Source organism: Chrysemys picta, chromosome 8 (assembly GCF_011386835.1).
Source record: "Chrysemys picta bellii isolate R12L10 chromosome 8, ASM1138683v2, whole genome shotgun sequence".
NCBI lineage: Eukaryota > Metazoa > Chordata > Testudines > Emydidae > Chrysemys > Chrysemys picta.
In genome coordinates this window covers 48,738,873-48,810,961 of record NC_088798.1, presented here as the reverse complement: position 1 = coordinate 48,810,961, position 72,089 = coordinate 48,738,873, and the positions used below count along the sequence as shown (strand labels likewise).

The 72,089-nt window shown below is 40.7% G+C and overlaps 1 long non-coding RNA gene across 1 annotated transcript; it reads left to right on the top strand.

Moving 5' to 3' along the window:
* Positions 1–12,666: 12,666 nt before the first annotated feature.
* On the top strand, positions 12,667–37,006 carry LOC135973056 (uncharacterized). Its single transcript, XR_010589761.1, has 3 exons — positions 12,667–12,973; positions 23,511–23,673; positions 35,522–37,006. It is a non-coding gene; the product is annotated as an uncharacterized LOC135973056 (long non-coding RNA).
* Positions 37,007–72,089: the final 35,083 nt, after the last annotated feature.

Sequence of the window (72,089 nt, the reverse complement as noted above, 5' to 3'; positions counted from 1 at the left end):
TAAATGAAACAGCAACCAAAAAGTTAGCTGAATACAAACTGACTGACATTTTTAGTAGTTCCAACATGTCTCTGTCTCTCTCCATTCACTCTAGGAAATAAATCCAAACTAAACACTGACAGTTAAAATTATTTGTGAACTGGCAGCAAAACCAGCCCTTTTGTTTAATCTTTGACTTAAACCTGTGACTTGGCACACACAAATCAACAAGTTACTTTGCTTCTTGCTTTGTCATTGTGTATTATTCCATGCCAAATAATACATCAAGTTCAGTTTTAGGACACAGCTTGTTAGAAATTGATTGTGATATTTAAAAAAGAACTTCTAAAAATGTGTTATTTTTATTTGAAATAGCTGATTCTTGAGTTTTGCCATGCTTGCAGGTTTCAGATAGCAAACAGAGCTGGCCTTTGCATTTTTGGTCTGGCCTGTAAAACAATCATTTGTTGGTCATTATCCCAAATGCAATCAATTTCCTGCCACGGTTGTCACTTTGAATGCTGTGGGCCAGGCTAGAGATTTTGAATAGAGTCAGAGAGATGATTCCTTGGGATACACCCAATGTTCAATTGATTTATTTTACCTAAAGAGTGTACCTGGGTACAATCTTTTGGTCCATTCCAGCCTTTTGGTGTAGAGCTAGAACCCAGCTGCTTGTTTGTTTTTCAAACATAGCAATTGGTTTGCTTTTTCTAGAATATTTAGCAAAAACAAACAAACAAAAAGAGAGAGCGGAAAGGTTACAGAAACAGGGTTATTGGTTTTTTTTTGTTTTAAATGAAATCTCCATCCACAAAAGGGACTTAGGTGTTGTGGTGCAGAGAGTCACGGCACCTAACCTTAGGCACCTTGAAATTCATAGAAACCACACTGTGATCCACAAAGCCTGAATTAGATGCCTATACAATGTATGGGAAGAGATATGTGCCTTAGAATGGGATCCAGAGAGCCAGCAAATTAGGTGGGGAGCTGCCTGATCTAGCCCATAGGAGATGCTGATGAGAGGGGTATTTGCTAAGCTGGCCCCTCTTTTGGAGGTCAGGGCCTAAGTCTGGACTGCAAGGAGGTGCCTATCTCTGCTTGTGATTCATGAACCAGAGGAAGATAGGTGTTTGTCTGCCTAGATCACATGCCGGGCCTGATCAGATGCTGCTTAACTCCACACAAAACCACAGGATGGAAGAGGAGGAGGGATGAGGCCCTAACCACTAGGCTATAGTGCCATTCCAACTTTTTCTCTGGCACTCACCTGAGAAGTGGCAGATCCCTGTTCAAATCCATTCTCCTCAGCAGGCAGGTGGTGGATTTGGTTATAAGAGAAGTTTTTCTCTCACCTTCCCCCATCTGTTTTATGTTGAGTTAGGCAGACATTGAGCATGTACACCAGATCAGGCCCCACACACCAATTTAATCAGCTGAACACCTACTTTTTGCCCTGGTTCATGAATTCCTCTAGGACTTAGGTGGGAGACAGGCACCCAGCAGCCTGACAGCAGAATACACATCGAAAGGCAGAAACATAGGTGCCTGGTGAGTTTAGGCACCAACGGGGTTTTGAGGTGGCCAAGCAGGAGTTTTGTGCATCATAATGGTGCCTAAAAATGGGACTTAAGGACCGTTATGGATCCCATCCTAAATGCCTTGTGACAGGGTGGCACTTTGTGGGGTAGGGGAGGTTTCTGTCGTTTATACAGCTCAGTATTGTACGTGGTATGATTAAGCAAGTAAAAGTGATACTGAAGAGAATGAATGATTGTCTTCCTCACTGTTGCTTTATGTCTGTCTATGCTGCAGCACTTTTCTGTCTGAGTTCCTTTTTTTTTGGAATTTGGGAATCAAATGAGCACCAGAGCCCTGACACCTGGGAATCAATTAGGTTGCTTTATCAATTGATCAGAAAAGACTGAGGCTAATTGTCCTGGTTTAATTCTGAAAGACTAAGTAAGGCTTGCTAAGGAAAGCAGAGGCTGGCTTCATACAGAGCAGCGTTAGAAAAAGCACCTTTCCTTATGGGGGTGTTATGTATTAGTGAAGTTGGAAGCTGTAGGCCTCCTGCACCCTAATGCTGGAGCTAAACACTGGAAGTCTGCAGGCTGAAAAGTCCTGGCTGGGGAACCTAAATTTCAACTTGGGGGGTTGTGTTTGGAATATTTTGGTGCACATCCTTTCCTAGCTCAGTGAAGGACATTTATTTCTACTCTCAGCTGTGGGAGAAAGCATGTGTGACTTTTATTTTATGAAAGCCAGACCTACTGCTTGAATAGAGTGTCCCTGAGTCATGCTTCCTGTGAGTTCAGGTTCATATGCAAGTGAACTCTTAAGAAGGCAGTACAGCATTTACCTGGTAAAATTGCTACAACTAGCTATGTTGGGGCTCTCTTTAAAAACTCCTATTTTCCTCCATCTTGATACTTCTTCAGATATTCTCAGTTTGGGCTACAGTTTATTTGTGTCAACTCTTCACAAAGATAAGTGGTTAACTTCTTAGTTTTAAATGTGTGAAAAATTATATGCCTTTTCACATAGCCAGATTTTTAGATTCTCTCTTGCACATATCAATTAAAAAGATAATTCTTTTCCTATGAAAATTTGCCTGGTGTTTGGGCTTCTGAGATTCTAATATGAACTCAGGGAAAAGTGCATGAAAAAACTTTTGCACAAATTCAGTAGAAAATGTCTTACTTTCCTATTATAAAATTTAAATAGAAAGATTGCATCATAGGTGAATAGGCAGCGCAGAACTTATAATGCATTTGAAAAACTAAAAAAACTTTTTTTTCTTTTAAAACAACCACAGGGAAATCAGATACCAATACTTGCATTAATGTAGCATAAAGGGCCATGACTAACATACTGTCCTCACCGGGGACCTGATTCAGAGCTTATGGCATTTAACAGCAACGTTTCCACTGACTTAAATGGTGGTTGGATCATAACCTGGGAGCATTGGAGAGCTGTACTACCGTCTGGGAAGATAGTACAGTTGCTCCACCCCCCACCTCCTATGCACCCAACCAGGCCTGCAAGTTAGTGAGGGAGGAACTATTGCTCTCGCCACTTCCCTGTCCTTTCATGATCACCCCTTGGGTGACTTGCAGCATAGGGGTGTAAGGAGAGATCAGTCCTTTGTCAATTTCTCCTCTCTCACTAATACAGCCCCTTCAGTCATACATAGTATCTTCTTTTTTTTTAAGTCTTATGCATGTAGTTTTATATTTGACAGCTTAAGCAGTTGATTACATACCACAAAATATACATGATGAGCAGCGTAAACAAATGACTTTTACGATAAGATCCTTCACCTTTTCATTTCCTGACTTCTGAATGGTTAAAATGGAAACATTACATAAAAATAAGGTGTTTTTAATGCAATACATGAGAATGGATGGGCTGGTTTGGATAAGACTTTTTTTGAAAATATTTTCTGAATCTTTACCAGAAACTTAAGTTATGTCCACCTTTAGACCGCTATTTCCCTTCCCGATTTCCTCCACATTTGGTAAAGATCTTTCCAAGTATATATTTCTCTGCTGAGATACATAGACAGAATGACAGCACCTAGCACAGTTGGGCCCCGGTTTACCAATAGGTCTCCTAGGAGTTATGGTAATACAAATAAATAAGAATAGCAACAAATAAACAGTGTTGTTGTAGCCAAGTTGGTCTCAAGATATTAAAGAGACAAGGTGGTTGAGGTAATATCTTTTATTGGACTTTTTTCTGTTGGTGAGAGAAACAAGAAGAGCTCTGTGTAAGCTCTAGAGCCTCTCTGCCTCACCAGTAGAAGTTGGTCCAATAAAAGATATTACCTCACCAAAAAGTTGATGATCCAATGTGAACTCTCTGGTTGGGTATGTATGAAATAGATGCTTTGCATTTCTAGAAGAAATACCCAAATCCTGGTTTGGGGAAGCACCCTCGCTGTTTTCTTCTACTGGAATAGTGCCAAAAGAAAAAAACACAGAAATATTGACTCAATCAGAATAATGATGCAGGTTGAATTCTTTTTTTCTGTTTGTTTTAGCCTATTCTACAAGTGACTGGTAACTAAAAATCAAGAACGTTTAATGTTTACATGATCTAAAATAATGGTATTAGTCTGAACAGCCTACAGTAATTGAAAATTAATCTCTTTTCCGATCAGGACTGAATACATTATTCATTATGGAATTTGCATATGGTCCATAAAAGATCTCGATGTAGATAATACAAACCCATTAATGTGTACCATATAAAGCCATTTTTGCAGACCTGTTGTCCTTTCCCTTATCTTAGCTTTTTCTCACCACACACTGTTTATGGAAATAGCTAGCAAACCTATAGTTTCTTTATCATTCAAAGTATTTGCCATCTATCACAAAGTATTTCATTGATATTTGTATGAATCATCCAGATATATGCAAATAGCAAGAAATTGTTTTAAAAGGTTTATTATGATCATCTTCAAGAAGCCATGTCTTAAGGCAAATAGTGATGATTTACATGATTACAGTCTCTTCTACCAGGTTATTAAATTAATTTCCATGTTAATTAGGGCCCATGGCAATGATTATACTAGCAAACTGCTTTGCTAATTGCATTTTGCCATGTTATTGTATTAGATTTGATATTTTAATACTAAGATTTATATATTGCCAATACCCTATAAATAATACAGCTGATTAATGGAGATAATTCTTACAAGCTCCAGCCCACTATATTACTGTACTATTAAGTCACATTTATAATTTGAAGTTGAACAAATACAGTGAAAAAGTATAACAAGAACTGGAAGCTTTAAATAGTTATTCAATAGTACTGAGTTTTAAACTATTGCCTTGAAGCCAGCTTAGGCTTGATGAAAATAAATGATACTATCCACCTAAGAAAAAATATACAAAAAAGGTAGTGATCTATGAGTGACAGAACTACTGTACCCAATACAATAAAAACAATAGATGCCTTTTGTCATGCAGGATGCTTTGGATAAGAGTACAGGCAATAATGAAGTATCTGACTGGCTTCATCCCTCTCCAGACTATTGTGTTCTGTCAAAATATTTCTAGCTCTAAAACTTTAATGAGATTGTGGAAAAGTGGTCCAAAGTTCTGTTTTAGTTTTTGTAACAGTGAACAGAATTTGCTCTCGAAGAGGTTCTCATGTTGCTGGCCCCAGTGTTTTGCTTCAACCTCCATTTCATCCTGACACACTGGCCTCATTAGGAAGTGTGGTTCCACTGGACTGGGGATTAGAGGGATTTGCAGGTGTAATCACTACTATTCTCAGATTGTTTGCCCATCAGTCAGCTGATTGAGGGCCATTTTTTCCCTCCATTTATGCCTGTGGTTTCAGAGGTTTGCTTTTGGCTATATAGGAAGGAGTTAGGAATAGGACCTGGTAGATTTGACCCATTTCTGTTGGGGTCTGAGCAGCCTGCACTAGAAAACATGGTCACCTTTCATTTAGGGCTGGGAAGGAATTTTCCCTCCTTTGAATAGAGGACAACCCACCTGCCTTTGTGGTAGGTCGTTCTCTGCAACTACAGAGTCCCTTTCACTCCTCTTTGTGACGAGTCAGCCATCTCCAGGTTATGAATTAGGACATTTGCCTGGAGTGGTTTGTAAACCCAGAAAGTTGCATTGCTTTAATTAGGTATTAATTATTTGGCAAAGTCTATATGGCTGATCAGGTTTTAGTTCTACATGAATAGAGCTTAGAAGGGATGTCTATATAGGCCATGGTGTTGGTAGTAAAAGCACTGGAGTTAGGGATAGGCTCCTTAGCGCTCCTACCTCCTTTCCAAATGCACTGGCTAGCAAAGCTCAACTGGAACATCAGGGGGAATTATCTGTGCCACATATAAAACTGATGCTCCACCCCCCACCCCGCAAGGAGGGAACAGGTTGTGACTCAGTCACAATGTGGTTTCTGGTCTGCTCCTGGGCCATACATATGCCAACTACATGCTGCCCCTTGCTCAAGGGTCAGAGACGACCTTTCCTTTGGTGGAACCAGGGGAGGGAAGTGTATATGTATTCCTATTCAAATTTCTCATGCCTTAAACATTACCCTGAATGCATCAAGACTGCATCAATCTGAAGAACTGAAAATTACTAGATCAAATATTATTCACAGTTCCATGTTAAGACCAGCTGAAGCAACCAAACATTAGTATGGCACAATATCTGTATCAATAAAGGCATATAGACATACTGTATATAATAATGTGAGAATTATCCATGGGACAACTTCTCAGCCCCCTCGTAGAATAGCACTATTTCTTCATAATTTCAGTTACTAAGTTTGTTCTTTTGAAGAGGTAGAAGCTCTCCTGCTACCTCCCACCTAGCAGAGCTTCTAATTGTATTTGAGCTCCTTTCTTACTTTGTGGGCCAAGGCTGTAACTATCTCAATTGACAGTGAAGACAGTCCAGCATCAGACACAAATGGGGTGTATTGAACCAGCTCTCCAGTTAATTACTGGGATATCAACTGGGATACCATCTGGAAGAATGTCAAGATGACTGACAACTTTGTGAAACTTCTCTTTGTGTACAATACAATTGTAAAGCTAAGCTGCTGGACCCCAGAAAGCTCAAGGATAACACCACAGGTCCAAGCAAAAGCTTTCAATGGCAGCAACAGCCAGCAATTCCATTATTGATTATTCATTCAACATCATAATTGTGTGTGGCATTCTACAGGCAAATAACAATATGAAGACTATGTGCTGAGGAGATTACAATTTACAGTAAATTATTTTAACATGTGCGGGATGTGGACAAGCTTGCTATGGGGAGAGGTAGATAAGTTCTTCATTAATAAGATACAGTAATGTGTTTGATTAATGTGATGAGGCATCATTAAAAACATTAACATGTTTTTTCTTAATGTTTCTTCCTTCTACCTTCCATTACCCTCACTCAACGGGGACACGATCTGGTGCATGTACTAAAATATAAGGATTAGGGGGGTTTTTAGTCCATGCAGTAAAATTAAGTCTTATCCTGTGGTCATTTATGTACTTAAGCACATACTGATAACCCATCTGTTTTGAGTTTGGTGAAGGTACTAAACATTCACTCGGAGCCCTTAGAGAATTAGCTATATTAGTTGCTATGGACATTCAGGATCTATTATCCTGCTATCATGCTGCTTGTCTATTAACCTCTAAGGTAATAACCAGCGAGGTAATTACAAGGCACAGGGAGAAATTACTAACTAAAACTTTCCACACTTTTAGATTGGCCTTATGGAAACATTTACAACACGGATAGAAAATGAAAATGTTTATTGAATGTGTCCATCCCAGTCTTCTCTTTATTAACAAATTTATCCATTCATGTCTATCCGTGAATCAGTGAATAGCCCAATAGTCATTCTTGGTCCAGCCTGAGACCACACCTTTTATTTTTTTTCTGCGTAAAATTGAATGTGTACATACGTCATACCTGGATATCCACTGTCTAGCTATAACACAGAGTACACACCTTAGGCTGTATATTGTCAGACATTTTTAAGAAGCCCCCACTAAACTCAGTGGGAAGTTCTAATAAATAATCAGGGGCATGATGAAAACGTTAGTTTCTTTACATGTAAAGATAAATGGCATTTAAGGAGTATATAATATACATCTCAAATCCAGATTTTTCTATTTAATGAAGCACAGAATCAGTCCCATAGCACAGTGGAGAAGAAACTGTCTTTTAATCTGTGCACTAAAGTGCTTACAGTCAAATAAAGGCACGTGGTGACAAGTGAGTGTAACTGATGATAGAAGGGGAAAAAGAAGGGAGGATGAAAGTAACCATTCGCAATTCGTGGTTATATCTAGACATGTGACAACTAGCTGGTTTCAAGTCTGATGATAGTATTCCATCAAAATATATCACGAGAGAAGTGTCCCATTTAAAAATCATCAAATTGAAGGAATCATTTGATAACTTTTTCCAGTGTCACAATTTTGAAGAGATGTCATGAAAAATGGGTCATAGTTGAAGCTAACTGTTAGTAATTGTATACCTGTCAAATACAAAATGGGTGAAGTTTAGTGCAGCAGTGTGTTTCATCAGGGTGTAGTTGGGATACTTTAGACCCAACAAATCCTGCATTGCAGAAGGGGGTTAGACTAGATGATCCTTGCAGCACCTTCTAACCTTATGGTTCCATGATTCAACAGAAAGGAGACTATACAGGAGGACCCACTGTGCCAATGACCTTGACCTAGCACTCAAAACATAATCATGGATTACAATTGCACCATAAGCAAACAAAAATAACTCTTACAGACTCAATATAAATTGAAAGGTTGAAAATGTTTTCCTCCTGTGGAGGTGAGGAGCTCCAAACTATGGAATACACCTGGTAGATATACTATTTTAAAAAAAATAGCATCCAAATCCACAAACAGACATTAGCCTTCTTAGTAAGGGATATACATAACAATGTACCATTTCTTTTTCCATCTTGAACTTAACAGATGGAAAATAAGTGTTAATTTAGTAAATTCCAAGTTCCTGTCCCTGATCAGACAGCATTTCACAAGCTGCCTCTTCACCCAGCTTCCTGGCTTGCCTAAATGTCATTGCCACCTCAGGGCAAAAAGCGGGGTGTGGGTTTATCCTCCTTGTTCTACTGACAGGCTTGCTGGATATTGAACAGCTGCACTAAGCTAATTTTCCATGTCATTGGTACCATAGCTGTGCTCTTGTGCCAGTTTGGAGTGTTCACACTATTATAGTCAGGGTAGTAGTTGTGCATGTAATTAAATTGAAAACAAGCTTCGAATCATACTTCACTTCAGAAAAATACTTCTAAAACTCACAGCTTCACAAACAAGGACAGTTCTGGTCTGAGGTGAATCGGGGGGATTTTTAGAGGAAGTGTCTGTGACTCCATATGCTTTATGAAAATATGCTCATGAATGTGAATATGATGTAACTGGAATATGCTTTATGCAAAAGGTCTCTTGTAAGGTATCATTACAAAGCTTATAATCTACTGAGTGTGTTCATCCTATTTGTATGCATGTATCATTCTTGTATCTGAAGCTAGAAATATGAAGTCTAACTCTTAGGTCCTATTGTAATTATGCAAAGTGTGGACCATTAATGGTGGTTTAGAATCTTGATGGCTCCCACTGACTAGGACAATTGGTTGTAAATGGTTTATTTACTGCAAGCCTTCCTGTGTACATGCAGGCCAGCCAGTGGGTAATGAAGAATGAGGTCTCATAGCGACATGTGACCATGTCACCTGATAATGAAATCCATCTTAAATCTGGTTAAAAAGGTTATCAAGATAAGCAGTACAACATTGAGGTTGTGAAGGCTACTAAAAACATGAAGTCTGTTTTGAAATCTAGTGTCTTGGCCAATTGCAAAAAATTATTTGCCACATATAGATTAGCTTTAGACATTATGGTGATGGGCAATGTTCTGAAAACCTAGATAAACACATCTGATTCCTCAGATTTACAATTCTGGTTAAGAAGATACCATAATGTCATCGGATGCTAGAGCCAGCCATTCCTCGCATGTTAACCATTGGCTTACTAGGGCACACATCACGCTCAACTTGCATCATTTCACTTCCATGGGCACAGCAAATTAGGCCCATAGGAAAATGGAAAAATCAGGCCCATAACATAATTTTTGTTTGTTTGTTTGTTTGTTTGTTTATGGAATTGATTATTGTGGACAGATGTGTGTTTCCTGCACCTGTAGGTCCATGAAATCAACAAGCAAATGTAAAGACAGTAGCTTGCAAAAAGAGAGATCATGGTAGACATAATAATACTGAATATAATGATAGCTAAAGAGAAACTAGCATTTAGCTTTCCATATTAATTTTGTTGTATTTTAGGGGTACCTAGAGCATATAGATGGGGGAGGGGAGGGCTGAATCTAAAAGAAATAAGCAAATAAAACTACTTTATATTTCTGTAACATCTTACATCTGAGGATCTCAAAGCACTTTACTCACATTTTTGAACCCTCTGGAGTAGGTAAATATACAGATGGTGGGAAATGAGATGCAAAGAGGACAAGCCCCAACGCCAGCATTTTTGAACTTGTGCAAAGTTAGGCACAGACGTCCATACTTTGGCACTTATTTACAAATGGATTGATTCTTAGAGGTGCAGAACAATCACAGTTCATTTATGAAGATTCATTTAAGATGTTTGTCCTGCGGTGACTCACTTAAGACTGCACATCAATAGAGCAGGAACTAAAATTCACATCTCTTGACTCCCTATCTTGTGCTTTAACTGTTACCCCTTATTTCCTCTCTTCATAGTTAACATTCCATGAAAAAATAATTGTTTCAGAAACTTGGAGGACAGTCATTGTGACTTAAGTGAACAATGTTTGTCCTGTACATTGTTTTATTTAACAAGTTTCCTCCCTTTTCACTGTTCGTCTTTGAAGGGATATATAATATTTATATATTGTTATGTTGAGGAACCTTATATTGTACCTAACTTTTAAAATCTTTTTCCACTATGTGTTTCTGTTATGAATGAATGTTCCATACTTGGTATCAAGAGTTCTAGAACCAGCAGGTCAAAGACACAGCATCTGAAAATCGGTAACTGTTACTTAACTGAACAATGTTTTAAAACCTGCAGCTGTTCCCAATATGTGACCAAGCTGAGTATTTGTTTGATGATCACCCTCAGAGCTGTGTTAATAGATAAGGAGGCTTTGGATATAAAACTGTTAGTCTGCAAATGACTTGCTTGCTGTGTCACTTATTTAATCTGGTAGAACTGTGGATTTTTGTAGTACTATTTTTCTTTCTATTATAAATATTTTCCTTGTAACAAAGGGTTGGAGATTTGAGTGACACAACCTCATTCTCTCGCAGATTGCTTATAAAAATTGATAACCATTTCCTAATGAGATTTTTTTTCTATATACCCCTATATATGAAAGAATTCAAATGAGTAAGTTAGATAATCATGAGGTTATAGGGGCTGATTTCAGGCAGCATCTCTTGCAACTCACAGCAGTAAAAAAAAATCCATCATTGATCTGTAAATGCTGTAGTTAACTAGAAAATATGATGGATTGCAAATTTAAATATTACGAAAAATACAAAACAGAGACTTATCTCTCTTCCCTCCCACCCTCCCCCTCTCCTCAAAGGAAAACTCCCCAACTTAATTTAGTATATAATGTTGACTGTGCTGCATATATGCAACAGGCCAACAGTAGTCAAAAGGGAAGGAAATGTTCTGTCTTCTTACTTAACATAGTGTTAATTGTGATGCATGGAGAGTTTCTCCTGACCCTCTGACAATGGTGAGCAGGGCTTTTATTAATTTTAAAGCCTTCAAACAGAAACAGTGCTTCTTTAAATTACTTAGTTTAATATTTGTGCTTTCTTAATGTTTGACAGATTGGTAGCAATTAATGTGTACAGTGTGATTATCCACATAGTGGCAGAAATTACTGGCTGTCCATAGTATGGCTCAGATAGGATGACTTGACCTGATTTAACTAGAACTAGAATCAATCACAAGGTGACTCTGATGCTGAGGGCAAAACCTAAAATTGCACAGGGCTAACTTTTTTCAAAAGGATGGCCTATTTTATGCAGGTGCAATTTGCACTTGCAAAAATTGCATGTATCTATAATTGAAGGGCAGATCCAAGTCATGTATTTAGAGATGCTATTAGCCAGGTGTATACCTGTAATTTATTTGGCAGGTAAACATAAAATATATAAAAAGTATGGCTTCAGAAAGCAAGACCAGGCCGCAATCATATTGAAAATAGTACAACTTATTCCACAGTGAATGCAGCTTTTGAGGACTCATTAGCTGTTGTTTAGGCTCTTCCACCATTTTACCAAAATACAAATACTATGCAAATAAAAACAATCCAACATTCTTGAGGCAACAAGATGTCAGTCCAGTGAGATTTATCAGTAAAGCCAGTATGAGATGGTATGACTTTGGTTTACCCAAGAAGAAGCCACTATTACTACTGAAGTTCTGCTGTTAAGTTGGAGCACACAGAAGAAGGGGGAAAAAACCATCTGATTAATTTTATTGCAGTAATGCTGTTTTTGCAGATCACCTCTATGGAGGAGATTTCCAGAAGTATTTAGTGTTGGCCTAACTCTGCTGTCAGTGAAATAATTTGGAGTCTTCGTATTGATTTCTGAGTAAGTCCAATGTTGACTGCTTTTGCAAATCCCACCCTACAATTAGAAGTACTTTTCAAGTAGAACAAGCATTCCTTTCAAAGAAATCTCCTTATTTCAGTGGAAACTGGCCCTTAAATAGCGTTATCATGCTGCAAAATGTTTCCAGTGCTGGTTTGAAATGCATGTAAATTACATCACACTGTTTCAAGACATACTCTTGTCTTTGGGGACACTTGTATAGTGACTATGAAATCCTAATTTGTTTCTATCTAACCTCCCTGCTAAATTGGAGTCAATTACTTAGTCAGATCCTAAAACTCCTGCATGAAACTTCTAAATACCTTGGCATGTCTAGAGTGTTCTATTTATAGGCTGCACTATAGCTAGCCATTCTCCAAAGCAGGGCTCTCCAAGCCTGAAGGATGCTGAGCTCTTGTCTACACTTACAATGCTGCAGTGGCACTGCTGTAGCATTTAGTGAAGATGCTACCTATACCAATGTGACAACTTCTCCTGTCAGTTTAAGTACTCCATCTCCTTGAGGGGCAGTAGATAATTGACAGGAGAAGCCCTCCCCTTGACTTAGTGATGTCTACACTATGGGCTAATGGATTTTTCACATCGCTGTGCAATATAGTTATACTGACACAAGTTGGTAGTACAGAGCAAACCTGAGGATCATTCTGGTTCTGTGTTTAACACTTGTTCTCTGTAAGCAGCTATAGAAATATCCTGGTAGGAGCTACTGTGGAGTAACAAGGCCTGAATTTACTCCTGCAGAATCATCACCTACCAAAGCAGTGTGGAGTGTCGTACAAGGAAATCAAGTCTAATAGTGGTAAGCAAAATGAGGGGGAAGCCTTTTTTCCCCTTTATGTTGTATAAAGAACACCTCAATTTTTCTTCAAAGTGGAGTTTTTTGCTTGTATGAAATGTATGTCTTGTCACTGTGGAAGATTGATGGTAGGAGAATTTATGAAATGATCACATCGGAAAACAAGACAGCAACTTAGAATACATGAGAGTGGAAGGGATAGTTAATCAAACTGTTGGCTACTCTTGGTGGTGGTGGTAAACAACTGCTGTATTACAGTGACTATAATTATGGGTAAAGGACGTCTGTGTTAAAGATGCAATCCCTCCATCCCTTCACTAAAGGTGGCGAGCTCACAATAAACACGATTTGAAAAAGCTAATAAATCCCACAGCAAAACCAAGGAAAATGAAATTTGATGATATTGACTCTCAGATAAAAAACAGCAGAAAAAAAACACGTTTTAACACCAAAATAAACCAAAATTACCCCAAACAACCCCCCTCATTTCAGGATGCTTTTATGTATCACAAATTTGCCAAAAAGGATACAAGCCTGATATTTTAAAAATCCTTTTTAGGTCATCTTTTTGTCCAAGTTTTAGGTTGGTTTTCCTACTTTGTTGCCTGATGTTGTGTAACATTTAAATTGTTGCTTAATATTTAGGTTTAGTGTCGCTACATTAGCAAGCATTAGAAATTGCTTTTAAATTGTTGCTCAGATGTACTAACTAATGTGGCGATACTGATGGATCTGCAGTGTTTCATACAAATACATAAATCCTCATTTAGAAGCAAAGGCTGAACCAAAAAAAGAAAAAGTTCAGTGAGTACATTAGTGTCACACTTTCTAAAAGATTTGATGTAAAACTAATAAATTGGAGTTAGCAGCAGAACTTGCTAGGATGTCTTGCTGTGTTTCTGCAGCCCTACAGTCATAGAGGGCACATTCTGGGAAACTGCTGAGCATCTCCTGAGAAATATGAAGTCTTGTCTATGAACAAAACTTGCACTGGTATAACTTAAATCAGTTTTTGAACAGATTTAATGAAACAATTGCAAAATACTTTTGTAAATACACTTATTCTGGTTTGAGTGGCTTTTTTCAGCTTAAACTTATTTCCAGTAAACTTAAGCTAAATAGAGAGAAGCCAGATTTATACTGATTTAAATGTAGCCACAAAGCTTCTGTTGCCAGTTCAACTAACTACATTTATTTAAGTAACACTTTTAGGTAAACCAGCCAGTTTTGGTGTGTATTGTCTCAATTGTCTTTTGAATTTAATGGAAGTTGAGGGCATTTCACAGGATTGGGCCCCCAGTAATTTAGAAACAGATTTTTTTTTTCATGATACCATGCTTACCCTAGCGAGCCACGTGCCAAACGTTGCCAACCCCTGCCATATACTATCTTCCATTACAGACCCTGTAGGAATTTGGGCTGTGTGAGGCATGAAGGATCCTCGACTATATAAAGGACCTCCAGAAAAATGGAGAGAGAATTCCCGTATATGCCCTGATTCTGCAAGGTACTTAGACACATGCCTAATTTTAAGGATGCAAGTAGTGCCACTGATGTCAGCAAGTATTGCTATATGCTAGCAACTGCTTAAGTATCTTGCTGAATCAGGGCCAATATTTATACCGAAAAAAAATATCCTTAAATATTCACTAGTGTTTTTTCAAGATTCTTCATTATGTCAAGTAATGAGCCCATCTCTCTTACAATGAGCTTCTTTCTCTCTTGGCCACTGTCAATTAATTCATGAAGTGATTTGGTTTGAAAATTTTAAAAAGTGGTCAGTGAATCGGAGGTTAAAAAACATTAAACACATCTCTAGTTAGGAAGTGCCAACTCCATAGAATCTGGACTATTAAGCCTCCAAACATCTCTGCACTTCTTGTGTGTGTAGATAAAAATAAAAGTAAACCTGTAAGTGTCAATAGTTTACTGACTCAAATCTTCTCTTCAATCTAAATTGCTGATTTAGGTTCATGTGGTTCCTTAATTAGGAAAAGTGGCTAATATTCCCCCTGTGTAAGAAAAGCTCCCCTGATTGAGAGAAAGCCCGTCAGATTATAATAGCTGCTGAATGTGTCACAAAGGACTGTAGTCAAACTAAGGTAACCGTTTTGTTTTGTTTTGTTTTGTTTTGTTCTCTGTATTAGGAGTTCAGCATATAATATTCAATAGCCTCAGGCACCTAATGTGGCCTAAAGTGAAAGCCCTTGATCCCATACTACAGACAGTGTTTAACAAAAATCTTCTTTCCTTAACCTTTTTCACTCGATATGACTTTCATAAGTAAAGTAAGAAACCACATCTGTGATTCTTATCCACAATTTCAAGAATAGAGCCAGGAACAAGAAGAAAATGGAGAGACAAAATCCATCCAGCACCATGATATAGTACGTCACTTATTAAAGTAAATTTAAATACAGATAGGATTCTAAGGTTAGGATTTTCAAAGGCCTAAAAATAAGCAAACTATAATATATTAAAATATGCAGAGAATTGAATAACTTATGATTTATTAACTTGTTAGTAATAATACAATAAATTAATAATAATAATCTTATATTTTATAGCACCTTTCATTGGAAGGCCCACAAAGGACTTTACAGAATTCTGTACAATAGGGAAAATGATAGGGAAAATATCATACTATTGAAATATTATGAGATGGTTTTCAGGGCTCATATTTTTCCCTTTGACTGCAGTCAATAAATAGGTTGAATCAATATAGGGCCGTGTGTTTGTGGGGGGGAGGGAGGGGACTTTAAGGAAGACCAAAGGCCAATCTGCTTCAGCTCACATAAAGGCATTCTGGGGAATGTAGTGTGGCAGGAGTGGATGGGAGACATAGCCCAAATCATGTGACTAGCTTGGGATAGCAAGGAATGCTGTGAAAGGCTTCACTAACTAAGGAAAGATTTTTGTTCAATCTAGTTATGTTGGGGAGGGGAGACTAAATGTGTAGTGGGGCTCCCCACAATGAGAAGTATGGGAATAGGGAGGTGTGAGGGGAAAAGAAGGGTAGCAGAAATGGGATGGGAACCAAACACTAGTTTCTTGTGTTGGGGCCCAAAAGCTGGGACTTTCAGAGATGGTAGGAGGTAGTGTCTCTTTGCTTACATTGGGGAAGATATGGGCAAGCCTGGAAGAAAGGACTATTCAACTTTTTGGCCTGTGCAGTGCAAATGACTGCTGCTATCAACCCTGGATGACCAGGATGATGGGTTTGGCACAGGGAGGACTATAAATGGACATGTTTTATTTCTTGTTTACTCTAAAACTGTAGGACCTTTCCTTTGGGGAGAGGACCAAAGGACTGAGCCCATGTCAAACTACCCTTTAATAAGAGGAGAAACTACATCTAAAGGTAAAATGAGACATCAACCCTAAAAAGGGAAAGTGAGAACTCAAGACAGTAGTATAGGTATTCATTGATAAAAACGGCCACAGCCATATGGATTGTCAATCTGAATAGTGTTTGTCCCTATATATAAACTTGGAGCTCAAGCCAAGAACATATCTGAAAGGCCCTGGATCTCATTGCTTTTTAGAACAAAATGCAAAAGTGACCTATTTGACTTTAATTATTTGTTGTGGGAAATCTAAGTTTCAAAGGTGGTGGGAGGGAGACAAACTTTAAAAGGTTTAAAAATTGGATATCAGACATATACATTGTCTAGGAAGTAGGTGAGGAGACCTCTTTGTTCCCAAGCTCCTTAGTGTTGCCTGGTAATTGATACTTCTGTTGTTCTTGTAGCTGTTATGATTGATTATGGTCTTCTAGAGGGAGGTGTTTCTCCAGGTAACCTGGCCCAAGCCCATGAATATCAGATCCCAAACTTCTGTAGCCATCGTGAGACTGTGCACAGGGTGATATTTTTTTCAGTGGCCTATATTGTGGCCGGTGCAAAGGAATTCAGTGGGATCTGGATGTCTAATTTCCTTAGGCTCCTTTCAAAATCCCAGCCTCCTTTCTTGGCTAAAATGGAAGCAGTAATCAAGCTTACACTGGCATTAGGCCACTTGAGAGATTCCCTTATTGCCTGATTTATGAGATAAATCCTTGGTTGCCCCTCAGCTTTCCAGTTGATTTGTGCTATCTGAGCAACACAAAGTGGCTGGAAGTTGGACTTAAGATCTGGCACTAAATTCATGGCAAGTTTTTGACCAATTTTCAGTTATCAAAGTACAGAAAAAATATCTATGCAATATCTTACACAATGCAAAAATAGGTGTAGGGTTTTTACATTCATAGACAGCACATCTATTATTGGATATTATTGGAATAGGTCAGATTACTCCCATGATATTCATAGACATTTAGGGCCAGATGGGATCTTTGTCATCTAGTTTTACCTTCTTCATATCATGGGTCATAACATCTGTTTGAGCTAAAGCATATCTCTTTTTAAAGGACACCCATTCTTGATTTAAAGACTTCAAATGCTGGAATTCACCACATGACTTGTTGAACTGTGACATGAATAAAGAAAGTTGAAACTCCCTCCATTCCCTAGTTAGTAATATCAGATGTTAAATATAACTGGTAGGTTTAAAAAAATCAGGTGGCAGAGTGTGTTTTATTTATTTATTTACTTTACATGGACCATGCTCTTTTAAGAGCCAATCTTTCAATGCACAACTTTTTGCATGTCCAAAACCCATCTGGGCATTAATCCTTCATGCTTCATTGAGGCACCTTTTAAAAACTTAGCCCTAAAAGTTAAGGTTTCAAAAAATACCTACAAAATTCTAGCATGTAATGATTAGTTTATTAAATTCCATTTCATTCTTCTTTTTAATCCAACCAAGAGAGCTCCAAAGCTGTTCACAAATTCCCAACTGTGTACATGGATCCAATTGTCTAAAAAGGGTGCAAAGTTGTTCTCTATCATGCTCAACTGGCTCTGAAGCTACTTTTTGCTTCTTTGCCTACTGCCTGTAGCCCTCAAGTGCATTGTCTGTGCAGAATACTAGTGTATGGTATGTACTCAGTCTTAGGACCTGAATGTTTTATGCCTGAAGGAATTGTAACAGTATGCATACTGTTCAACTTCTCCAGAGTAGTAGACTTTTCTTTCCGTTGGTAAGGTGAAACCTCTATCAAAATCTTGTCATATTGTCAATATTAGAAGATGAAAAGCAAAAAGTAAACAGAAGCATAGCAAATAGTGCAATGCCTCTGTAATAGGCAAGCTGAGACTAGAAATTGGGCTGTTAAAAATATCAGCTGTTCAGTGCCTGATATATGATGAATATGTACACGTAAAGGATGGATTAAAAGGAATGCTAAAAGTATACATGGGAGGGGATACATTTTCTTTCATTAGTGTTGTGTGTGTTTGTGAAACACAGAACATGTTGTGGGCATAGTCTGCAAATGCTGGAATCAAGGACATCCTACTCCAAAGAGGTGATTTTGCTACCTCCATTTAATTGATTTTCTGTGGCAAAGGTCAGAAAAAGATTTATTTGCAGCAACACTTTATTAAAGCTGATTCTGTAAGTCAGTGTGAAAATGGCAAGACACAAAAGTCCCCCTCTCAACCTCACCCTCAAACAACAGCAGCAACCCCCCAAAACTGGTAATTGCTATATTGCCGTGATCATAATCTCAGAATTTTACAGGGGCTCCTATAGTCAGACTCAGAGGACATAGGTACTGAAGTTGCTAGGCTCAAACTCTGAAGAAGCACCTGCTTCTGTGAGCTACTATTAAATACTTCTTTTTTCCTCAGTCTCCTCCTTCCTTTATTTCTTTCTCCACTTTTTCTTGTCTCACTTTTTAGTCCTCACCTTCTGTCCCTTTCACCTTAATGTGCCCACTTCCTTCTTATGCCCTCATTCTAGCCCCTGTCCCTGTGCCAGGTAATGCCAGTTACTAGGTCCATACAAGCTAGTGGTAGAAGGCCTAGAAAAATGTTTAGGGTTTCCTTAACAGACATCATTGAGTCACCATTCCACTCTAGTACAAGCCTGTATTGTTTCTCTGTAATGTCTGGATCTGGAACTACAGGCTTATCTACATAGGGTTATGCAGTAAAAATAATCCAAATGAACTACAGTTGTGAATTTGAAGTAGATTAGTTAAATCATATTAAATCCTTGAGTGAATACTGTTGCTCAGAATTAAAGTGACCTTAATTTGGAAGTGAATTAAAATAGACTAAATTAAGGCTACTTTAATTCTGAATGTGTGTCCCCACTAGGACTTGCATGCCATTTGATTAACCCACTTCAAATCTACATCTTTAGTTAATTTGGATCAACTTTCCTGGATGTCCCTGTGCAGACAAGACCTTTAAGACTACTATGCAGCACTCCTACTTTTTCAGCCATATGCTCACTGTATGCATGTTGTGAATGAGAACAAGAAACATCCTACTCTGTCATAGCACCAAATGTAAGGCGAGGCTTATTCACATTTATTCTCACTTTCTGTCTTCTAAAACTGGAAGATGAGATGTGGTCTAGTATAGCCAATGGGTAACAAATATCTCGTACAATACACTTTATATTATACTGTAATGGAATTTTAAGTGGGTCACCATGCAAATGAGAATGGTGACACAATATTTTTCTAAGTATTTTATGTGTGATTTATGGCTAAAACTACAGGGAGCTTCAATCTGTATATAGAAGGAAATATCCGTTTTGGAGAATTGCTTAACCTTTATAGGATTTTAATTGGCTTTTAAAAGAAACACTTTCCAAATTATTTTTTTGGATAATGGGTGAGCTCTGAAAGACATTAACAAGAAGTGGAGGAGGATGGAAAGCTAATTGGAATCTTTGCTTCAATGGTATAATAAAATAGGTCTGATTCTGTCCTCCTCTCCTACCCAATCATTGGAAAGAAAATCCAGACACAGATAAGTACAGTGCTTCCGCTGGACCTTCCCCTTGTAATTGGAAAGACACGCACAAAATTCAAGAGTTAATGACAGAAATGGATAACTTTTGTTTCTTTTCAAGCATAGGTGACATGTAATCTCAGCAACATGCCATAGTCAATCAGGGCATGGTCTGCCCTAGTTGATTAGGCAATCTTGAGCCGAATTAATTTATTTCTAATCTTGAAACTTACTTAAAAAAAAACAAACTTGCACTGATATAGAGTATTTCATTTGACGATCTTAATTCACTTCCCACAGATGGACCTATTAAATAGATGGAGAAGCTGAAGACCAGTTAAGTGACTTGTTTAAGGACATGTTGAAAGTCAGTGGTAGAGCTGGGAAATAGAATCCAGATCTGCTGATCCAGAATTTCTGTTCTAAGCACTAGAACAAACGGCCTAGTAAATTGCTGGATAGGCCTTAGAAAAACAACCAGTGAAATCTATCCAGCTTTTTGATGTCATATTTATTGCAACATTTTCATTAATAGTTCTGATGAGTAGCCCATGAACTGCTCAGCTGTAATACACTGATTTTTTCCCCTCCCTATCCTTTAACAGCCCAACAGAAGTCTGATTGGTCCTTTTACTATTTATTTAGATTAATAAAAATTGTTAATCACTTAAAAGCACCACTAGTGAACTGAAGTCACAGCCTATAGTATATCTGAAGTCTGCAGATGTGCATGACAGATTGCTCAGTTTTTAGTGGATTGTGATTGCTTTTTTTTAAAGGCTTATTGATTATCATTGAATGGATTGAATATTTCACAGTGGCAGTAGAAACGTGAAATTGCTTTCCAATATAAATCTGATTTTTGAGCTTCTTCTTTTCTAAAATGCTCAAAGGAAACTTCCACTTCAAATTTCACCTGTATTTTCTATGGCCAATATACATGGGTTATATGAATTAGGCCTGTTTAAGTCACTTCTATCTTGATATATGGGAACTGGGGAAAAAATAGGTGATCACGTTTTAAAAAATCCTTCTAACCCCTCTTACACTATTTATCTTAAGCCTGTTCTCCTAGAATCTTCTAATGGACGTTATTGGAAAGGTCTTGGTGAGCTCTCATGTATGTGCCTAGAGTTGAGATGAGGAAAGGAGTATTTAAGAAATTATTCACAGGTAAATTAGGAATGTCAGGCTCTGTCAAACTGTAAGAGAATACCACACACCTGGTGTAGAGCTAAGCTTTCTAAGGCTTGGTCTACACTAAACCCCCAAATTGAACTAAGGTACGCAACTTCAACTACGTGAATAACGTAGCTGAAGTCGACGTACCTTAGTTCGAACTTACCGCGGTCCAGACCCGGCAGGCAGGCTCCCCCGTCGACTCCGCGTACTCCTCGCGGCGAGCAGGATTACCGGAGTTGACGGGGAGCACTTCTGAGTTCGATTTATCGCGTCCAGACAAGACGCGATAAATCGAACCCAGAAGTTTGATTGCCTGCCGCCGAACCAGCACGGTAAGTATAAACAAGCCCTAAGAAACAAAACCAAAAATTTGAAAGGTCACTGTATGAGGTAACTAGAATGAGAGGAATATGGAAGGACAAGCCTGCTCCAACCTTTGCTTTAATTACATAGTTTACCTGATTCATAGAAGAAGGCTTCTCTGCTCTCTGGGATATTTCACTTGTTTGTCTTATTTAGCTTTATTCTGGAAGATAATGTTACTAATTGGAAAGGTTTAACAGCTTCAGTTAAGCTCTAGGGGAAAATGCTGCTCCCTCCCCTCTCTCTTTTTATTTGTTGGTTCCTTTATTTACTCTCTCAACTGTATTAAATGTTTCATAGTTAACCTGCTCCACTGGAATATCACCTAGATGAGAAGGTGGTGTCCTCATACCGACAGGTGGCAGAGATAAGCGGATAGCAGGACCTCTTTCCATATTAGCAAGTTCTGCTGTTTTTTATATGTTGAGATGAGGCTTTGCTTTTTCAAGCTCTCCTATTTTATTAATGTTTCCCAGGGTTTGGTTTGAAGTTTATCTTGCTTGTTTCAATTTAAGATTAGTAATGATATTTTATTTAGAAACTTTTGAATAGGAATTTGCCTAGAATTGCCCCTGATACAGACAAGCAAATTATGTTTTTGTTTTTTAATTTCTGAAATACTGCCTGATGTCAAGAAGGTTAGATATCTGGTTTTAGTTTTATGTTTTACCTCATTACATATTGTTAAGTCTGTGTTCTACATAACTGATTAAGTCAAAAATCTTAAGGCATTTTGTTGTAGGAGTTCAAATTGCATTGTCTACAGAGAAAGATAAAGGGGCTCTCCTTGAATGCTAACTGGCTAAAATGTTTTTTTTTTTAAGGCTAATTTCAGGATAAGTGGGGAAAAATTACTCAACTTTTACTCACTATTTAACAAATAATTGAAGAGGATTGTTAAGGGTACCTTTTATCTCTCTTCCTTGGGGAGTAAACAGAAATTTGAAGACAATTCATAACAATTTATTTTTGTCAGGGACCACAGAAACAGTATGCCTTATTCCCAATCATACAGGGCTGCATCAGTTCCTGCCTTTTGTTGCAGTCATTCATACTTCACAGAAAAATCTGTATTTGATTCTTTTGGGGCCAATAAAATGGTATAGGGAAGGCAGTCCTTTCCCATTCTTCATAAAGATTTCACATGCCACCAATTATACAAACATGAGTAGATGTGCAATTACAATTTCTATGGAAAACAAATGATCCAGATTTAGATCATGCATTGTAGTACTTAAATGAAAGAAACAAAATGGTTTGTGTGGTGTCTTTTCAAGGGTGGCAATACATTGTGAAATTACAAATATCTGAAGCTCATTTAAAGCCAGTGCTAGATGGTGCACTTATTTTTGGATATTGCACTCATCTATCAATGTTTCATTCAAAGTTTCGCCATCCAAAGCCATAGACGCAGAAGGTAAGGTGAAAGGATTTACCGAGTTGTTCTAGTACAGCGTCCCTTCCAGATTTAAGATATATGTGCAGAATTTAAAAAAGTCCCTGATCCAACTTACAAAATAGACATTGAAAGAACAAAGACTGGCGCACTGATGTCACTATTGAGGCTATTGAGTTGTTTCAATGCCTTGAATGTGAATTTCATAACTTTTGAAAGGTTTGGCTTTGTATCAAATGCAAACTTCACTCTATTTACTGAGCTTCTAATGCTCGATTTTTATAATCCTAATGTTCTTGGTTTTTACCCTTATGTTACAGATAGTTAGCCTGGATTTAAGAATATATAATTTAGGTTTTATAGTTAAGGAACTGGACTGGAATTTAGGGAGACTGGAATACAATTCCCATCATTGCCATAGATTTCCTATGTGTGCTTGAGCAAGTCATTTAATCCATCTGTGCCCCGGTTTCCCATCTGTAAAATGGGAATAAGATTTGCTTTCTCTTCCTTTGTATTGTCAGTTTAGATTGTAAGTTCTACAGGGCAGTGACTCTCTTACGGCATACATACAGTGTCTAGCAGAATGCAACCACGATCTGTTAGTGTCTTTGTGCTACCATGATACTACTATCTCTAGTAGTTTGCCTTGGAATTTATATAATCTATGCATGTGTTACTTTTCTGCAGTGTTCTATGCCACTCAGTTTTATTAACTCACTTCCATTTTGTGAATGTTTGTTTTCTCCAGATCGCCAGAACCATACACTTACAATCAGGGGTGGCTTGATGCTGCATGAGTTCTTTCAAGACCCAGTCGGGGAGTTGATGAGTTCACTCTCTGCATTATAATCAGGCTATCACTCTACTGAATAATATTTAGCACAAAGGCAACTTACTGGATGAACAGAAATGTAAGTAGCACATTCTATGCATGTTGTAGCTTGCTCAATTCTCAGCAGGACTCTAAATAGGATATTTTTATGTGACTTGGGTGAAGGAAGTCAGCTCTATTGTTGATTGTTAGAAACACTAAACTATATTCATCATCTCTTTTGTGGCATTATGAAGCAAAGTGGATTTTTTTATGTATTTTTACAGACAGTACGTACAAAAACTATGTTAAAAGAAAGTTATTTAAGTTGCGAAGTCAAGCACACATTAGGAAAGTTAGGAAATGGCAGATTTACAGTTGCCCATGAAACCTTAACTCCATCCCATTGTGGGCCCTTCTTTTGCCCCAAAAGAGGCAAGAGTCCAGTGGAAAAAACAATGTGATCATATAATTATGACTGTCATAAATATACTCAGGGCAGCTGTACTGAAATGCCTTACCTGTAAGGAGTTGATCAGTTCAATTAATCTAGTTGGCACCTGACCAGAAGGACCAAAGGGGAAAGAAGATACTTTCAAATCAGGGGGGAGGGAGGAGATTTTGTTTGTGCTCTTTGTTTGTTTCCTCTCTGGATGGAGAGAAAGACCAGGCTGGAAAAATATCTCCTAAAAACATACCTGAAATGAGTATCTAAGCTTACAAAAATTGTAAGTAATGGCAAGGAAATGCATTAGATTATCTTTTGTTTTAGCTTGTGAATTTTCCCTATGCTAAGAGTGAATTTTATTCCTGTTTTTGTAATTTTGAAGCTGAGCCTAGAGGGGAATTCTCTGTGTTTTATATCACCCTGTAAAGTTACCTTCCATCCTGATTTTACAGGGGTGCTTCTTTTACTTTTTCCTTTATAACGAAGTTCTTCTTTTAAGAACCTGATTGAGTTTAGTGTCCTAAAGATAAAGGGTCTGGTCTGTACTTATACTAAAGGCAATTGGTTAGTATATTATTTTCAAGCCTCCCCAGGAAAGGGAGTGAAGGGGCTTGGGGGGGATATTTTGAGGAAATAGGGACTCCAAGTGGTCCTTTTCCTGAATTTTTATCTAAATCACTTGGTGGTGGCAGCAATACCGTCTAAGGGCAAGGAAAGGATTTGTGCCTTGGGGAAGTTTTTAACCTAAGCTGGTAGAAATAAGCTTAGGGGGTCTTTCATGCGGGTCCCCACATCTGTACCCCAGAGTTCAGAGTGGGGAGGGAATCATGACAATGACCATATAGTTTGACTTTTATAATTCATGCACAATTCTAAAAACTTTTTGGAACAAAGCTATAGCAAAAAGCTAAGATTTGAAATTTGGCAAGAACCTACTCCTTCAGGAGTGTGTGCTTGGCTTGGTTTTGGGGGGGGAAATAAGGTGTGTGTAGGGGAGGGGGATGGCGAATATCTCTGAACATGCTCAGAGGACATCTTCTAGAAAGATTAAAATAAATGAAGCCGATTCCCCATGCCCTATATTTATATAGCACAATCCTTTTATTATCTATACCAACCTCACCAGGGGCTTGGCAGACACAAGGCTACTGTTAGAGTTGGTAGAAAAAAATATGAAAGAGTTTTCCGTTGGAACTTAGTTTCATCTAAATGAAATATTTTGGTGGAATAAAGTTTATCTTGATGATTTTTAATGGGAAAAAGTCATACCCACTGTTTTTTTTACTTGAATCATTTCAATGTCAAAATGTTTCAATGAACACTTCTATTGTAAAATACTAAATACAACATATTCTATGTATAATGTTTTAAGTTTATCAAAACAATGTTTTTACCTTAAAACAAAACAGCTGGACATTACTGAAGCATAATGTTTTGTTGGTCCTGAATCATATGTCTTTAACATATTTTTTCATTTGAAATTTCAGTCTGATTCAGAATTGAAAGAACTTTTGAAATGTCAGAATTCCCCCAGAATATAAATTTTGTTTTCTGACCAGCTCAAACAACACATACTAGTTTCCATTGATTTTTGTTTCTGGTTACACATGTAGTGTAGTATATTTGTATTCCAAAATGCGTACACTAATAAGATGTATGCAGTGTAGTTATAGCCATGTCGGTCCCAGGATATTAGAGAGACAAGGTGGGTGAGGTAATATCTTTTATTGAACCAACTTCTGAAAAAGTAACTAATTATTCTCTGAAGAAGACCTCTGCATGGCTCAAAAGCTTGTCTTTCTCACCAATAGAAGTTGATTCAATAAAAGATATTACCTCACCCACCTCATCTCTCTATGCTGTAAGATTTAAGGGATGTTTGGACCATCACATAAATAGAGTTGCTGTTTCCGCATTAACTTTGCATTTCCCAACTTACAATGGCTTTAATGGTGTGCTTATGCTGATTTTTTTTAAGTGAGGATAAATCTAAATATTCATTAATGTGTTAAATTCATCCTTTTGCAGAGGTCCAACACAAAGCATGAGCACCATTCCAATCTTACTTAAGCCCACATAATAGGGCGTAATCAGGGTATTGAACAGATATTGTACCGGCCATCTGGACAGGTGTGAAATTAACCCCTATATTCGTATGTTACTCATAGTTACTAAGTGGTTTAATTCCACACTTTAGAATAGGCAAGAATAATCAAGACTCTTTGATTTAGAGATAGTGGTGGAATATATTCCACCATCATATTCAGTGAATCACAGTATTCACTTGCTCTGTTTCCAGTGTATTCTGGTAATAACTACAGTCTTGGCAGATGTCCCTGAAATGTGAAGTTAGCTCTTGTTGTGCCTGGTCTCTTTCTGCTGAGGTTGTGCTCTTGACTTGGCTCAGCTCAGATTCCTCACACATATACATAACAGGAAGTCTTAGAAGGGTCATGGCTTTGCAAGCTAGTACAGCCTCAGGCTTCACTTTATTGCAGACTAATCTACAGGGAGACCATTTCTCAGCCCTGTCAAAACATAGGATTGCATCAGACAGTTATTGAGTCTGAATTTTTATTATTTTTACTGTTTGTTTTTCTTATGTGCTGGTTTACATGATCCTAAGCAGTGGTCCTATGAAAAGAGGGTGGAGGGCATGGTACGTAGACACTATCAGGCTCTCAACAGTGATTGCAAAGGAATGAATTCCTGGGAGAGCCGTACTGACTGACAGAGGTGAATTAAAAGTCAGAAGTATGTTCTAAACCAAATAAGATTTCTTTTGTGGCACTGGTATAGAGGTCTGTCCTTCTCTGCTGTGAAGGAATTGATGCCATTAGTCATATTTTGTATGCTTTTGAGTACTTTCTGCTGTGTGTGCTACATACCATATGTTTTGGAGAGAAAATTGCCTAACCAATAATAGTCTGCTCCTTATTTATATGAGAATCATTTGCTGGAATCTGACAGGTTTATAGGATACCATATTAAATGTATAGTTTGTTGGAGTTGAGAAAACTGATTAAGAAAGGGGAATCCTTTGTATTTGAGTAGAATAAAGCTACATTACTTTTTGCATATGGGTTATCTCCCTGTCCTTGAAATGATCTCAGGACAGAGGAGCCAAATTCTGTGCCCAAAAGAGAGCCAGTGGAATTCCCTTATAAATAAAGCTTATCTTTCCCACTTCACTGAGGCTCTTTTGAACTACCTTCCACAAGTGTCTCTAGTCATCTATATCACAAGAGATTTCTCAGACTCTCTTGTAATGGAGGAAAGTAGTTGCCCTGAGTATCTCTCTTACACTGCAATGATCTATCATGCGAATAAAACCAGTCACTCAGGTTTGCTGTAGCTTGCTATGCCAGGTGAGTCCCTGATGCTTTTACTCTAGAGAAGTCCCTCTCACACAAGCATTACAGAGGCAAAGAGCTTAGTTAAATTCACAACCAGATTAGACACTTTAGGCCATATTGTGCTGGCCCTTCTGAGTTTGCAAGTGGTGGAAGTAAATATAAAGAACCTTTCTTATAAAAAGCCAGGTTCTGTGATTAATATTATTTACTGATAAAGCATTATTTATTGTACTTTATTATGCACTGTGCAATAGGAAAGCTCTGGTTTGTTGATTAAAGTTTTAGGTTTAGCTTTCACTACAGATTCGCTAATATTGATGACTCTTCACTTTGTTCATTATTCATTATAATTAATAGTAGTTTAGTTGCTTGAGTTAACTCTATTTATAATGAAACACAGCGTTTAATACAGAAATCCTCCATTCTGCTTTATGAAGGAAACTCTGACATAAAAGGATTGACTTATCTGTCTCATTTGAGATATTTCCTGTGTTTTCACATAAATTCATATTTCTTAAATTCATTCATAAAAGCTCAATTATCATTTAACAGCAGTGAATTTGAGTTGATAATGAGCTTCTGATAAGGTAACTAATTAGCATGTTGCATTAATCAGAGTCTGGGTGGGCAAGATGGTGACACTGAGAAGAAAGAATAGAAGGGAGTGGGTTTGAGAGCAGCAATAAGGACTAGAAGGGGGACTTCAGCATTACAGTGGTGAGCATTGAAGCACCTAATTTTCAGACACCCTGTGGCCTAGTGAAATTCATAACTCTGAGTTGGGTGCCCAGACTCCCCATACAATAGATTAGGAGAATTAGGAACCTAAATAAGGGATTCAAAGAAGCCAGCACAGTGAGGTGGCAGTTGTCTAACCTGGAGAATAGGAAACGCTGAAGAGAGGAGTGCGGCCTAAGCCTGGTCTATTGAAAGAAGTTAGGCACCTAATTCCAATTTGGCACTACCCTCCACTTGGGATTCACAGCCATGAGTACTTTTCTGAAGCTAGGTGCCTAAGCCAGGTCAGTCTTTTCTCATGAAAAACTGGTGATGTTCAAGTAGTGCTGTTCCCTTTACACCCAATAGCTCAGTGGTTAGGGCACTGGATTCAAGTCCTTGCCCCAAATCAGGCAGCATGGGGATTTTAAACCATATCCCAGGTGAGTGCCCAAACTACTGGCCTATTGGATATAAGGGGGAGGGGGGGCGGAGGGACAGTGGCACCTCTCTTGTCTTTTGTGGGGGGTAGGTGTGCTTTAAGCATGCTTGCCAGATCATGACCCAAAGGTGGGGCAATGCCTAATTTGTGAATCCTGCTGGGGCTTAGGCATGAGCTAGATGCCCCCAAGTTATTTAGCCCTGAATAATTTAGTTATTCAGTGGTTTTGTGCATGACCTCTGGCAGAAATATAGGTGTCTAGGGAATTTGACATCTACAGGGTTAGGTAGCAGCTGAAAGGTGGTTTTGTGAATGCCAGAGATACCTAAATGTTGCACTTAGGCGCTTAAAGGAACTGCTAGGTGCTTTAGTTTCCCTTGTGAATCTACGGCTAGAATACTAACTTCAGTCAGTTCACCTGAACCTGATACTTAGCTTTCCTCAAACTAATATAAATGTTACTATTTATGCAGTATAACTAACAAGGCATTTCTTGGATGCACAACAAATGATTGGATTTTTGAGGTCAGAGTTCTATTAAAACATAACTGGAAAAAATAAAGAAAATATAGACAGTCTACCACTAATTAAATACAGTAATACATTAGTCTTGCATGGGATGATAACTTAAGAATTCATGAGTTGCTTGCAAACTATCAATACATAAACCACAAAGTTTGAATAGTTTAAATAAGCATCTGAAAGTTTGGATTCTTAGCTGAACTACCCCATACAGTTGGGTCTGCAAAACTAGCCTCACAAGAACTATATCAAATATTTTGGTACATTTGCTAGATGGTGTCAACTTTGGTAGTTAACAATAACTGATATACAGTGGACTCAAAATTAATTACGTAATGGATTTAACAAGGGATCAAACTGGGGGGACAGGGCCAGAGAAAGGAGGTGGTACTCTTCCAAGCTCACCCAAAACATGAGTTCTGCCCAGAGTAAACAAAATAAGATATTATTCACAATATGTTGATTGTGCAAATGTTAAAATTAGGATAGTGCATGCTTTTTGAGATCCGCTAGGTTCTCTCAGCCTGACTTCTCCTCAGTGGTACTTGAATGTGCGCTTTATTGGACTCGGCATTTAGGAGGGGTAAAAGGATAACCCCTTTTATTGAATACTAAATTACTAATTTTTAGTGCTATGTTCTTCTCAAGTCAACTTTTACTTAGGACTGTACTTATCAAAGCATCTTTAGAGATACAGGGAACAGTACAACATCACCATTCATTCCTGTCCATGGCTTGTTCCTCCATTACACCCAGCCTTGTTGTGTCTCTGTGTATGATGTCTCACCATTCAGTTGGTGGTCCGCCTCTAGATCTGACTGTTGGACTTTGGTTGTGTTTGCATGATTATCTTTTGGCATCCTATCATGTCTTTGTGTCCTAGAGTCTCTTGACCATGGTAGTCTTTTTGATTCAGCCAATCCCATTCCCTGACTTCACATCCTACACTCCTTCTAAATTCTTCATTCCACTTCACACCTGCCATCTTTTGAAGAATTCTCATCTATGTTTCCTCTAGCCGTTGATGTCTTTTACATGTAATGCAGCTGCTTCCAGCGCATGGAGTAATGCTGTTAGTATACTGGTTTGGTCCAATTATGGATTTATAAAAAAATCATGTTTGGTACCGAAGTGAAAAATTATCAATTTCTGAGCAGCACTTGTAGCTAAAGCACATCTCCTATTAACCTCTTTGTGTGGAGTGGAGCCATCAGCATTGATCAAGCTTCCTAGGTATACACAAGATTGAACTTGTTCTGTGACTTTGCTGCTACATTTCAGAACTTTATCTAATGTTCCTTTCCCAGGATGCAATCATATTGACTTTGTGGCACTTATTGTTAGTGCAAGTCAACTACACCAGTTTTCCAAGGTAGAGTATCATCATTAATTCAAAAACGTCCACCAGTTTGTACAATGTTATCTCCAGAAGCTAACAAACTTGACTCTAGTGCACCCAATGTCATACCTTCCAACTGTTAACATCCAGTTGAAGAACATGATGACAAGCTGCAGTGATTCCATGCCCCCTTGTGGTACTCCAAACTTTGGCTTGAACTAGTTTAATTTTCCAGGTTTCAGAGTAGCAGCCGTGTTAGTCTGTATCCGCAAAAAGAACAGGAGTACTTGTGGCACCTTAGAGACTAACAAATTTATTAGAGCATAAGCTTTCGTGGACTACAGCCCACTTCTTCGGATGCATACAGAGTGGAATAAATATTGAGGAGATATATATACACACATACAGAGAGCATAAACAGGTGGGAGTTGTCTTACCAACTCTGAGAGGCCAATTAAGTAAGAGAAAAAAAACTTTTGAAGTGATAATCAAGATATGACAAACTTGATTTGTCTGACAAACAGACAAACTGTCTGTACTGGGCTATCTTGATTATCACTTCAAAAGTTTTTTTTCTCTTACTTAATTGGCCTCTCAGAGTTGGTAAGACAACTCCCACCTGTTTATGCTCTCTGTATGTGTGTATATATATATATCTCCTCAATATTTATTCCACTCTGTATGCATCCGAAGAAGTGGGCTGCAGTCCACGAAAGCTTATGCTCTAATAAATTTGTTAGTCTCTAAGGTGCCACAAGTACTCCTGTTTAATTTTCCACCAATTCTTATGGCACTACAGGAGTCTTCACACATAACATTTATAATTGCAGTTATCTGGAATGCCATTTGAATTTACTACTTTCCATAATGCTTCCCTCCAAACTGAATTAAATGCCCTTGTGAAGCTGATGAAAACTGCAAACATCTTTAATCCCTATTTTTGCTTATACCTCTATAATAATTCAGGATCTTTGGTCTTTAGGATTGGTATAACTATTGTCATTAGGCAGTCAACTGGTATCTCTTCTTGCTCCTACACCTTCTTATATATTTTTTTCTAATGTTTTGATAATACTTGTCTCACTGGCTTTTTGCAGCTCAACTTGATGATGTCTACTCCTGCACCTTTCCCTTTTTTTTTTTAACTGCTTCACTTTTCTTTCTATTTTTTCTGACGGTGGTTCACTGCTAATATCCCTTCTGCCTGGCAAGCTGTCCTATTCAGGTAGCATGTCTTAACTATTTGCATTTGGATGAACTACAGTGGTCAGCACTTTGTCAACATGATTCTTCCATGCTTCCAGCACCTCTTCGGCATTTGTTTTCAGTTCTCTAGTAGCCTTTCTTTCTGCTTGCATTGTTGGCCTGATCATGTTTCCCTAAAATTTAACCCTTTTGTACATCATTTCCATATCTTGTTTTTTCTTGATGTCTTCTCTAGTTCTTGAGTGTCTTCTTTCCAGAACTTTTGCTTGTCCAATCTTTGTGATTTCTTCACTGTTTTGTGCACATTTTTACTTCCATTTTCCCAACAATCTTGGCCTTTTTACACTTTTCTGGTAATATTCTTGTTTTATTGCTTGTCCAGCTTTTCCTTATTTGATTACACCTTCCAATAACTTCCTCCACTTTATTTTATATCACTTTCTTTAATATTTTCCATCCAGTCTGTAGTAAAAGTCTTCATAATCACAAATTAATGGCCTGAAATGACCTCCAAGCATCATCTTGTATGCCTTCTTCACAGAACTATCCTTTAACTTATCAAGATCAAATTTGGCTGCCGTTGTGCCCATCTTTTCTTTTCTTGGACTTCAATCTTTCCCATTAGTAATTCATGATCATTGCCATACTTAGCACTTCTATAGATGCTAACATCCAAAAGTGACCTCCTATGTCTTTTATTGATGATTTGGTTAATCTGCTTTTTGTTTTGACCATATGATGACCTTCATGTCACCTTGTAGATATCTTTGTGAGGAAACCAAGTACCACCAATAATCAGATTGTACATCATTCAATAAGTTCTTAACCTTTCTCCTTTATTATTTGCCAGTCCCATGTGGTCCACCACTATTCATTTGCTTACCACATCTGCTACAAACCTTTGCATTCATATCTCCCATGATCAAAATCATATCATGATCAGGAATCTCATCTACAATGCTGTCCAGCTGTTGATAAAATTTGTTCTTCTCTTCCTCTTCTGTTGGTGTGTATGACCAGATCACAGTTATACATAATTTATTGTAGGTAGTAAGTAAATCTTGCTATGCCAATCCACTCAGATACCAGTTTCCAGCTATTCACTGAAGTAACTTTTTCACTGCTATAACAACCCCATACCTATGCTTTGCTTGCCCACTTAAATGTCCAGAAAAAAAGAAAATAAAATTTCCAGCTGTGAACTTTTCTGTAACCAACCAATGTGTGTCCTACAAAGAAAACTTATAACTTCCATAACTCTTCCACTACTTGCTCAATCTGGCCTGGAATGAACAGAGTTTTGTCATTTCAGCTCACAATATGTGTAATATGTTTAGACAAAATCCATGACCACTTCCTTTGCAGAAATCCATATAAGTCAGTCTGACTTGCTGTACTGTTTCTATAAGTAAAAACAACAAGGAGTTGGGCTTTTTACCCACAAAAGCTTATGCCCAAATAAATCTGTTAGTCTTTAAGGTGCCACTGGACTCCTTGTTGTTTTTGTGGATACAGACTATCACGGCTACCCCCTCATAGTAAGTTTAAGATGTAATGGCTTGTTAAGGTGGATTGGCCTATCTGACTCATAGGAGTGCCAAATCATAGCTTGTTTGCCTGCTAGGAACAAGTATCAGTGGTTGCACCCAAGCCCTCTTGTCTTCCATGGCTAATGAGCTTGAGCTGCTCAGGTTTGAAATCAGAGTTTTCCTTCTCCTAGGCAGACTTACCTAAAAAAGCCCAAATGAGCCTTGTCTGCCCCCATTTGAAATCAGTTTCCCTTCTCCTAGAACTAGTTGGTTCACAGCTATTATGAAATAAGAGTAGGTACAACATTTCTGGGTTTCCACAAGACAGGTTACCCCCATATGTCACCCAGGGGACTTGCCTCTGTACTGTTGCATCCTAGCATGAGGTATCAAATCAGGACACTTAAAAAACCACACTCTCTTCTTGGTGAATGAATTTGTTTTAACCAATCAGGTTTATTAAGTGTCCACTTTTATTATCAAATCAGAACATGTAATACAACTTGTTGATTGGTTAAGACTAATTCATTCACCAAGAACCAGGGGTAAATCAACAGTTTTTAAAAGGGTGTCTAGATTAATTTTGGATACCTGATGGTCTAGGCATGTACTGAACACAATATATAGTTTTGGAAGCAATTGACTTATATTAGTGCTGAGGCCAAGCAGTTATGCCCTGGAACAATAAAATCACCAAGATATTTTATTCCATTCACTTAATATAATTCAGTTATCAATTCTTTAGTATTTCTTATACATTTATCCCATTTCAAGTAATTCTCCAAGAAGTAGTGTTGCTCTTTGTCTGAAGGTCCTCTTATGAATATAGTACCTGCTATTTCTAGTATTTGATTTGAAAGGGACTAGTTTAAAGTACCAAACTCAATTGCTTAAGCATTATTTCTTTAGTGTTTCCCATAAGCCAGTTTACTTGGACTTACAAAGAAAAAACATACATACAACATTACTTAGTACAATCCCAACATGTATTTCCTTGTGGTATCACTAGAAAGAGCTCAGGTTCAACAAGGTAACTTTTAATTATTTAGACTAAACAAAAACAAAAAGCAATACAATGTCTGAAGTGAAGTCTTGCCACTTCCTCTTAGTCCTGATAATGTTGTTGGAGGGGATAGGTTGTCTGCATGGCTGATCCAAACTCTGAAGACCACACAGTGACCTCCATGTTCATGTCCTATTTCAGGGATCCTTGGAGGGTGGCTGTCTTATTATTTCTATTAGATGCTTGCCAACCAGCTCTTTGAATCTTGCTCCCCAGTTTTCCTGCTACTTCCATCAATACCCAGTAGATGACATCAGTGTATAACAAACTTCTTTGATCATTCTCTTGTCGGAAGCTTCTTATGTTTTATTCATTTCAACTGTATTCCAGTATTAACCCAGAATATTAATTGAACTTCTTCCTTTTAAGCAATTTATTGTAATATTTCAAAGCTATGCACAGGTCAGGTGCTTATCTTTCAATAATTCCTTTTCTTCTTATGCCATTCAATTAAAAAAAACTCAAAATACTTTATAGTTCTTCCAACTATAGTGTACATGGTCCACACATTTGTTATTTGTATTCAATACCTTTCATTTCACATCCTTCTGGGCTTACAATAGAAGAAGAAACATACCAAAGGAACAAGATGGATTATCCATATATAGGGTAATTCCCTGCTTCGGTGGGTAAACTCACGTTAGCTTTGCTCAACCTAGCATGCTAAAAATAGCAGGCTGGCTGCGATGGCACAGGTGGTGGCTCAGGCTAGCCATCCGAGTACATAGTTAGGATCTTGGATGAGGTTCTACTCAGGCAGTTAGCCTGAGCTGCTGTGGCCACACTGCTATTTTTTAGCACACTAGCTTGAGCAGAGCTAGCACATATACATCTGCTCGAGCTAGGAATTACACTTCCCAGCTGTAGTGTAGACATAGTCATAGAGAGACTCTCTGATTCAGAAGGCAGACAAATTTGCAATGTTTAGTTTGGGGTAAAAACATGTGGCTTGAACTCCTATGAGGTATTGGGAAGTACGACTATTTAATCTGGAATTTCTTGGAGATCGAACAGAAAGCTAAGTCAGATGAAATCCAGAGTTTCCCTACCCAACTCTGGGACTTAATTAAGGGACACAATGGGTTCATCCTACATAGAAAAACAGGATTTTACCCTTGTTTGTCAATCTTTGGGGGCTTTTTAGCTAAGTAGAGATAGGACTTTCATCTTCATGCTTCAGTTGTGTAACAGTAGTTTAAAATATTGTTTTAACATCCCAGTTTCTATTATTGGGGGAATAGTAATTCCTATTTCAGCTTATCTGGGATCCTTAGACAAGGTGTCTCACACATTATAATTAGAATGTTGATCTCCCATTTTATCTAGTTTCTAGGAAGAAGGAGAGTTTGGAATAGCCACAGAGTTGATCAGCTGTGACCTTGGATGTCATTGAGAAGGGAACAGACTGATAGCTTTTCTATCTCCAGGTGAGAAGAAACTATATTTATTAACCATCTATTTAAGGCATATTTCACATCTGTACATCTCACAAGCACCAAAGCAAGACATCACTCACAGGTCTAGTCTACATTTCAACTGTGTGTTTTGTATAGCTATATCAATATAGTTATACCAGCAAACCCTCCTAGCATAGATACAGTCTATACTGGCAGAGAAGTCCTTTTTGCCAGTATAGCTTATACCAGTTCCCTGAGCAAAATAAGGTATACTGGCAAAAGGACACTTTTGCTGGTATAACTACATTTCTTCTAGGGCTTTGACTGGCATAATTATACAGGAGGAAAATAACTAATAGCTAACCAACATGGCTATGACAGCATAGCTATGACAGCAAAACTTTTAAGTATAGACCAGGTCACCATAAATTGTGCACATCTGCGACCCTCCTCCTTTCTTCCACGAGGAATGAAATAGTTAACAATGTTGACACTTAAATTATCACCAACTTACACCCATTTTAAGACGATTGAAAGAGTCAGGAGAAAGTGTGATGTGGCTACTTTGCACAGGTGGAAATGACTACATGGAGTTCAAGAAAATCGGGTATCAAATTTCTAATTTGAGTATAGCACCCTTCATGAATTGATGTTGTCAACATGATTTTGTTGATGCCTCATCCATCATGCAATATATCATTCCCTAGGATTGTGGGACAGCCTTCTAGTAGAAAAAACCTTTCTCTGGCCATAGCCCAGTTGGTCCCCCAGCAACTCATAAGCAGTTCCTGTGGAACTGAGATCAGTGGTGCATTGGAGCATGCATTCCCAAGTAGTCGTCTTGAATCCTGGCCCCATACTATGCATGCTCCATGCAGGACCTTAAGGTGGAAATGGATAGACTGTGCCACATAATTTCTTGAATTAGTTTTGCATTATAACTTTACACGATTTCTAGTTTTTCTACAGTATACATTGTATTAAGGAAAAGCATATAACTGTTATAAGACCAGTTGCCCATTAGTCCACAGTATGGAGTTTTTTGTTTGTTTTTAAGATACGTTTTTCAGTTATATGATACTTACACTAAGGCTTAACAGATCATTTTAAATTCTTCAATACAATTAATTCATAATCATTGTCAATTCTGTTAAGCATATTGTTTCCTTGTTTTTAATGCAAAATTAGCATATGTTTTAGAGTATGTACCAATCAAATTGGTTTTGCAAATGTTTTAATGGCCCACATCAAGACCATATTTGTTTGCTGGATTCACCTAAGTGGCATGTAATAGCTTTTCTTTAATAATCTTGATTTTTATTGCTATTTATTCATTTGTAGCCAAACTATTGACAAAATGAGGCACCAAAGTAAATTTGTGATTCATATATTAATAATGCAGGACCCCTTCAAAGAGAACAAGTTAACCAAATCATGTATTAAAATTATTAATACTCAAAATATGATTATGTTGTCCCTTGGTATAGTTAGTTAAGGTCATGCATTTCTTATTTTGAAAAAAAAGTGAAGGCTTGTACTAATTCTGAGTTGCTGTAAAGAATTCTGATTAGACGCATGAGTCTAACTCAACAAATACCCTTTCCTTTACCAGAGAAAGGAACTGCATACTATATTTCTCATTTCATTTTATCCCTTTCTTTTGCACATTCATATCCAGAGCGGGGAGGGGATAGAAGGAGGGAGGGATAAATAGGAGGCAGGAAGAAATGGGAGGAGGGGAGATTAAGAAGAACACACCTTTAGTTTTTGAAACCAAAATGTGTTAGGGTTTTGGTTTGTCCTAAAAGACAAAGAAGTTTTGCCAGAAACTTTGGGAAAACTTTTTTTTTTCAATATGCCCCAGGGAAAACAATAGGTATTTTTCTACTGGCTTTAACTGTTCTCCGTCTGCTCTCTCTGCTCCTCCAACATGAGGTAGCCCAGCAAGGACACATGGGAGAGCCAACCAGCCACACTTGAGCTGCTTTTCCACCTAATTCATCACAAGAAGGAGAGATGTGGAGAATCTGTTCAATAAAGAATGGCTTAAGCAGGATCAGCACTAGCTGTGTGGGGTGCTGTGGGGTGCTGAGGAAAGGCCAGACTCAAGCAAAAGGAGCAGCCACAGAGGTTCCAAAGGGTTGAGGAAGAATAGATGGGGTCCTTAGGTAAACCCTAGCCCCATCTCACTTGACCAATTATGACCACTCTTCACTGTGTGAAATCATAATGGTTATTTCTTGGGACTCTGCTTGTATGTCTAGCAGATGTTTGAAACACAGGCTGACAAACCCAACATTTTCACTAATATCCCTGTAAAATTCCAGGAAGTGAACATGGGCATTCAGGAACACTTGCATGGTACCTCATTGATGCACTGTAACTTTTAATTTTTTTTTACAGGGTATTATATTTTAAACTTCAGACTAAGCCTTGGGTTATGTTGGTTGCTTTTGAGTGGACACAATAGTCTTCACATTACTTTTCGTACAACTCCTACAATTGCGGTTATAGTACAAGTACATGCATTTACATATTCCAAAGTCACTTTCTGTAAATACTTTATTATAATTGCAGTTTTAATAATCATTCTTACCAGTTACCTTAAAGAAAATGAACACACAAGTAGCATAAACACAGATAAAGTGCATTTAATTCAAGTGAATATTCATTGAAAATATTCACCCAGCTTCTCTTGTCATCACAGATGTGTTCAGACAAGGAACACCTTTTAGTTTAAATCTCTTTGATTTTTCCTCCCAACTTTTGCTGAGTTGCAGTCACACTATATTCATTGATGCCTTTACACAGGAAAAGGGAAACATTTTCTTTCTGCTCTTTGGAAAATTAAGAGAGTGCTGCAGAAGTTCAGAGAGAAACAAAAGATCCTCTCCAGAACTTGTTCATACAAACCACAAGAAAAAATTTAAACTTATCTTTAACTTATCATTAAAGGACAAATGGGGAAGTTTCAAAAGCACCTAGGAATGTAAGTCACTTAGATGCATTTGAAACTTTTACCCAACATCTTCAGGGTACTAGAGAGGTAAAATATTGGGCTTGCACCATCTCTCCTCAGGAGATGTTCTCTGAACTTCCTATACACAAAACAGATTGGCAAAAGTAATAATTCCCTACTGTGCATGACTCAGTCAGTCCTCCTTCCCCAGACAATTAAGAGAGAGAGGAAAAACCAGTAAACAAAAGTTCCTGAGGAGACAGACAATCCTGTTGCAAGTAAATCATTACCATTTCCAATGAGAGTATGCATGACTGGTTATTATTCTCCTTCGGCCCAAATCAGCTCATGTTTAGTTCAATGGGAGATGAATATATGGTTCCTTATCAACTTCTGGTCATGTCTCTTGTATTTGCTGGTTGGCACTGCTTTCTTCTTCAAACTTTATTATTTGATAAAAAATTGAGAATTACATGAAACATACTAGATGTTTTACGGGGTACTTCTGTGCATCTCTGTTCAGTTTACTTGGGGCCAATCCAGGCTTATTGCCTCCTGCAAGATGGTTAGTGTCCTCAGCTTCCAATGATTCTCTATGGAAGTTGAAGGTATTCAAGATCTTGTAGGAGATAATCAGCATATTGCAAGATCCAGCCTCTTAAACTTTTGTATGATCTTGAAGTTCTCTGCTGGAATATTCAGAGTCTATATTAGGCATCCATTAGGTTCTATTTCAGGAAACAGTGATTCTAAAGTCATCCATGATTTTACAGTCTCCAGCATAACTTTCTTCACCCACCCTTACTCTTGTTAAAGAAAGAAAAAATGTCATGTAATTTATTTTATCCCTTTCGCAGAATTGCCATTAAACATGAATCTGACACCCGGACTTCACAATTATTTCAGTATTTTCTATCTCTATTGTGTGTGCTACTTTATTCCCTTTTTCCTAAGTTACTATAATTTACAATATTTTTTCTTCTAACAAAAACTAGTATGACACTTCAAAAATGGTCTAGTCAAAAATATTCAGATCTCAAATAGGCCCTATTAACTACTTCTGAGTATGACAATATTTTTCAAAGCCATATTTGCCTTGCCAATCATATGGCTTTACTTTAAGTTTCTCTTAAGAAACCCATATGAATATTCTAAAGTTCTCCTCTTGAAAGGAAAGGAATTGATAGTTATTAAGAACATAGATGATTAAACTTGGAGACATCCAATGACAAGGGTCTAGTGGGCCTTCAATTTCTCCATCTATGAAATGGGGATGATATTTACCTTCCTAGAAGTTTTAAGGTTCAATTAATGTTTGTAAAGCACTTTGAGCATGGGAAATGCTGTACAAGTGCTAAATATTATCATGCTTTTTGATAATTTCAACAGATGCAGTCATATTATTTTCATCTAATGGAACAGTGAATGTCTTCTCTTCTTTTTTTTTTTTTTTTTAACTCTACAAAATTATTTGGCACAGATGTTTCAGTAATTCTGACACACTGGGGACTTTCATGTTGCCCAGTGATGCTCAGATTTGTACCTCTACCTGTGGGGTATGTCAATCTATTATTATTCTGAGCCAGGAAGATCAACTAGGAATACTGTTTTTTGCCAGACCTACTAAAGGATTTTCTGAAACTGCACAGAAATATTTACAGAAAATGTGTGGTTCTTAAAATCACTACAAAAATATTATAAACTCCAGGTTTCCTCTTTTATGAACAATTGGCCAGATCCTGAAAATGCATACCATTGAACACACACCAAGAGAAGCTCAAACAACTAATGTTAAACCTTATGATCCAAAAAACCTAGAATTGATATTACCAAGGGAAATAAAACTTGTGAAACAAATTTTCCAACAAAAATATAGGCAGAGAAGTTAAGCCCTTTTATATGTATCTACATGAAAAACCTACATAGCATAACCGTGGTACTCACAAATAATTATATAATATATATTTTATCAGTCACAATGTAGCAGCTGAAATTTGGAAATTCCATTGAAAGCCAAATGTTAATGTTTCTTCTAGCATAATTAAAAACCATGCTTCAAACCTGAACCCCTGTAGCATAACACTTTTCCCATTATGAAAGAATAATTTGGCGTGAGGAGGTATAGCTGCATGTCGGCCCTAATAACTGTTTCATGACATGGATGCATGTTTCTCAAAGCTAAGCTCTAACTTAGTGTTGTTCTTCTCTAAAAATGTGGCACCTTCTTATTCAACAGATCAGCTGTCTCTGTATTCATAGTTTATGTCCTACTTCCTTATTTAAGTAAGAAAAATAAGTTTGCACGGCCTTTCTATTCCTATAACTTCGCATATCTAACCCAGTTAAGAGAGAGCGCGAGCTGGATTCGGCTCTCTCTTGTACACAGTCAACAAAATTGTTCAGTGGTTTATAATTAGTTATACCAAAAGTGCTGAGCTCGCTTAGAAAATCTGACCACTTTTTTTGATGGCTAAGTGGAAACTGACTGAGCTTTTCTGAAAATCACCCTAGTAAGTTACCATAGGGAAAAACAATTTGCTTAAAACTTGCACCTCCACAATTTTTTTTCTTCTGTCACAGATGGGTCAGCTGTAGTAACATCTTCAGGCCTCTGTTACATAGCTAATCAGTTCCCATTGAAGAATAAGTCCTGGTTTTCTTCTATTTTAGAACTGTGCAAAACTCAATGGGTTTGATTTTCAGTGTATGTAAGACCAACTTTCTCCAGATTTCACTTGTTTTTAGGTTGAAACCATGAACTAGCATCAAGTTTTAGTTGGCTTTCACTGAAAATCATACATTAGTCCAGATTTCTTGAAATTTGGCCCATTCTCACTTAATACTTAAATCAAATTTGTTCAGACTGCAACAGATCTCAGCAGTATATCCTTCATTTACTCTTTCTAATTCTACCTGTTTGCCATAGGGTTATTCTTAACAAATCAAGGTTTATAAACAGCTCCTAGAGTCACATTGTGACTCAAACATCAGGTTGTCTAATGTAAAAGCACAAATGTTATTCTCTCCCTATGGTAAAATTATTTGGCAGGTGCTGTAAATGCCATTTCATCTCCTCACTTTTATTATTTTCATCCTTTGTTCTGTCCCTAATCATAAACCTCTCTTGGCTTTTATAAAATGTCACTTTGCCTTTTCAGCCAGTACTATAGGTCACGTCAGGCAGAGCCAAGTTGTAGTTATAGTAAGAGTTTGAACATAAGACTGATTATAGGAAAAGTAACAAAATAAACTGTCTCATCCTGTGTTGTGCTTACCTGTCTCAAAAGCACTGCAAAAAGTATTCCTGGGCTCATAATGCAAGAATAAGGAAAAATATTATATAGGAAAACATTATAAATCTTAAGAACAATGTAGCTGATTGACTTATTACATGACAGTACTTCCTAGAGACCATGCATCATGACCCTAAGCTGTTAGGGGTCTGCTAAGTGCACATACAAGAGAAAATGTGTGCCATGAAGAGTACACCATCAAAATAGAGAGAAACAAGAGTGTGAGGGGAAAAAGAGACCCAGACAGTTGAAGGAACTGACCCAACATCAAACAGTATGTTAGTGGCAAAGTCAACACTAGCACCCAATTCTTTTGATTTCCAGTCTAATGCTCTTACCACTAGACCATGTTCCTCATTAATGAAGTGCTCTAATATAGCACTGTCCATTCAGAGATTTCAAACCACTTTCCAAAGGAGATCAGCATTATCCCCATTTTTACATATGGGAAAACTGAGGCACAGACAGGGGAAGTGACTTGCCCAAGATCACCGCACAGGTCATTGACAGATCTGGGACTAGAAACCATATCCTATGAGTCTAAGGGTATGTCTACACTACGAAATTAGGTTGAATTTATAGAAGCCGGTTTTATAGAAATCGGTTTTATACAGTCGATTGTGTGTGTCCCCACATAAAATACTCTAAGTGCATTAAGTCAGCGGATAGCATCCACAGTACCGAGGCTAGGGTCGACTTCCGGAGCGTTGCACTGTGGGTAGCTATCCCACAGTTCCCGCAGTCTCTGCCGCCCATTGGAATTCTGGGTTGAGATCCCAATGCCTGATGATGCAAAAACAGTGTCGCGGGGGGTTCTGGGTACATGTCGTCAGGCCCCTCCCCCTCCGTCAGAGCAACAGCAGACAATTGATTCGCGCCTTTTTACCTGGGTTACCTGTGCAGACAACATACCACGGCAAGCATGGAGCCTGCTCAGCTCAGCTCACCGTCACCATATGTCATCTGGGTGCTGGCAGACGTGGTACTGCATTGCTATACAGCAGCAGCTAATTGCCTTTTGGCAGTAGACGGTGCAGTATGACTAGTAGCCGTCATCAGCTATCTGGGTGCTGGCAGAGGAGGGGCTGCATTGCTACACAGCAGCAGCTCCTTGCCTTTTGGCAGTAGATGGTGTATTACAATTGATATCCATCATTGTCATATTGCTCAGTGAGTTCAATCAGAGGCACCTGGGCAGACATGTTTTGTCTCCTGGAGACTCAGTCCTGCCGGCAGTCCTATTGAACCATCTTGACGATGATGGCTAGCAGTCGTAGTACAGCATCTTCTGCCAAGTACCCAGAAGATGCCGATGGCTATCAGTCATGCTGCACCATCTGCTGCCAGCTTAAGATGTAAAAAATAGATGGACCAGATTTGTCTGTATTCATCTGCTTCCCCCTCCCTCCGTGAAATCAACGGCCTGCTAAACCCAGGGTTTTGAGTTCAATCTTTGGGGGGGGGGGCATTCTGTGTGACAGTTGTTTGTGTTTCTCCCTGATGCACAGCCACCTTTGTTGATTTTAATTCCCTGTACCTGTAAGCCATGTCGTCACTCGCCCCTCCCTCCCTCCGTCAGACAATAGTTTTGCGCCTTTTTTCAGCCCAGACGCCATAGCACTGGGATCATGGAGCCCGCTCAGATCACCGCGGCAATTATGAGCACTATGAACACCACGCGCATTGTCCTGGAGTATATGCAGAGCCAGAACATGCCAAAGCAAAACCAGGACCAGCCGTGGAGGCGATTGCAGCGCGGTGCCGAGAGTGATGAGAAAATTGACATGGACATAGACCTCTCACAAAGTACGGGCCCCAGCAATGTGCAAATCATGGTGTTAATGGGGCAGGTTCATGCTGTGGAACGCCGATTCTGAGCCCGGGAAACAAGCACAGATTGGTGGGACCGCATCGTGCTGCAGGTGTGGGACGATTCCCAGTGGCTGCGAAACTTTCGCATGCGTAAGGGCACTTTCATGGAACTTTGTGACTTGCTTTCCCGTGCCCTGAAGCGCCAGAATACCAGGATGAGATCAGCCCTCACAGTTGAGAAGCGAGTGGCGATAGCCCTGTGGAAGCTTGCAACACCAGACAGCTACCGGTCAGTCGGGAATTAATTTGGAGTGGGCAAATCTACTGTGGGGGCTGCTGTGATCCAAGTTGCCAGGGCAATGAAAGACCTGGTGATATCAAGGGTAGTGACTCTAGGCAACGTGCAGGCAATAGTGGATGGTTTTGCTGAAATGGGATTCCCAAACTGTGGTGGGGCCATAGACAGAACCCATCTCCCTATCTTGTCACCGGAGCACCAAGCCACCGAGTACATAAACCGCAAGGGGTACTTTTCAATGCTGCTGCAAGCCCTGGTGGATCACAAGGGACGTTTCACTAACATCAACGTGGGATGGCTGGGAAAGGTACATGATGCTCGCATCTTCAGGCACTCTGGTCTGTTTCGAAAGCTGGAGGAAGGGACTTTCTTCCCGGACCAGAAAATAACCGTTGGGGATGTTGAAATGCCTATCGTTATCCTTGGGGACCCAGCCTACCCCTTAATGCCATGGCTCATGAAGCCGTACACAGGCAGCCTGGACAGTAGTCAGGACCTGTTCAACTATAGGCTGAGCAAGTGCCAAATGGTGGTGGAATGTGCATTTGGACGTTTAAAAGCGCGCTGGCACAGCTTACTGACTCGCTCAGACCTCAGCGAAAAGAATATCCCCATTGTTATTGCTGCTTGCTGTGCGCTCCACAATATCTGTGAGAGTAAGGGGGAGACATTTATGGCAGGGTGGGAGGTTGAGGCAAATCGCCTGGCTGCTGATTACGCGCAGCCAGACACCAGGGCGGTTAGAAGAGTACAGCAGGGTGTGGTGCGCATCAGAGAAACTTTGAAAATGAGTTTTGTGACTGGCCAGGCTACGGTGTGAAACTTCTGTTTGTTTCACTCTACTTTCCTGTAAACTAACCACCCTCCCCTCCCCCCTTCGAGCACCGCTTGCAGAGGCAATAAAGTCATTGTTACTTGACATTCATGCATTCTTTATTAATTCATCACACAACTAGGGGGATAACTGCCAAGGTAGCCCGGGAGGGGTGGGGGAGGAGGGAAGGAAAAGGACACACTGCAGTTTAAAACTTTAAAACTTTAACACTTATTGAAAGCCAGTCTTCTGATGCTCGGGCAATCATCTGGGGTGGAGTGACTGGGTGGCTGGAGGCCCCCCCACCGCGTTCTTGGGCGTCTGGGTGAGGAGGCAATGGAACTTGGGGAGGAGGACTGTTGGTTACACAGGGGCTGTAGCGGCGGTCTCTGCGCCTGCTGCCTTTCCTGCAGCTCAACCATACGCTGGAGCATATCAGTTTGATGCTCCAGCAGCCGGAGGATCGACTCTTGCCTTCTTTCAGCAAGCTGACGCCACCTATCCGCTTCAGCCCACCACTTGCTCTCTTCAGCCCGCGATTCAGCCCGCCACCTCTTCTCTCGTTCATATTGTGCTTTTTTGCACTCTGACATTGACTGCCTCCATGCATTCTGCTGTGCTCTGTCAGCGTGGGAGGACATCTGGAGCTCATCCCGAGTCCGCCATTTTCTCCTTCTAATCTTCACTAGCCTCTGTGAAGGAGAAACATTTGCAGCTGGTGGAGGAGAAGGGAGAGGTGGTTAAAAAAGACACATTTTAGAGAACAATGGGTACACTCTTTCACGTTAAATTTTGCTGTTCACATTACACAGCACATGTGCTTTCGTTACAAGGTCGCATTTTTCCTCTTATATTGAGGGCCTGCCGGTTTGGTGTGAGAGATCACTCATGCAGTGCCAGGCAACAGATTTCGGCTTGCAGGCAGCCATGGTAAGCCACAGTCTTTTGGCTTTTTTAACCTTCTTTACATGTGGGAATGGTTTCAAACAGTAGCGCCCTCATTTCCCATACCAAGCGCCCATTGGGTTGGCCATTTAAAATGGGTTTGCAATGTAAAAGGTGGGGCTGCAGTTTCCGGGTTAACATGCAGCACAAACCCAACTACCCCCCACACACACACCCAATTCTCTGGGATGATCACTTCACCCCTCCCCCCCACCACGTGGCTAACAGCGGGGAACATTTCTGTTCAGCCGAGCAGGAACGGGCACCTCTGAATGTCCCCTTAATAAAATCACTCCATTTCAACCAGGTGACTGTGAATGATATCACTCTCCTGAGGATAACAAAGGGAGATAAGGAATGGATGTTATCTGCATGCCATCAAACACCGGGACCATACGCTGCCATGCTTTGTTATGCAATAATTCCAGACTACGTGCTACTGGCCTAGCATGGTAAAGTGTCCTACCATGGCAGACGGGATAAGGCAGCCCTCCCCAGAAACCTTTTGCAAAGGTTTTGGGAGTACATGAAGGAGAGCTTTCTGGAGATGTCCCTGGAGGATTTCCGCTCCATCCCCATACACGTTAACAGACTTTCCCAGTAGCTGTACTGGCCGTGATTGCCAGGGCAAATTAATCATTAATCATTAAACACTCTTGCTTTTAAACCATGTGTAATATTTACAACGGTACACTCACCAGAGGTCCCTTGTGTGCCCTCAGGGTCTGGGAGCACGCCTTGTGTGAGTTCGGGTGTTACTGGTTCCAGGTCCAGGGTGATAAACATACCCTGACTGTTGGGGAAACCGGTTTCTCCGCTTCCTTGCTGTGAGCTATCTTCATTGTCTTCATCATCATCTTCCTCATACCCCGAACCCTCTTCCCTGTTGCGTGATTCTCCATTGATGGAGTCAAAGCACACAGTTGGGGTAGTGGTGGCTGCACCCCCTAGCATGGCATGCAGCTCCGCGTAGAAGCTGCATGTTTGCGGCTCTGCCCCTGACCTTCCGTTTGCCTCTCTGGCTTTGTGGTAGGCTTGCCTTAGCTCCTTAATTTTCACGCGGCACTGCTGTGCGTCCCTGTTATGGCCTCTGTCCTTCATGGCCTTTGAGACTTTTTCTAATATTTTGCCATTTCGTTTACTGCTACGGAGTTCAGCTAGCACTGATTTGTCTCCCCATATGGCGAGCAGATCCCCTACCTCCTGTTCTGTTCATGCTGGAGCTCTTTTGCGATCCTGGGACTCCATCATGGTTACCTATGCTTATGAGCTCTGCGTGGTCACCTGTGCTCTCCACGCTGTGCAAACAGGAAATGAAATTCAAAAGTTTGTGGGCTTTTCCTGTCTACCTGGTCAGTGCATCTGAGTTGAGAGTGCTGTCCAGAGCAGTCACAATGAAGCACTGTAGGATAGCTCCTGGAGGCCAATAATGTCAAATTCCGTCCACACTACCCCAAATCCGACCCGCAAAGGCCGATTTTAGCGCTAATCCCCTCGTCGGAGGTGGAGTAAAGAAACCGGTTTAAAGGGCCCTTTAAGTCGAAAAATAGGGCTTCGTCGTGTGGACGTGTCCAGGCTTAATTTGATTTAACGCTGCTAAATTCGACCTCAACTCGTAGTGTAGACCAGGCCTTAGGCTAGTGCTCTAGTCACTAGGCCAAAGTAGTAGAGGGCTGGACAGCTAGCCTCACTCCACTATCAGTGAATAAAGGGAGGAACAACAATAATGCTGGTACTCCATTTTCTAACTACTTAGTTCATGCTAAGATTTAGGGTTTCAAGGAGATGTTTGTGTCTTGGAGATCGTAATGAATTTTTCATGTTGTACTGTGAAGGACATTAATACTTTGTGTATAGTGTATTTCCTTGTCTCTTAGAGGCAGAAGGAAGTTCTTTGTGATGATGTTGGCTCTGTCACAGTCAGTGGGAAGTGCTGTGTGGACATCAAGGTATGGTATCTTAGCATAGTGCTCCCACTCAGAGGTTTGCCTTAGGTAGGTATTGCATTTCCATAACCTTAACTGGCTTTATACAAAGATTTTCTTTTCAAAGACTGATATTATTTCATTTAAATTAGAGATTGGTTGGAATAATGAAAACTGACTTGTCCTACCCCTGACATTTTATTTGCATACTGTATTTGTAGCACTAAAATATTGAAAATGTCCTCAAACAGAAACTGTATTACCTTCTTCTCAGTTCAAACATTTGTACCTTGAAATAGTTATAGGAAGGCATTCCCTACTCCCCAGTCTCTCTAGAAGGGTATGGCTTTCTCAGTAGACAAAACTCTCCTTTTCTTTGTTTACTCAAGATTAGGGTAACTTCATTTTTACTTTGTGCAAATCCAGGAAACCTGTCACAGAAGGGATGTTGCAAGTGCACTTTGCTTGGTATTGCTGGGATCAGGAAACTTAACTGGCTACTTATTCCTCTCTTTCTTCAAACAAAGATGCGTCCCTCTCTCTCCTCCCCCTTGACTTTGTGAATTTAACTCGAGTGGAAGGTTGGCTCAAGGACTTGGAGGGTACGTCTACACTGTGATAAAACAGTAAAAGACCTGTGGCACGGCCATGGCTGGCCCAGGTCAGACGGCTCAGGTTGTGGGGCTATAAAATTGCAGTATAGCCATTCAGGCTTGGGCTGGCACCTGGGTACTGACAGTGTATAGTGTCTCAGAGCCCGAGTCAAACTGTGAGACTTGTGTGTGTTCAAGGGGAGGGTTATGGCATTGCAGACAAGGTCTAGTGGGAGGCCTTTTGGCCTCATCTACATTAGAAAATCAAATCCCAATATTCCATCAATTGCCAGCCACAGGGCAGTTGTGGTAGCAACTGGGTGCATATCCATTAGAGTACATAGGGCTATGGTGCTCCTATCTGAGCAGGTTTTCCTGACAAGTGGGGAAAATGCTAGAATCCCATCCAAACAAGGAATTTAACTGCAACACTGCTGGCAGGTGCTGTTACTAATTAATCTAGTATAAAATGTAGCTGCACCTCTTGGGGAGGGAGAGAAAGCAGTACTGCCAAACCCAAGGATTCCAAAATCAGTAGGTAGGTGTCTCCAAAATAATGAGACTCACTTAAAAATAATGAGATTTTACATTTTGAATTCTTTTTACTTATCCTCTGGGTTTTAAGCAATGGGGTGCATTCAGGCCACATTTTCAAGCTTTTGTCTGAAACCTCGGTGCTAGAAACTTTTTTTTTTTAATATAAGATGAGATTCTCACATTCACATGACTCCAGGAACTGGTCTTTTAAAAACCAAAAGCCCACAGCAGATATTGCAAGATGAGATTAAAATCCTGAGTTGATGTAGTACTTATAAGTTAGAATATGTAGTCTACATTTATACTAACATACTTCTTGATATAAGGACTGGAAGGAACACGGGGGCTCTATTTTCCTACTGCCTGTTTCTTTAAGATTTGGAGCAGTACTGAAGAGGTCAAAAAAACACAGCTTTGGTGAACAGGGTATGGTCACAGATGCTCTGGGAAGATGCTCCAGAAGTGGGACTTGTGTGAACTCTGTGGGAGGGGGGCAGAGAGAAAAAAAAATATGGTTTTAATAAAATGCTCCAGTTAAAAACAGCCTCTTGATCTGGGAGAGTAACAGAACCACAACAAGCCTGGAGAGAGGTGGTGGTTGAGTTCGACTGCTCTCAGTTTCTCTCTCTATTTCTTGAGGTGGCCAGTGTGTAGAAATTTAATAAAAATAACACAACTCATGGCTTTTTTGGTAGAATGAACAGAGGCACAGGCATCTAGGACAGGATCATTTTTGATTAAGAGACATAAAGTGAGATTGAGAGACAGTTATTTTCTTTACAGAATAAAAAGCTGAGCTTCTTCCCTCCTGCAGCCTTGCATGTTCTCACTCTCCCCCTCTGACAGCTTGCATTGTTGTCCTCTGGCTTCTTTTTCACTGTCTCACTTTGCAAATTGCACCCATTTCAGGAGACTGTAACCTTTGCAGATCCATGAGCTGACACCAAGTTATTCTTCCAACCACTGAACGTTATATTTTTTTCTTTTTAACAGTTAGTGCTTTGGTATTTTCCCCATTATTCTCCCAGGGTGTTACTGGAATAATAAGGATAACTAAATCTCATGCTTGGGGGAATAAAATGATTGCTATTGGCATTAGGAAAAAATCCCCCACCCCTTTGTAGAGCACTGTACAGTCAGATAGGTGTGTTAATAGGGAAGAGAAGGTTCGAAATGTCAGCTTCAGGCCACAAATACAATCCAGGTCACAATTCAGGCCACAAATACAATCAATAATCTGATTCAGGGTGGGAAATGTTATCTACCAGATCTGTCAAAAATATCCTATAGGCCCTTCAAGTTTGCTCCTGCTTTTCCAAATTTTGTTACTTAAAATCTGGAACTGCTTCAACAGACTTTACACTGAGCTACGGGAATAGCTATTCCAGCACACTTAAAATGATTTCAAATAGTTTTTAGCAGGCTGCAGAAAGCACAGCCACAGGGCTCTAGTCATTCTCATAGGCACATCTTCTGTTTTGCCCTCTGTCAAAAAGGGTAGTGAGCTCAGTGCATAGTGAGGTTTTTTGTTTGTTTGTTCCCCCAATGGACAGATTTCTTGGCTAAGACAAGCCAGGATGGCAGGCACAGTTGGAAGAGTTAAGTATTAAAATGTTATCAAAAGGGCAGCAGAAGTGACTTGATTTGCTGAGTCCAGAGGATGAGTGTGTCTTCAACAAAAACTTGGGGTAGTTTGCTTGGCTGATGCAGGACTCAGGACAAAGTTGTTCCAAAATAAATAAATAAATAAATAAAGTGAACAGTGTCACAGTAAAATAAGCAATTTGAAGGGCAGTCATACAAAAACTCATGGAAATAAGGAATAGGTAAAGGGAGAAAGCATTACAGTGATTTGGTTAGTTTACACCACCTGTCTGAAATTTCTTCACTGGAGCATCTGACATATTCTGATTATGGACTCTGGTGCCAGATCCTCAAATAGTGAAAAGTAACATAGCTCCACTGGCCCTCTTTATTTACCAAGGAGCTTCTAATGGGAATTTTTGGATAATTTCTCTTACAATAAAGATTGTAGCTGTCCTGGGCAGGGTGGATGTTTTCAAATCCTCTTTAAACACACGTTGCAAAACAAAGGATTGGTTAATGGCATTATTTCACCTTGGAAATTTTACATGCAAGGAATCTCATCCCATGGACTTGGAAGCTGAATGAAGGAAATAAAATCTATTTGGGTATAACTACATCAGTCAGGGGTGTGAAAAATCCACTGACGGGCATAATTATACCTACCTAACCACCAATGTTTTGCATAGCCAGTGATTGTTGGGAGAGTGAGGATGAGATCCTTCTCTGAAAACAGGCACCCTGTTCCCTTCTCTTTCTGGCCTGGGAACTAAACTTCCCAGTTGCTGCTGTTTACTTGAAGAAGGAAGGAAATAGGAAGCAGCTGGGGCTGCTACTCTCTCCTTCCTGCCAGCAGGGAATGGGGACCGAGGGAACTAAGTCCTGGGGTAGGGTGACCTAATGTCCCATTTTAAAAGGGACAGTCTCGTATTTAAGCCCTCTGCAGGTATCCTGAATTTTCTTAAAAACGGACAAATTGTCCCATATTTTCTGTCTCCCACCCATCAATATGGGCGGGTCCTGCTGCTGGCTGGATCCCTGCTCACCAGCCACCCGCCCACCAGTGGTGAATGGGGGTGGGAGTGCAAGGCTGGTGGCAGGGCGAAGATGCAGCGCGCAGGGCCAGCTGCTCCATCAGTGCAGACCCCGCTGTGGCCAGCTCTCGGCCAGCGGGGTCCCCTCCCCCCAGTCCCGTTTCCAGCTGGCACTGGCTGCGCACTGCAAACTGAGGTGACTGGTGAGTGTGGGCAGGCACGAGGCAGCAACCATTTAAGTGTCGCCTCTGCTGCCCACCCATTGGCCTTTTACGTGCTCCTCCCCGGCTGTCCTCTCCCTGCTTTGCCCCTTCACCCCACCCCCACTGCTCCTCCATATCCCCCTTGGCGGGGTGCATCCCACTCCCAGCATTGTGCAGAGAACCAGCCCCTGGTTGGAGTGTTCAGCTCACCAACAGCCTGGCCGGCAGTGTCCTTCTTTCCCCCACTGCCTCTGGCTGGGCCGGCGACCTGGGAAAGCCCAAGACCCTCTGGCTCAGGGCACTGGCCAAGAGGCATCAATCCCTGCATGTGCAAAAGCCCTGCACAGTGCTGGCACGGGAAAGCCTCTCCATCCCTCAGCTAAGCTCTGGAGGGGAGGGGAAGCAATTTCCAGTCTGTTCATGCCCCAACCCTGCAGGCGCCACAGCAGCCCGCCCAGGGCAGGGGCTTAGCACTCTCTTCACCCAACCCCCCACCACCCTGGGTCCTGCCCCCAGGGAGCATGGGGCTGCTCCATCCCCCAGGCACCCTCCCCTGCTGAGCCATCTCTCTGGCTGGATTCATGGAAGCCCCTGTAGTCAGATTCCCTGGGCCTGGTGCACAATGCATCCTTATGGCTTAATTCCTTCCTACCCACGCTGTATTCAGAGGTGGCTGGGTTATGTTGGTGGCTAACAGCAGCCTGTAGGTGTTAGCTTCCTTTCCACAGTGTGGGCAGGAAGGGACAAGTTGCTTTCAGCTACACCGGGGGAGGAGGGGTGATGAGTTCTGCAAAGACATGGGCCTGGTCATTCCTTCCCCCCCACCCCCACCCCCAAGCTGGAAGCAGCTCCCATCTCTTCCCGCCCGCAAAGTGCCAAAAGGCTGCTGCTGGCCACATTCTGGTGTGAACCCTGGCAGAAATCAGGGAGGGTGGAGATATGTAACCCTCTGTGCCCCTCTCCCATGTGTTGCCTCAGGAAGACTCAACGGCACGTACCAGGAGAGGTGGGACCGTCCCTGGGGCCCAGCTTGGAGTGGAGGGCTGATAGCACTGGGCAGGGAGGGTCAGATAGGTCAGTCACCACCACCCCCGTGTGAGAGAGGTGTACAGGAGTGCGTGTGTCACCTCTCCCCGTGTGTGTGTGTGTGTGTGTGTTTGTGTGTGTGTGTGTAGGTTGTGGGATGTGTGTGTCACCCCTCCCTCTGTGACCCCTAAAGCTTTAAAGATAAGAAAGTAAATAAAAAGCATCCAACTTCGCAGTATTTCTTTTTAACAGGGGCTCAGTCAATCTGATATTAATTTGAATGTTTGCACTGCATAGTTCTGATTGCCATTGAACTCGCTTGAATAATTTTAGCAGGTGCCCCGTATTCAGCACAGGGAAATATGGTCACCCTACCCTGGGCACTATTGCTGGTAGGCTCTATTGCCTCTTTCCCCCTCCTTCTGCCACTAAATTCAATTGGATTTTTATCTCTGACATGTAAAGAAGCAGTATTAGCCTAAAATATATGATCTAGGGCCTCTCCCCTGTAATCAATGGGCAGTTTGACAATGAATTTAGAGGGGAAATAGAATTGTCTGGCTGGTTTTTAACCACCTTGGATGTCTTTTTGTACTGCCTTGTTGGTGGAAAAGATTTAATGTTCTGTGGGGGTGTTTTGTTTTGTTTTTCACTTGGGACCAATGTTCCCTGTAAGCTGTGTGTGATCTTGTAATTACCATATTCATCACATGGCTGGGAGCGTGACCAATACCCTGGTCCTGCTCTGCTTGCCAGACCTCAACCTGCCAAAACTGAGGCAGCTCCCACTGTTCCTGAGGACAAGGAAGTAGGATGGACCCAAGACTCACCAGCAGGGAGGAGGAAGGAGTGGGGTGAGGAAGGCAAGGACTCCTGGAAAGAGATAAGAGGGGGCTCCCTCAAGCAAGGGCTGAGGTAGGGAGCTGGCCATAACCTGGTTTCTGCATCTTGGAGATGACAACCCTAAGGGCAAAAGCCCTGGATTCTGATGTTTTGAAGAGTTTTTCTAGGAGAATACTAATTTGAATAACAATGCTAATAAGTTAAACACCTGTTGCCCCTGCAGATATTGATTTTAATGGGAATTTCAGGAATAAATCCCTTTACCACATTTCGAAAATCTGGGGACAAACGAGGACTGAGTGAGATGATGATGTCTCTTCTTTTTTTAATTCATTTTCAGAATTTCCATTATAGTTAATGGGAGTTACACAGTTAGTAAATGAGATTCTGGCAAGATAGCAGTTGGATACTTAAGAATTTTAGAAAAGTATCTCTTTTTTTATTAGATTGTTCAAAATTGACATTGCATGAAACTATATTATTTATTCAGCAATTAATTTTTAGCTATTGATCCAATTACTGGGGTAAGTGTAGATTTGTGTGCTTTCGTGTTAGGCTGAAAAGAGAAAAATCTACTAAATAATTTTAGTGAGTTATGATTGCTTAAGAGATGATAAACACTAGAGGATGATCATTCTCTGCCAATATATAAATTAGATTGACCTTAATAAGAAATCACTATTGCCTGTTCTACAAATAATGGAAGGGTGGAAAAAAACAGTATATCATATATATTGTGATAGTTCCAAGTCTTATTAGAAATGAAATGCTGGTATAATATGAAATAAACGGCTATAAAAAAGTTAAATGCACCCCAAGATGATAAAATGTGTCAAACCATATAGGTACTTGTTCATAGACAGCTTTTCTACTTGAATAAGATGTTTTAAACTTTCAGCTGGTGAAACTAGTTGAGGTGAATATGCCTCTAATAGTTCCAACCCAGAGAGAATAATCTCCTTATTCAAACTGTTATGGTACTATATAAAATCAGAGGACAATAACAATCTATTCAAACATAATAAAAGGAAAATATCTGGTGATTAGCTGTTTCAGAAATCTTTGTAGGTCTGATTCTCACTTACATAGATTACTTTACACTGTTCTGGCACTAAAAAGGGACCAGATGTAAATTTAACTTGCACCCACTGTAAGACCACTTTTCCCTGCCAAAACAATGCTTAGGCAATTCAAAATGGCTTAATTGTAAATAAGAATCAGGCCTGGTATCCTCTGTAAACAAGAAATTAGTTAACATTTTCCTATTATGCAATTATGCAATAATAAAGTACCACTATGGACAAAATAAAGAAACCAAAGACAAATTACAAACACCCTGTTAGGTTATCTCTTGGTTTGTAAGTAGGCTTATACAGTGCATACTAAGTTTAGACAGTAGTTCTGAATGTTCAGATATGCTAGATTCTCACTGTAGTGCCTGGCTCATCTTGTCTAGATAATTTTCTGAACATCAGTATAAATACAATCGACAGGAGCATGTTTAGAAAGGAAACCATGAAACCCCCTCCCTCTCCGCCCCATGCACACACTTTTTAGGCTTCAGGCTTTCAGGGTTCAGATTCAGCAAAGTTAAATGAGGCAAATGTGGGTTTAGGGCAGTGTTTCTATGTGCAGCCTGTAGTATTAGATACATGAATATAATATATATTCTAATTGTGTGTCAGTATTAACATATAAATATACATTATTGATGTATTCACTAATAATACGCTATGCTCTGAAGGTTATTTGGGCAAAAAGAATCAAGGACTAAAAGGAAAAGTTAATTCTTTAGAACTATCATTGATTTACTGGAAAATTCTCTTTATTGTAACAAATCCTATTAAATTCTTGTTTGCCTCCAACATCATACACACCTGAAGTCAATGGGACTACTCATGTGAAAGAGTTTGCAGAATCAGGCCCTACTGATTCCAGTCAAATAGTTTCAATAAAGTAAATGACAGGCAGTCAATAGGACTACGCACATATGTGTTTGCAGGACTGGGCCCATTGCTTGTTCTTTTTCCAACTGAAATGAATAGAACCCACCCCTCCATTATATTTCTTCTGGGTGTCTCCATTGTAGTTGATATGTTACTGATCATAAAATGCTAGACAGCTCGAGAATATATACAAATTGAAGTTGATACAGTCAACTGTTTTTCATCCACTTCAGGTTTCAAATAACGTTCTGTGTATCTCCGGTGGTGTGTTTCCCATCACAAATATGTAACCATTTACTGTTAAATATCACTGCAGAGAAGCTGGGATTTGAATGCTATATCACCCTGAAAATGTAGAAAGCATATGGGTCTTTTTAAACCTTGAAGATAAGAGATTCCCCCCACTCTCTCCCCTCCCCCCCAAATCTCTTATTTATTCAGTTGATGTTCTGAGGGCATTTTCCATTTCCAGTAACTTTTCAGTTTATTTTCAATACATTGGGAACAAACTTTTCAAAAATGGTATTGGAAGATCATTATCTTCTGATCCCCCAAAAAGCCTGTTTAAATTATGTTTTCCAGTTTCTGCTTTCCTGATCCAAATGGTTTAATTTGTCATCTGGGTAATTACTTCCTAGGTTTACTTCTGTGCCTCTCACTTGTAAACTGACTACTTATATGTGTAGTTCATCTAAACAGAGTTTCAAAAATTGGGCGGGGGGGGGGGGAAGTTCATTTTAGTGTTTTGTATTACTTTTCTTCTACTGTTATTAATTAGTCCACATTTGAAATGTTGAAATATATTTGTAAATGTTCTGTTTTTCTGCATACCACACCTAGACAAATAGTTGAAAATGTTGCTTCACTGCCCAAGGAGCAGTGTTTGGTAAAAGGGATCCAAACCAGAGAAAAGACCATTAATTGAAAGGGCATCTTTTTAGAAGGTTATGCTCATGAAAGTATGGACTGAGCCACGCTCTGTAGTATTATGTATTGTGACAAAGTTCCTCCTCTATCTTGGTGGGTCCTGCACTTATTGGCAGATTTTCTTGCCTCAGAGATTCACCGTGTGGGTTGGGGAACAGCCCAGAGACCTTCCCCTCTGAGAGAACCCACAGTCCAGGTCATTTGGGAGGTTTGGGGGGAACCCAGGCCCGCCCTCTACTCTGGGTTCCAGCCCAGGGCCCTGTGGATTGCAACTGTCTATAGTGCCTCCTGTAACAGCTGCATGACAGCTACAACTCCCTGGGCTACTTCCCCATGGCCTCCTCCAAACACCTTCCTTATTCTCACCACAGGACCTTCCTCCTGGTGTCTGATAACGCTTGTGCTCCTCGGGCCTCCAGCAGCAGCAGCACACCCTCTCCCTCTCAGCTCCTTGTTCCCCACTCCTCACACTCCCACCACAAACTGAAGTGAGCTCCTTTTTAAAACCCAGGTGCCCTGATTAGCCTGCCTTAATTGATTCTAGAAGCTTCTTCTTAATTGGCTCCAGGTGTCCTAATTAGACTGCCTGCCTTAACTGGTTCTAGCATGTTCCTGATTACTCTAGTGCAGCCCCTACTCTGGTCACTCAGGGAACAGAAAACTACTCATCCAGTGACCAGTATATTTGCCCTCTACCAGACTCCTGTACCCCACTGGTCTGGGTCTGTCACAGTATATATAAAAACAGTGGCAGATCCTCAGTTACTGTGAATTGTCATAGCTCCATTTGGCTTCAGTGAACTCAGGGCCTACCTCCTATATATATGTGTAAGCAGAGTCAGGATGAGCTCTACCCTGACATCTGGTGGTGAATTATGGCGAGTGTGGAAAAGAACTCCAGGGGCTGATCTGGTTTGCATAGGCACACCCACTCGCCTGGCATGAAACAACAGCAACTCAAAGTGGTTACTTTGGCTGGTATGGGATCCCCAGTTTCTCTGTTATTGGGGCAGGAAGAATAAAGTTTTGTTACCCTGATTCTGTGAATCAAGGCCAGTAGAACTGTTGTATGACAGAAGGACTGAGTGAGTCCTTCACCATTACCTAAGTAGCACTTGCTTGACAAGGGGCATGGGTTACAAAACCCAGTGAAGGGAGAGAGGATGTGAACAGGTATTTCAAAATGGGCCCTCTTTGAGGGTTTGAAACACCAATTGCACTACTTCCTCTCTCCACTGTTGAATGTCAGAGCTAACTTTGATTCCATTAGGAGTCTATTTACAGGCTGCTGAGCTGAATTCACTTTGGGCCAATGGTGCACTAGCACTGGGGCTCCCCTACTAGAGCTGAAATCACAAAAGAGCTAAAGTTATTAAGAGCTGAGATCACTGAGACTGTGTTAACTAGTGGGGGAGCCTGAAGCTATATTGCTAAGCGGCTGGCGGAGCCGCTAGCAGAGTGGAGCCTCACGGGACGGTTGGAGCTGAGCGACTCACAGGTCGGTGAGCAGGGTGGAGTGGCTGGAGAAGCAGCGAGCAGAGCGGAGCCTTGTGGGAGCAGCCCAAGGAACGGCTGAAGTGGAGCAGAGCTGAGCGGCTCACAGGTTGGTGAGCAGAGCGGAGGAGCTGCCAGAGCAGTTCATGGATGGCGGGAGCGGCTCACGGAACAGCTGGTGGAGTGGAGTGGCTCGTGGAGAAGGCTGCGGCGGAACCCCACGGAGAGGCAGCCGGTCGGCCTCGGATCACGTAAGGTGCCCCTTAACACCCTGCGTGCCCCCCCCCGGCTTGAACTCTGGTGCTGCACTGACCAGGGACAGAGACTTTGGGGGGTTGTTGGACTTTTGGGACTTTGGCGATCCTTGTGTTGCTGGACCCAAGAGACTTTGGGGTTGTTGGACTTTTGGGACTTTGGTGATTCTTGGGTTGCTGGTTTCAAGAACCAAAGGGAAAGGACACAGCCCAATTTGCTGGGGTGGGTTTTTTGCTCATGAAGCCTGTTTGTGGTGTTTTTCCAATTTAATGCTGATGTTGTTTACCTCATGTTATTAAACATTTTCTGTTACACTCAGACTCCGTGCTTGCGAGAGGGGAAGTATTGCCTCTTAGAGGCGCCCAGGGGGTGGTATGTAATTGTCCCCGGTCACTGGGTGGGGGCTCGAGCCGATTTTGCATTGTGTTATTGAAACGGAACCCCTAGATACAGAACCCGGCCCTTGTTGCTGCCAACTTAGATGGGCAGAAGGGTTACATATGAGTGTGTGTGTATGTATACATCTCTCTCTTTAAGGGCTTGACTAAACAGAGAAGTTAGTGCAGAGTAGATAGTGCTCTATAAATTTTCTCCCCAGGTTGCTGTGCACTAATTTCCATTGTGGATGCTTTCTGCTCACCAAAAAAGTTCCCTCAGGCAGTTTAGGTTAATACACTAAGTCCATACCCAAAGCATCCAGGGGAGGGCAGGTACACACTCAGGCAGCTAGCCCAAGCCACTGCCTGTACTACCCCATCTACACTGCTTTTTTAGCATACTAGCTCAGGTAGAACTAGTGCAAGTATATCTTTGTGAACTGGGAATCACACCCCCAGTTGCAAGTGTAGATGTTGCCTTAGTGTATAGTAAAAGTGTCCACACGGGGAGTTAGTGCATAGCAACTGCTGCACTATAAACTTGCACTACAGCTCACTGAGCACTAATTTCTCTGTGAAAACAAGCTCAAATATTATGGCTCAGTTCTACACCTTCATATAATTTAGCCAATTGAGGATCATTTATGTATTATAGTTAGAGAAAAATATAAGCCCCAGGTGTGATCTCCTAGACACAGTGTTTTCATTAAAAATTCCGTATAGGGTCTGTTTACATCTTAAAATGTATTGCAGTCTAAATCCTCCACACACATCCATTTTCAGAGTGTTCCTTGAGCCGAAACAAACAAAGAATTAGCCACAAAAATGTAGTTCATGCCCATACATTTTCTTGGAAGGAACAAGTCTTGATAGGGCAGATTCAGAAGAATATTTTGAGACAAATTTTTTGGTGGATAAACCACAGTGTTTTGCTTTTAGGTAATCAAATCAACATTTCATGTCTGATCCAAAGTCAATGGGAGTCTTTCTATTGACTTTGGGCTTCGACTCAAGCCTTGAGTACATTTAAATGCTAGTAGTGTAATGCGAAACATATATTTTGTTCCAGGAATCTTTACAAGTTTGTAGTGAACGAATGAGAGGTGTCATAGTAACACCTCTAACAGTTGAAGGTTGTTTTCTCTCTATGGTACTAATACTGTATTAGCCTAGAGAGTTTATACTCCCCCCACATTGTGCCATCAACACGTTAGTCTTGTTTTAGAGAGTCTGCTTCTAGTGAAGTGAAGCTAGTTCATTCTCCTTAGCTAGTCACTTATTCTTGGTGCTGCCATCAAATAGTTTGCAAATTGGTGTCAATGTATTCTTTGTATCCACTAGGAATTAGTCTAAGGCCATCAATTCATTTAATATTATTCTACAGATAGTACTCATTGTCATAGGGCCCTAAATACCTATATGACCAAAACAAATAACCTAGAGATGAGAAGCGGGGGGGGGGGGGGGGACTTTGTTCAGCTATTTTAGAAGGAGGACAGGAGACACTGGCTACAATTTTATTCCTAAATGTCTGGGAGTACCCAGCAAATAAAACTGTGCCATGCAGATAATTCCATAATCATTTACATATACCCAGGGGCTACTGTCAGCCCTCAGCCTTTATCCATCCTAGTCTCCAGCCAATCTGCTGCTGGGACCTCACCATCTCCCCTTGAATGAGGATTAAGGGAGTCAATCTCCCTCTTTATAGTCCTCCTGCCATATCAGCCATAGGAGCTCAGAACCCCCCTGTTTCTGCTCCAGTAAAGAATACCTCCTTTAAATCCTTTACTAATCCTATCTGGTCACTGTATCTCTTCCCTATGGAGTACCTGCACTGGATATGCACCACAAGGAGGTGCCAGCAATTAGCTTGGTTCCCACCCCACAATAACTAGCAGGGTTCCCAGACATCTACTAATGTTTTATTTTGTATTGGCCAAAAACATATCAGCTCCTAGGAGGATGCCTTCATCCCTGCATAAATCTGGTTTCCTGTATGCTATCTCCAAATAAGACATTACCAACCCACCTATACATTTGGCCACCTGCCTATTCACATACCTTCTAGTCTGGTCAAAATCAAGGAGGTGCAAGTGTTTGGACCGAGGATGTTTCCAGGTGGTCTTAAATTTGTTACTCTGCCTAGAGATGGTATTTGTGATGAGCAGGTCATGCTCCACACATTTGTTGAGGAGGAAAATATCATTGGGGTTTACCTTTCTCAACACTTCTTTGCCTATTGTGCCGCTCCAGAGTTGGGAGTCCCATCCGACTCTGGCATTGAAATCTCCCAGGAGGATGAGTTTGTCTGCCTTAGGTGTGGCTGTGAGGACTGCATTGAGAGCCCTATAAAACTGCTCCTTGTTGTCTTCCTCATCATCAAGTGTTGGGGCGTATGCGCTGATGACCGTGGCATATTGGTTATTGCTGAGCTTGAGCCGAAGAGTCATGAGACGCTCGTTGATCCCCACGGGAAGCTCCAAAGCTGACTGGCGATCTTATTTTTGATGGCAAAACCAATCTTGTGACTGCATCTCTCTTCAGGTGGCTTTCCTTTCCAAAAGCAGGTGTAGCCACCTCCATCCTCTTTTAATTGGCCCTCATCAGCCCGGTGTGTCTCACTAAGAGCAGCAATGTCAATGTTGAGTCTTGCCAGCTCACTGGCAATTATGGCAGTTCTTCTTTCTGGGCATTCACTGTGCTGAGAGGCCAAAAGGGTGCAGACATTCCAGGTGGCAAAATTCAGTGTCTGACTATGTTATAATCAGAGCCCGAGGTTACACCAATGTCCGTATAACACGAGCCATAAGAGGTACAGCTCACTGTTGGACAGACCATCGATTAGTAAGATCAGTCATGTACCTGCAATGTGCACCACCACATCCAAAGACTAAGCAAAAGTGGTACAACATCAAAGCACTTCAAGACCAAGCCAGCAGTGAGCTGTTCCAGCAACACCTCTCTAACTTGCCTGATAACATCATTGACGTTCAAGAGTACTGGAATGAATTTAAGAACACCATTCACAGTGCATGTGCTGAAACTATAGGATATGCCACTCATCGGCACCAAGACAGGATTTCCTCATTTTCGTCAAACCAAGTATTAATTCAAGAGAAAAGAACTGCATTCTGGAACTGGGAAAATGATTCCTCTATCCAACGAGGACATGAGGTGTTTCACCTGCTCAAAGCTGAAGTCCAAAGGAGGCTATGTGACATCAAAAATAAATGGTGGCAAGCAGTGTTCCCTCTAATTTTTACCATCCATGTGCGCAGTGAATTTTGTTATGTGCACTAATATAGAGGTGATGTGTGACATATCACTTTCATACTGGTGCACACAACAAAATTCATGTGGTGGGGGTGGGACTGAGGGGCTTGGAGTGTGGGAGAGGGCTGGGACAGAGGGGTTTGGGGAAGCAGTGTGAGGGCTCTGGGATGGGTCCGGGGATGAGGGAGTCAGGGCTGGGACAGAGGGTTGGGTGCAGGGGGTGAGGGCTCCTGTTGAAGGTTCAGGCTCTGGGGTGGGGCAGGGGATGAGCAGTTTGGGGTGCCGGGGGGTGCTCCAGGGCTATAGTGGGGAGAAAGGACTCCCCCCAGCTCTCTCTCCCTGCAGCAGCACCTGGGCTGGGTGGGGAGAGGCACCTCTCCCGACCGTGGCAGCTCTGGGGATGGGGCTGCAGGATAGGCGCCCCTCCCCCAGCCCCAGCAGGTCCGGGCTGCACCTGGGGCTGAGCCAGGCCTGGGGGCCAGGCTGCACCTGGGGCTTCCCCAGCCATGGTAGGTTGTAGGCTGGGCTAGGTTGGGGCTGAGGGAGTGCGCCCCTTTCCCGGTCGGTCCCCGGAGAGGTTCCCTGAGCACCTGTGCAGTGCTAAGTATGCTGCTGCATAGCCGCGCAGCTTACAGGAAACTTCGGTGGCAAGAGAAGACCTCTAAGATCCAGGATTTCATAGACCATAATGACATGAGAAGCTTCTTTCAAGCAACAAAACCTATATATGGGCCAAGCTCCAAAGTCCCAACCCCCTAACATTCCCAGGATGGCTCCACTCTCCTCAAGGCAATGAAGCCATTAAACAATGCTGAAAGGAACACTTTGAGAGTCTGCTAAACTGTGAATCCACAGTCTCCAAAGACACCATCGAGTCTATTCCACAACGCTCAGCAATGGAACAGCTTGCTGATACCCAATCTTCTGAGGAAGTCCAGCGTGCCATCACACAGACAAAAAAAATCACAAGGCACCAGGCCCAGACGGCATCCCAGCTGAGGTTTTTAAATGCTCTAGCACAAACTTTGCCAGCTCCTTGCCAAAATCTGTACCTGCAAAGAAATTCCACCTGACTTTAAGAATGAATACATTGTTACAAAATTCAAGAAAGGGGACAAATCTTTGTGTGGGAACTACAGAGGTATTGCCCTCCTCTCCATCGCAGGGAAGATCCTTGCCTGGATCCTACTAAACCATCTTCTCCCCCTTGCTGAGGAATTCCTCACTGAATCACAGTGTGGCTTCAAGCCATCCTGAAGCACAACTGACATGATCTTCGTGGCACGACAGATTCAGGAGAAGTGCAGAGAAGAACACTAGGAACTGTTCATGGCATTCATCGATCTAACCAACACTTTTGACTCTATCAATCATGATGTCCTATGGAAGGTGCTGTGTAGGTTTGGTTGTCCACAGAAATTCATTTCCATCATCAGACTACTCCATGATGTGATGACTGCCACCATTTTGTGCACCAGCTCAGAGACGAACCATTCACCTTTCGCACCAGTGTCAAGCAGGGCTGTGTCATTGCTCCAACACTCTTCTCCATTAATCTTGTCAATCCTGATTCTCATCCGTAACCGCCCTCTGATGGAATCAGGATTGAGTATCGTATGGATGGTCAACTCCTCAATCTCTGATGTCTCCAAACAAAATATAAGATCATGAGAATTGGCATCACTGACAGTGTGCAGATGACTGCGTCATTCTTGCACACACAGAGGCCGATCTGCAAAGTACTCTAAATCTTTTTGCAGATGCCTATCACAGCCTGGGTGTCAGTCTCAACATCAGGAAAACCAACGTACTCTACCAGCCCTCACCTGCACAAACTACTCTTCGTACTCCACAAATCACCATCAGTGGAGAACTCCTGAAAATGTGGACCATTTTCCATACCTTGGCAACCACTTCTCCCAAACCACCAGCATTGACACAGAAATTGAATACAGAATCCACTGTGCCAGCACATCCTTTGGAAGACTACTCAAATGAGTCTTCAATCATAGGGATATGCAAACAGGCACCAAAATCTTGGTTTGCAAGGCAGTTGTCATCCCCACCCTTCTCTATGGGTGTGAGACCTGGGTAACCTATAGACAACATCTCAAGCGGCTGGAGTGGTTCCAGCAGCACTGCCTCAGGAGGATTATCAGGATCTGCTGTGAAGATTGACACACTAACATCAGCAGTATAGAAGTGCAGGTCATGAAACACCAACTCCGCTGGGCTGGCTATTGTGTACATATGCCTGACACTTGTCTCCCAGAGCAAGTACTCTTCTCTCAGTTAAGTCAGGGAAGAAGGGCTCATGGAGGGTAGCAGAAGTGCTTCAAAGACATACTGAAAGTACACCTTAAAAAGGGAGGCATCAACCCAACAAAATGGGAGGACTCGACGCAGAACAGAACACAGTGGCACCACACCATACATCAGGCCACAGCTCACTTTGAGGAAAACAGACGTGCTCATGAGACAGAGAAGCGACAAAGGAAGAAAGAAAGGACACAACAGTCCAGCCAACAACTATGTCTCCTCCAAGATTACACCTGTCACTTCTGTGGGAAATTGGGCATGAATTGGGCTCCTCAGCCACTTAAAAACCCACCAATGAACCCCCTTGGCAGACATCATCCTCACATCGAGGGATAGCTGAAGAAGAGTCTGGTCAAACCATGGGGGCTCCACGACTCCCTACTGCACCCTTCATTGCAATGTGTCCAATCAAATAATTTTTCACTCCTGGGAAAAGTTCCAAGATCTGCCCCAAGTCCCTCTTAGCTCTGTGCATTAAGTCCACTCTTTTACACATGCCCAAATCATCTTCACTGAGATGAACCACAAGTATATCTGGTGCCTGCCCACTGGCTACCACAGTGTACAGAAGGGGCTTGAGCTGGTTCTGTAGCATGCCCCTCTTATAATTCATATAGCAGCTAATAGATTTACTTGGAAATTCTCAGAACATTCATTCTGTATTCAGACTAAATACTGATGGCAGGGGGATGTTGTTTTACATTCTTAATATGTAACAAGGTACCCTGCTTTAAGTACAAATCTCAAATCAACCTACAGTGTCTTTATGGCAACCCCATAATAATAATTGAAATGTTTTTTTGGGGGGGGTGTTAATGTTATGTTTACAGCAGGTCTTCATATGTCTGTTGCAGTATGTTCTGCATTGGCATGCTCTTCCAAAACAATTCTTATGATTGGTTCAGAGTGAACCATTTTAACTTTTCAAAGGAATTAAAACAAGGAGCAATATTACTGCCCTGAGAAACTGAGACTCCTTCCCAGCAGGAAGAGAGCCTGATAACAACCCTTCAGGAAGGAAGAAGTCAATATCTGCCCCAAAGGAACTTGTCAAATGAATTATGACAGATGGAATTCTGTAATTTTGTAGTTGCTGCTATTAAAGAAACTAATTCTACTATTGAAAATTGGTTTGAGATAGACTAAATTGCTACATCTTGAATGTAACATTCTCCTGTGCCAAAAGTGTGAATTAAAGACAATCATTGCTAGCTCTTCTCTATTAGTCAGTTAACTGTTCCAAGTCCCAGAAGGGACATAATATTGAAGAACTGTGTCAAGTAAGCATGAATAAATACTGTTCTATACTAAAAGCATTCAACTGATGCAAACTGTTCTATTCCCTGAGATTCCTGTAGGGTGGAGAGGAAGCCATTTGGTCTTTGGTTTGCACTTAACTCAAGTTTAGTGTTAAGGCTACCTCAAAGGCATAACTGACAGATGGAACATCAGAAAATGTACTTCCATTGCCACGTTAGGCACTGAACTGGTAGTACAAGAGGTTCTGTGAGGGTTGTACTGCAGAATTAATATTGTTCTTAGATTAGTAGAACTAATAAAATGAATGAATCTAAACGCATATGATGTAAATAGGTTAAACACATCAGGCCCAATGGAGCTCTGAGCAATACATTTCCTTAGACAATTTTACAGCAGAGTTAAATTACTACATATGATACCTATGGTTTCAGATCCAGATGCCTAGAGAAGTACTTTGTTTCCTCTAGAGTGAATCAAAATCACAGTTTTGCAACATTTGTAGTAGAAGACAATTTTTGTCTATGTGACAGAAGGAGACTATTGCTCAACAGAATTTCTCTTGTAATTGAATCAAAGCCTGAAAGCTTGGATTCAAATCCTGATCTTCCCAAAATTTCAGGGATATTTGGAGCTGGAGTTTTTGTTAAACCATACTTTCAATTTATCCTAAACTTTCCACTATAAGAGGAATAGTGTTCATTGTTCTTATGGAGAATCGTTGTTTATAGAATGGAAATACACTGCCGCTGCAACATTATATCAGTTTGTGCAAAAGAGACTGCTAGAACTTTTGATTTTAAGCCTCCTGAGGGAGGAAATCCATGGCCTATTTTCAGAGCTGATTTATCACTGTTTTTCCTTTACCCAGTCTCTCCAAAAAAGCAGCATGTGAGCTTAAGGGATCATCAGAAGGGATGACCCAGTAAGATGGAAAAAACACTAAATAAAACCAAGAAAAGAGGAACAGGGAACCCCTAGGGGTGTTGGAGAATGTCATAAAGAAAACAGTTGGAAGCACATAAGGAAATGAAAAGTGGTGTCGGGACTTGCGTATAGCACTACATTACATATACCAAATTTTCCTATAATATCTTACCAACACAGGTTATTAATATAATAGGGCTTAAATTAGAAAAAGTACCTGTCCCCGAAAATTGCACAGTGAGTTGCAGTGCTGGGAATAATTGCAAGATATTGTCAGTAAGCGTGTATCGGGATAAGGGGGGAATAAATAGTCTAAAGGCCCGACCGTGCAACACGTTACATTCAGGTGCATGCACACACACACACACACACACACACACAATCCCAGTTACTTTGCAATGCTCCACTGGGATGCAGGGATCTGCCCACCGAGAACTCACTGGAGGATCAACATCTAAACAACTAACCTGTGAGATGGTGAGTTCCTTTAACCCCCACTGGCTTTAATATAAATTGTGGATGCTTGGCAGTTGGCAGCATTAGTCCTAAAGAGAGCAAGTCTAATTTTTTTCAACTAATATTTTATTCGGTTAAATTATTATAAACGGAGCACCAATGGGGTATCAATTCCTTGACAATGCAGTGGTGTGACTGTGCGACGACTCATCGGCACGGCGCCTCCTGCTGGTCATCCAGGGAATTAGTGTTTCCAGCCTCTGGAGTGCCCTCTGCAGTCCAGTGTCCCACTTGCCGCTGAGCCCGGGTCCCTCCTGGACCCCAGTGCCCCTTTCAGGCTGAGGTACTGCCCCCTGGCAGTATCCCTACAAATCTGGGTCTCCTCTCCCCAGGGAACCCCCAACCCCCTATCCCCACCTCCCCTCAGTCTATGGCTACTGCCAGTCTCGATCAAGCTCCCTTTCACTGGGGCAGACTGCAGTGTGAATGCCACTCATCACTGGCAAGGGGGGTTTGGACCTGCTGCCTCTGCCTACCCTTGGGCTCCCCTCTGCAACCCCAGTACCTTTCTTTGGCCTTTAACAAGGCCTGAAGCCTGGGGGGTTTCTAGGCCAGTGCTCCCCAGCTCCTCTAGCCTTCCCCCAGCCCTGCTTCAGTCTCGGTACCCTGCTTAGCTCTTAGCAGCCAGGCCCATCCCTCTCCACATCTAGAGAGAGAGTGTCTGTGTGCTCCTGGCCCACTGCCCTTTTATAAGGGCCAGCTGGGCCATGATTGGGGCGTGGCCACATCTGTATCTGGTTCCCCAATCTGGTTTTCCTAGCAGCAGCCCTCTCACAACTTCAGCCCTCTCCCAGGGCTGATTTAAGTCTTTTAAGGCAGGAGCGGGTGACCACCCTGCTACAAGCGGCCTTGGGCAGTGGTGCACCGGGGTCCCTCCTGTTCTCGGCCTGTGGTAAACAATAGTTTAGTCTTCTGAGTTCTGTAACACGTTGGTTCAATTTTGGTTGTTGGGCATGGTGTGGGGATGGCTGGATGGAGTTTAGTGGCTTGTGAAATACAGGAGGGATCAGACTAGATGATCTGGGGATTCCACATTTGTCCATAAACTGTGACAGTTTTCTGTAGCCTGTGTCTAAAATAATTAGCACTACATGTTGTATCAGTAAAATAAATAACTGAAACAGAAAAATCCCCTTCACAGTATGGGACTCACCAGGACTGTACTGAGGCAAAGAGCCAGTTGGGGCTCAGACAGTCCTGCACTGACCTGGCAATTCATCTTCCCATTTCAACTGAGTTTTTTCATCACCGGGCTGAGCTCCCTTCCTGCAGTGAGAGTAAAATGAGATGTAGTTTACAGCCTGTCTCCTCTCTATAGCTTATGACTTAGATATTAGAGGGGATCCAGAAATAATTGCAATGAATAATGAAAACAATTAAAACATGTTTTTTTGTTGAGGGTGTTGTCTTCCATTGTGTTTTATGAAGATTTTAATGCTCAAACAAGCTCATTTCTAAGTTAAAGTAAATAGAGCTAGGTAAAAACTTTGAGGAAAAACTATTAATGAAAATGTTTACCAGATACTTGTTTTCTGCTGAAATTTCAACTGAAAATGTAGTTGAAAAATCAAATTTTATCCATTTCCAAAAAGAAAGCCATTGGAAGCAAAAAGTGGCTTTGAAATGTCAAAATCCAATGTCTGGAATTCACAGTTCAAATTTCAAAATTGTCCATATGTCCAAAATAGCTAGTTTGTGAAGTCACACAGAAATGCACTTTCAGAGGGATGCAAACGCACCTGGAAAAAATAAATGGAAAATATTTTCCATTTGAAAATCTGCCTTTAAAAGTTACAGCAGTATCGCTCAACTCATCTTCCTGTGTGTGTAGAGCCTGATCCAAAGCTCTCTTTAGTCAATGGAAGTCTTTGCATTGCGTACAATGGGCTTTGAATCAGGGCCTTTGTTAATTTTGCTTTTATGTTTCAGTTGGAAACTACATCAGCACTAATTAAGGAAAAGCCAGGATTATTAGCATCAGCTGAGCTTTTCATTTTTAGAATGGATTTTTTTTTTTAGTAGAGTCTGATTTCAAACATTTGTTAGGTTCAGGCATCCCACATGTCAGTACATAGCACCTGCTGATAATTATTGTACAGCTGCAAATTACAGTAACGTGTTGGAGCACAGCCATATCATACGGTAAAAACAGTTCAAAGGATATTCCTTACCAAGGTTGTGACAGTAGTTCAAAGAATATTAAAAAAAAAGTATCATTGGAACATTTTTGCCAACAGTGAAGGTACTGCTGTACATTAAATTCTTGATTATTGATGTGGTGTGCCATGGTGGAGGAAGATAATAAAGTTTATTAACTGTATACTGATGCAGTGAAGTTCACGATCAATAAAGTGGAACCACTTATCTTAGAAGAATATGAAAATCTTATTTTCCTTTGTACTTAAAGAAATGACATCAATAAATAATGTGTAGCACACTATTGTTTATGTTGAAAATAGTTCAACAGTAAAAATGACCTATTCTCCTGCCTGAGATTAGATTTCAGCTTGGTTTTGTGTTCCTAATGTGACTTTATCACATTTCAATGACTTTTAAGCTGTTGCAAAGGTGAGGTATTCCATTATTGAAAGTACTTACACTGATTGTAAAGCAATTGCATTCTTTCAGTCTAATATCTTTGTATCTTAATCTAACGCTCTTGTAACCCTTTTACGGACCCAAACTGCTTTGTATATGGTACCTTGTTTCCTGCTGAATAGGGGGTGATTATTTGTGGTTCAGGAAAAGGTCTATTAGATTGATTGACATATAAAAACAGGGCAATAAATTAAAAACTGAAGGGTTTTTTTGTTGTGGTCCTTGTTGAGAGTCACCACTGCTTCAGAGATGAATTTATCCATAACATTTGTAGTACCTGCATGTAGAGATTTTTTTCAAGCTTGTAAAACCATAGCTAACTTTTATTATGGCTCAAGATCAAAAACCTCTTATTTGCTGATTCTATCATTTCACTTCCTATCTTCTGCCTCAGCAGGATCTGTTAGGAAAGTAAAATCAATAAGGTCTAAGTATTCTTGGATTGAGATGGGTTAGAATTGATCAGGAAGAATACAGTGAGAGAAAGCAGCCTTAAGAATAAAGAAAGAATTGGGAGTAATTCTGACAAGCAGTTATAAAAGAATGATGGGTGAGGTAGAAACTCTTCATGGTTCCAAATTAACAACACTGGAGGGAATAAAGAAGGAGTCATCTTATTAAAATTGTTTATTTCATTGCTATTGCAAGTAGGTAGTAATCAGGACATGGGCCCAAACTACAAAGTTCAGATATAGATCCATATATCTCTACCCATCTCTAGTAGCAATGAACATAAAAAGGATATACTAACTGTTGGATTGTGACTTTAAGCCATAGCCTTGCTATCATGGGGAGCAGAGGTGCATTGGACAGGTAATAGCTCCTCCTACAGTGTATCCAGAAGTGCTTGATGAACATCACCCACCATTAAACCATGTTACAGGATATAGAATTCTATGCAGCTAAGCTTGGAAGGCTTTGATTTGTATTGGTAAATATCAGGAAACATGGATTTCTTCATGCGCACAAAAATCAATGAAAAAATATTTCCATCAATGATAATCAACATTTACAGATAGGCAAAGTAATAAAAATGCTGCTTGAGAATTTATTAAATTCAAAACCCAGTGATTTAGACTTTTGGGTTAGTCTAGCAAATGAATTGTGGAAATAGGCATGATTTGTTGATTTAAGGATATTTATTTTTGATATTTTGATGTGATGTTGACAACTTGAGTTTTAAAAGTTCATACAGCTTTCACTTTTGGAATCTCAACCTCTTCTGTCCTTAAATAATTGTCTGACCATCCCATAATTTTGTGAAAATTTAAATCAGTCTTTAAAAGCTTAAAAATAAACATCAATACTAGCTATCACAATTACCCCCCCAAAAAATAAAATCTTCCAAGCCCCATGCCTACTCAAGTGTGGTTGTTATAGTGGAGGGAGCAGAAACATCCCTTGGCATCCTCTGAAGTTATTTTTTGTCAACAATTTTTCAGAGTCCTAGGCAACAGTGACTATTATTATTAATGGTAGTGCCTAGAAGCCTTAATCAAAAACCCGGGGTGCCATGGTGCTAGGCACTGTACAAAAAAGCTCAAATTTTTTATTAGTAGGACAAAAGGGATGCCAAATACGAAGAAAGCAAATGTTAACATTTTATTCAGAACGGCTTTTTAGTATGGCAGACTCCATAGCGACTAAAAAAGCAAATCTGCCTCTCTGCAGGCAGAGATTGCCTGAATACATAGCTAGGAGATACAGGGGGAAACGCAGGATCTGGCGATGGAGGATAGGAGGGCTTTTTGAGCACTAATAAATATCTGTGCTTTTCTGATGCCACTGATGGTATGGGGGAGTTCTATATTTTCTTATATGGACCTTAGCTTACATCAAAATATTGGAGCCAGCCCCTTTGTGGTACCTGAGCACCAATACATGGCTTCAAAGCAACCATCTTTTACTAGCTGAGAGTTCCCCTTCAAGGGGGAGCTCTCAGCTGGCCAGAGACTGGACACCCAGCAGCTGTAACACAGCTACCATTCACGAGGCATGATGGGTATATCAGAAGAGGGAAGAGATGTGGCCAGACCTCACCATGCTCCAGCAATGCGCACACCATGCTCCTGCTATAGAGTATCTATAGAAACTGTAGCTAGCTGGCATAAGTCAGAGCAGAACCTTCTTTCCCTTAATACAGAGGTTCTCAAACTGGAGGGTGCGGAATGTATTCTATGGGGCATGAGAAGCTTGGCGGAGTGGGGGGTTACTGTGCACATTTTACCCACAGCAGGGACTAACTAGCAAAGCTGGTTCATCCAGACGTATCAGGTCCTCAGGTGCCACTGTGAGTTTGTCTCTACATGGCACTGTGCATGTTTATGGATTTCTGTTAAGCTTGCATAGCATTATATAAAGTCGTTGTCATGTGTACGTTAATCCATTTGCTACAACGTGGTGTGCACATTTAATTGTAAGCGTGGACCACAATCACTGTTTTGCTTTTGCTCTTATTACAATGGATTGTTGGCTCATCTATGTAACAGAAAATAAGCCAACTCAAGTGGAAAAAAAAAAGAAGCTGAAACTGATTCAAGTGAAGTGCCGCTGTATATATTGGTATATGTAGTTGTGTGGTGGGGGTAGGGGACGTAAACTACTACAGTCACAAGAAGGTGGGTGCAATAAAATAAGTTTGAGAACCACAGTACTGCTTTAATAAATGCTGAGGTTCAGGGTGCTGCAGATCTGCCATGAGAATCCCTGATATCCTCCTGCTGTGACAGAGAATCTGGG